General features: G+C 36.4%; 3 protein-coding genes across 5 annotated transcripts; 2 read left to right on the top strand and 1 right to left on the bottom strand.

Moving 5' to 3' along the window:
• Positions 1–17,071: 17,071 nt before the first annotated feature.
• LOC120423497 (activin receptor type-1) lies at positions 17,072–30,959 on the top strand. 3 transcript variants are annotated; one of them, XM_039587337.2, is made up of 9 exons: positions 17,072–17,226; positions 18,252–18,360; positions 18,744–18,779; positions 23,043–23,559; positions 23,625–23,839; positions 26,839–27,061; positions 27,122–27,309; positions 27,375–27,600; positions 30,746–30,959. In XM_039587337.2, exons 1-9 carry the CDS (start codon positions 17,157–17,159, stop codon positions 30,896–30,898), a joined length of 1,737 nt encoding a protein of 578 aa, XP_039443271.1. In that variant the 5' UTR covers positions 17,072–17,156; the 3' UTR covers positions 30,899–30,959. The 3 variants fall into 3 exon arrangements, with proteins under 3 accessions (XP_039443271.1, XP_039443272.1, XP_039443273.1); XM_039587338.2 differs by having other exon boundaries at positions 18,747–18,779; XM_039587339.2 differs by lacking the exon at positions 18,744–18,779.
• A 5,471-nt stretch (positions 30,960–36,430) lies between these two features.
• Positions 36,431–38,185, top strand: LOC120423502 (uncharacterized). Its single transcript, XM_039587342.2, is given in 3 exon segments — positions 36,431–37,557; positions 37,615–37,997; positions 37,999–38,185. Coding segments are annotated over 3 exon segments (1,584 nt in total). The 5' UTR covers positions 36,431–36,528; the 3' UTR covers positions 38,171–38,185.
• Positions 38,186–41,546: 3,361 nt separating this feature from the next.
• On the bottom strand, positions 41,547–43,624 carry LOC120423499 (N6-adenosine-methyltransferase MT-A70-like protein). The gene is made up of 3 exons (XM_039587340.2): positions 43,374–43,624; positions 41,833–43,312; positions 41,547–41,776 (listed from the first exon to the last, which is right to left on the bottom strand). The coding sequence occupies exons 1-3, from the start codon at positions 43,582–43,584 to the stop codon at positions 41,662–41,664; spliced, it is 1,806 nt and encodes a 601-aa protein (XP_039443274.1). The 5' UTR covers positions 43,585–43,624; the 3' UTR covers positions 41,547–41,661.
• Between the last annotated feature and the right edge of the window lie 28,465 nt (positions 43,625–72,089).

A 72,089-nucleotide genomic window follows, 5' to 3' on the forward strand; every position in this document is an offset into this window, starting at 1 on the left:
AAATACATTAGTTTTTGCTTACTTATTTATTAAAAAAAATAGAAAAAAATAGATAGAAAAAAAGCTTCAAAGTGAAGTAAACACAGTTCAAACTGAATGAAATTTCAATTTAGCGTCATTTAGACATTTTTAGACAACAATCCAAGTATTTTTGTTTTCTTGTACAATTTATAAAAATTAAAAATTACAATATGAAAATTATAAAAAAAATATTCTAACATGAAGAATGTTGTAATAATATGTTAAAATTTGATCTAAAGCTTATTTGGTTTTGAATTCAGGGCAAATTCAGGCAATCAATTAATTAATTTAATATTTCATAAAAAGTCTTAAGGGCCGGTCATAAAACTATTTTGAAATGCCGTCGCGGGCCGGATGAAATGGCTTCACGGGCCGGACGTTGGGCAGGCCTGGCATAGGGACTTTCATGCCAAATATCAGCTCATTTGGTTGTAAACTGGCTGCGCGCATCAGGGTTAAAGTTTACATGGGAATTACTATGGGAAATTGGAACTTTTTGTTCAAACGCTCCTACAGGTCTGGGAAAATCACGCGCCAACTTCTGGTATGGTCAGGCATATGGGGAATGGTCTGGAGAACACTTTTCCCGAAGAGAGCATATGGATTCGTTGTACCTAGACCTGGCGCATCGGCAAACAATCTGATGTCTCCGGAATCAACGGTTTTCCCTCAAAATGCATCAAATTTTCCTTAGCATGCTATGAAAGCTCGATGAACACCGCGACGCCATACGTCAGGCAGCTACCACGTGGGTGAGAAACGGCTGGAATATTTAATTGCAAACCTTCTTTTAACTAGAAAATGATCATTTCGAGTAATCCTGATATTATTTAATCGAATTCAGAATCTTTGCATAGCAAATTTGTATTTTTTTGCAAATATTTCAACCACGTGGTAGCTGCCTGACGTATGGCGTCGCGGTGTTCATCAAGCTTTCATAGCATGCTAAGGAAAATTTGATGCTTTTTGAGGGAAAACCGTTGATTCCGGAGACATCGGATTGTTTGCCGATGCGCCAGGTCTAGGAACAACGAATCCATATGCTCTCTTCGGGAAAAGTGTTCTCCAGACCATTCCCCATAGGCCTGACCATACCAGAAGTTGGCGCGTGATTTTCCCAGACCTATAGGAGCGCTTGAACAAAAAGTCCAAATTTCCCATAGTAATTCCCATGTAAACTTTAACCCTGATGCGCGCAGCCAGTTTACAACCAAATGAGCTGATATTTGGCATGAAAGTCCCTATGGGCATGCCCTACAAGGGGAACCATACAAAAACTTGATCCGAGAACTTTTTGAAAAACGTACTCACCCTAATAAATATTTTTTAACAAAGTTTTTCATTCTCTCCGTTTTGGCACATCGGCTTTCATTGAAATTTTATGTTGTATGAAACTTTATAAATTGATTTTTGCATTATTGATTTTTTCCATAGGCTATACGATTTTTTTAAGTATCGACAAAACACTCCGAAATTTTTCAGAAAATTTTTTGAGTCAAAAACCAATGTTTTTTTATCCTGCTTTATTTTGTTTTATTTTTATTTTTTGCCAAGCTGCCAAGACTAACAAGAAATAGTGCAGACTCGATTATCCGGAGCCGCGATTATCCGAAGTTTGATTATCCGAAGGTTTGTAAGGGACTTCTATGATAACCGAATCACAAACAAAAACATGTTTTTGGATTTTTCAGTTTTATGACATTTAACATCTAATTCGAGTTGTGCGATCTTATTTTAGTCAAATTTGAATGATTTTATTGCCTATAAAGTTACAAAATGCATTTTTACATTATATCATAATCGAAATTTTGGCCGCCATTAAAAAGTGGGAATTTCGATGCGTCATCAAGAAGCATTTCTGTCAAGAAAGAACCTACATACTTTTTTTTTGCTTGAAAGCTATTATTTTTTCTAAACAAATATTAACATATTGACAATCAGTTAGGAAAAAAGAATCCGTTCAATGAATAAAAACGGGACTTTTTTATGGTATCTTGGAAATTGTGGATCCTTTTTACAATTTGGCTAAAAAAACAATGTAGTGATTTTTTTCAATCTTTTCAAGACTTTTCCTAAATATTATCATACAATACACTTTTTGTAATATTATTCGTAGCCTGTATCTCAGTTACAAAAGAATTCCACTACGAAATCGGCCGTGACTTCAGTATTACGCCCTTTTGAAATGTTAAAATATTGTTTTCGAAAAAATCGGAAAATTTCACGAATGTTTCAGTTTTTAACATTGAAAATCGGACCATTGGTTGCTGAGATATCGACATTGGAAAATAGTGGGTTGTTTGGGTGAGACTTAGAAAACTTCAATTTTCCTGTTTCTTTTTTTTTATAAGCCGCTGTATCTCAGCAACCAGTGGTCCAATCTTCAATGTATCTTAGACAAATTTATTTTAAAAAATTAACTTTTCAATTTAATTAAAATTCAATTTTAAATTAAAAAAAATTAAGTCAAAGTTAGTTTTGCATGAAATTTAGTTTTTTCCCAAAAATCACTTTATTAATTTTTTTAATTCATAACTCGGTGGCAGGTTTTTTTACCATACTTCTCTATGGCTCAAAAGTTGCGGAATTTTGTCCCCTAAAACATATCAAAAAAATCTGTACAATCAAAAAATACGTATTTGATGAAATAGATTTTTGTGAAAAAAAAATTAATAAAAAAAATCGGCATTTTTTCCGTGTACCTATTCTTTTTTCAATAGTCCTTAACAATACATACAACATTGCCGCAGACTTGATCAGAAAATTCACTCAAAAGTTACAGAGTTTTGAATATTTACCATTTTTGTATGGAAGGCTGCCAAAATTGTATGGAGACTTGTACGGGTGAACCAATCACACAAAATAGCTTCTTTGGTCATAGAAAAGGTTCCCACAAAGTTTGAGCCAAAACCATTTCAGGTTTTCGTAGAGAATTGCTCATTTCACTAAAACAGAATTTTGAAATCTTTTCGTTCTTGAGTAGAAAGATCCGATAGATTGAATTCCAACTTTCTTTGATTTATTTGAAAAGAGAAATTATTAAAAATCTATTTTAATTTGGAATTGGGAGTTATCAGTAAACTTAACAGAATCAAAACCCTATTCATTTAAAAACATTGCACTATGTTCTATATCAATACTTTTTTCCGGTTTTTCTGAGAAAAAATGTAGTGCAAAAAATCTTTTTGCCTCATAAGCCGAAAACAGTGGTCTTGTTTTGCGATCCTTTTTTTTGTATTTTTGTATGTTTATATGTTTGAAGTAAGTCAAATTATTGAAGTGGTCAAATTATTTTTTTTTCAGCTTTGGTTTCAAGATCCGTTGTGTTGAAATAGGGTTTTTTTTAATTAAATGTATTTTTCTGTCTATTTTAATTTATTTTGAAAATTAAAAAAAAAAACAATAGAAAAAGAAATGCAGAACAATTCTTTTAAATTTCCAAAACTAAATAAGTTTTAATAAAAAAAAATGTTTTTGCTCAAACAAAAGCATCGCCAAATTCAAAATATTTCCAAACTAGTCCAAACAAACATTCTAAAAATGTTAAGACTGGTACAAATTTTATGTTATTCATTTTTCTCCTTTTTATTTGATTGCTCGGGAAACTTTTAGTACCATACTCAAAAAATGAGAGGAATTCATTAACATAATTCTGAGATATGATTTTTTGGAGATAAAAAACCAGGTTTTTCAACGCACCGCGCGCAAAAACTGGAAAATGATGAAAACTATGAAAATATCCACTTGAAAATTCAAGCCCTATACATTTTTTGGTACCAAAAGTTGCGTCTTTCAATATTCAAAAAACATATCTCTGAATCCAGTTAATAAACTCCTCCCATTTTTGAGTATGCTACGTAAAATTTCCCGAGAACTCCGATAAAAATACTTTAAGACATAGTCTCCTGTTAGGCTGGATTTTTCAAACTTCAAACTATTTTTACTTTAAATGCCTACTTATCATCATCTTCATTTGCTTCTTAGACAGCTAAAATCTTTTTTTTTTTTCATTTCAAATGAAATTGCTAAATAATTTATTATAATTTGTTTTTGATCCGGGATCATGTTCCAAAAGCTTTGACTTGTTGACATGATCCCAGGTCAAAATCCATTTACTGTTTGCTTTTCAAAATTTTCAACTGCGAAAATATTAGCAACAGTTTATGCTGCTAGGAAACTGAGCCCGGGAAACTGTTGCTAATTCTAGTATATATGCCAAAGTAGCACTAAACCCCTTCTCACCCTGAATAGGCGGCACCAACATCAACAACAACACCAACAGCCGGAAAAAGTGTCTATTGTGTCCTGGTGCGCGCAGATGCCTCATTAAAAAGCACAGGAAGCAGTTTATCACGAGCCTCCCCACTCCATCAACCCACTGACTGTTGATGTGCTTTATGAAAAGTTGATGGAGCTGTTTAGCAAGTTTGCGGTGCGGATTTAAGAACCACAGCTCGCGGTCCCGGAGATTAGTATCACTCGTCCGCATCTCTCAACAAAAAAAAAGAAGATCGCTGGATAATTAAAAAAGTTTCAAGTGGCCACCGCGATTTTCGGCGAGAATTTGGGGAAAATTTCCGGCCCATCATTACACTTTGTACCGGAGCGGGAAACTGATTTTCAAAGGGGACGCACGGTACCTTTTAAATTGTGACATCGTGTTCTCGAAACGACTCGGCGTCTCCACCGAAAGACCTGTCAATTTGTGGGAAAACAAAAACGTCACTTCCAATCATCTTTCGAGGACGAGTCGAAAAACGAGAACCCAACTCTTCTGCCTCCCCAAGAGGGTTTCGACAGGTACAAAACTTGTCAGAATCAATAATTGCCAAATGTTCGGCTCGAAGAAAAAAAAATGTCTTCAGGATCGAGTCCGGGCATTGAACGGAACGGATGGGCAAAATTTCCGACAAAGTTTAAGGGAAAAAAAAAGTTTTTTATCGCAATTTCAGGGGCCTGTTATCAGCACCTGAGGTCAGCGGTTTTCCGGACTGAACTTGAATTTATCATAAGGGAGAGCAAGTTTGAGGAAGAAATATGATGCTTTTTATCTACTTTAAGCTAGTAGAACTTTAACAAGACTTTAACTTCAACTTTTACTTCATAAAAATACGAATTTACAAACAAAAAAAACACAAAAATACTAAAATACTAAAATACTAAAATACTAAAATACTAAAATACTAAAATACTAAAATACTAAAATACTAAAATACTAAAATACTAAAATACTAAAATACTAAAATACTAAAATACTAAAATACTAAAATACTAAAATACTAAAATACTAAAATACTAAAATACTAAAATACTAAAATACTAAAATACTAAAATACTAAAATACTAAAATACTAAAATACTAAAATACTAAAATACTAAAATACTAAAATACTAAAATACTAAAATACTAAAATACTAAAATACTAAAATACTAAAATACTAAAATACTAAAATACTAAAATACTAAAATACTAAAATACTAAAATACTAAAATACTAAAATACTAAAATACTAAAATACTAAAATACTAAAATACTAAAATACTAAAATACTAAAATACTAAAATACTAAAATACTAAAATACTAAAATACTAAAATACTAAAATACTAAAATACTAAAATACTAAAATACTAAAATACTAAAATACTAAAATACTAAAATACTAAAATACTAAAATACTAAAATACTAAAATACTAAAATACTAAAATACTAAAATACTAAAATACTAAAATACTAAAATACTAAAATACTGAAATACTAAAATACTAAAATATTAAAATACTAAAATACTAAAATACTAAAATGCAAAACAATAATTAATAGATAACAACTATCAACCACACAAACCAGGACAGAACGAAAGCAAATTAAGCCTTCCACCACGTGTGTGAGCTTTCGGCACCCACGTGCAATCAGCACGGAAGGCGCGCGCGTGTTCCACGTGTTGGGCGCGAAGTTATTGATTATGTGCGATTTATTGAGAGGAAAGAATTAATGAAATTATATGTACAAGTTCTTCCTCCGCGAGGTGTGCGGTCGTGTTGGGGAGGTAAACTTCATCCAGCCAGCTTCTCGGGATTAGCAGACATTAATCATGGAGCGAGAAGTTCCTCCTGGTGGTTCCGCGTATGTGGCAAGAATTATGAGCCTAAATGAGCTGTTTTGTTAGGATGAAACGTGGCAGGGAAGCTGCTTCTTGGGAAAAGAAGGTTAATTGGTCTTGAAATAATACTTGAGATATTGACGAACTTATTCAAGCTTGAACACTCTAAGACTTCCAGTGTTGCCAGTGAATACTTAGTAGTGTCATTTTAAAATCTCCAATTAGGTATTTTTTAATAAATTCGAAATTTTCCCTTAATTCACAAAGCGAATCAAATAAAGCAATAAAAAGAAACTTTTCTCCCCCTGAATCCATCGTTCCATTACCATAACCATCAAATGTCACTGCAAACTGCTCCGTTTAGCACTCGCTTTTCTCAGCAAGGCAAAAAAAACAATCCTCCGTCCCCGAAATGGCATCCGAAAGCAGAAAAAGCAGATAAAGTAATTACATTCTCATTAAACTCTAAATAAACTTTCCCAGGCACGTTCATCACTTTGCCTTCATGCTTCCCCGGAGCCATTTTTGCGGGACCTGGCGCGACATTCACTCCACACACACTCAACTGGTTCCTGTTGCACTCTTTTGGATTTGTTAGAAAAATTCTTTTTTTTAAGTTTTGCAATCAAATATTCTACTAATCATTTTTTTTTTTGAAAAAACTGGCAGCACTGCGCAGAAATTGTCACTTACTTTATTTTAAATGTAAAAAAAAAACTACAGTAATGTTTTAAAAAGCAGTGTTGCCAATATTCTTGTTTATTTTTAACCTAATAAATGAACTACCCTAATCCAAACAACTAAACACCGAGGAATGCCATTTTCCATGGCTTTTTTCTTCCTTTCCCATATCCTCATTCCAGGATTCAACCAGCTATAGGGCACCAAATCCAGAGAGCGTGGTTTCACTCATCACCCCCCGTGGCCAAACACAAAAAAAACTGCGCCGGAAGTGACGTGCGACGAACGTGCCGGAATGCCACATGTGGCAATTCGCTTCCTCACTTTACCTGATTTCACCGCCATCGGGAGGGCTATAAGGTTCCGGGGGGAACTGACATGAGACAGTTGGTATTTTTGGCACACAAACACACACACACTCACCATAGTGTAGTGTGATCCCTTCTCAAAAGGAACAACTTTGACGACGACGTCGCGTCCTCGAAACTGCTGATCCGGAAAAGCACTTCACTAATTCGGGAGGAGGGCAGGGTGACCGTCACGGTAAAATGGGAAAACTGGCAACACAGATTTAAAAACGTCAGATAAACTCAAATTCTGAGTTAAATTTACCCAGATCTGACTAGTAATCACGCATGAAATGAGTAAACCAAGTTCACCGTGTATGCGAAGAGAGCTGTCAGTCGAGCGACCGAACGAGAGCGAGAGGCAAGCAAATTGTTTTGTTTTGGTTACGAGCGTCACGTAAATAAAAGAGTGGAACCGATTGAACACCTAAGCGTCACGTAAACAAAAGAGCGGAACTGGTTGAACGCTGAAGCGCCACGTAAACAAAATAGCGAAACCGGTTGAACGCTGAAGCGCCACGTAAACAAAAGAGCGGAACCGGTTGAATGCGGAACTGGTTGAACACTGAAGCGTCACGTAAACAAAAGATCGGAACCGGTTGAACGCTGAAGCGCCACGTAAACAAAAGATCGGAACCGTTTGAACACTGAAGCATCACATAAACAAAAGAGTGGAACCGGTTGAACGCTGAAGCGCCACGTAAACAAAAGAGCGGAACCGGTTGAATGCTGAAGTGCCACGTAAACAAAAGATCAGAACTGGTTGAACGCTGAAGCGCTACGTAAACAAAAGAGCGGAACCGTTTGAATGCTGAAGCGCCACGTGAACAAAAGAGCGGAATTGGTTGAATGCTGAAGTGCCACGTAATTAAAAAAGCGGAACTGGTTGAACACTGAAGCGTCACGTAAACAAAAGATCGGAGCCGGTTGAACACTGAAGCATCACATAAACGAAAGAGTGGAACCGGTTGAACGCTGAAGCGCCAAGTAAACAAAAGAGCGGAACCGGTTGAAGTGCCACATAAACAAAAGATCGGAACTGGTTGAACGCTGAAACGCCGCGTAAACAAAAGAGCGGAACCGGTTGAACACTGAAGCGCCACGTAAACAAATGAGTGGGTCCAGTTTACCATATTTTCAAATTACCATCAAATAATTGAAAATATGGTTTTATTTGAAAAATCCGTGCGTTTATGATAGGAATTTGAGCTTCAAATTCCAACTTTCTGGTCGCCCTAAAATTTTGCGCCACATGTGCCAATCAAGATGCTGCACCCAGATGAGTGTGTCAAAAGTTTGGCCGTGAAATCACGTACTTCCCGGTTTTCTTTTCGCATTTTCCTTGAAGCTGAGCCAGCTTTAAACGGAAAGTGATATGGCTTACTTTATTCTGTGACGGTGTGACTTTCATATCCGGTTTGGGGCTGTCAAATTTGTCAAGTTGGCATTGAAGGTGATGTTTTAGAAAGTAGGTTAATATTTTATTAAATATAGCAAATTTTAATTAAAGTATTGTTAATAAAAAAGTTCACCGAATGTACGAAAAGTGTTGTCAGGTTTTGTTGGCCCTAAGAAGACACGTAAAACCAGTCAAATAAAAACCAACAAACACCATCGGGCACCATTACAAAATGATCCATCACACGGCTTATCCTGGTGCTCATCTCCCGGGACGAGCACCGTTTCGGAGGACTGAGTTCCATCATAAATTTTCCAGGGATAAACGTACATCATCAGCACGGTGGTGCAGCACTGCAGGCTTGACGTGGAAAGCGATGGAAAAACATTGCATCTTTCGGGCAGATCTCACCAGAGATTAAGGAGAATTTTATTTCTATTCTTGCATAAACGTGTAATATTTTGACAGTTGTCATTTCAGCTGCAGTGGTGCCAGTTATTTTTTTTTTCCAGCAATCTCAATTTCGTCATGGGTTGCAAAAATTCCAACAGAAAAAATTCAAGCGCTAGTTCAACAATCCAAAGTCCACTCTAATCACACCGCGCCGAGGGTCATTACCGAGCACACCTCATTGTCGTCATTGCCGCAGGTGAACTTTTCGAGAGTGGCCACTTGGTCCCCCACTAGACTTGTGCCATTTGCATGCCGAGCGGCGTCCACTTTTCCAAACCTTCGATTGAATTTTCCCCCCTAAACGCGTCCTCCGGGATCATCGAACAATCGAAAATGCTCTCAACCATAACCTCACTTCTGGGGCCCTCTCGACTACATTTTAGCTCAACGATGACGACGTCCGAGCCGGAAGTGGATCGTTTCTGCACGCATTTATCGGTTAATCATGCCTCGGCCACAGACAAATCGACGCTGGCTAACTTTAGCCATGATTTGAGTTGTTTCTTTTGAGCGTATTTCTGTCAAACGCTGATCCAAAACAACACAGTTTTCGTAAAAAAAACGAAAAACTACTCAGTTTACATCAAATTTTTAGTAAAATTCACCCAAATTTGACGTTTAGCCTCTAAACTCATTTTAGATTAGGTTAGTTGAAACACGTTAAATTAGACAATAATGTTTACTCACTTTTCGGGTTAGCACTCAATTATGGGTAAATTTAGGGTTACCCAAACTTTCACTTGTTTGTCTGTGGCCAATGTCCAGCGTGTGGTGGCGCCTGGAGGGACTGTGAGTGGCACAAATGGCACATCTTCTAGACCTGACCCCACTCGAACCGGTGCCATGAAGTGACGCTGCAAAGTTCCGAGCCGGTACGTGCCGAGAGCACCAGCAAAGCCGATAATGACAATGATAATGATTATTTATTCAGGATTTCACGAGTGGATGCCCGAGCACCAGGGACCATTTGCAAAACGGTCGGAATTGTTCCGAGATGTGCGAGTTAAGCGATTCGATGAATGTGACTTAATTCAGCATTATTCGCATTTGAACGTCTGCTAGCCTCATTTGGGCAACGGTTTGATACAGCGGTAATTGTGGAGCTTGAAGTTGTGTTTCATTTAATGAAACTGATTCTGGTGTTAGCTTGAGAACAGATGATTTGGTTATTGCTAACAAATGATTATTGATAATCCTTTACAGTTTACGTTTAACCCATTTTGACAGAATACACGATAAAACAAAATTATACAAATTTTATTTACCTAAACCTCACAAAAAAACTAACATTTTCCAAAATTCAGAAGTAATTAAACAACATGTCAACCCAAATTGAGCTCGATGTTCCATATAGTTTCGCCGGCGCACAAAAGTTGCAAACGTTCAACATCGTTTGCCATCAATTACTTTCGTTTGCCGTACAAAGAGTTAACTCGCCGTGGCTAAACCTCAACTCAAAGTGAAAGAAAACACCTCCAAAAGAATTATTCGACCAGATTAAACTTACGAACAGTTCTCTCAATCTTCTTGGAAGGATTTCCTTCTTCTAGCAGCGCGAAAGGATTTTCATTTTGATATTTTTTATATCTCAGCTCGTTTCTTGAAACTCGTTCCATTTTCCAGGAAAAAGAAGTGCAGTAAAGTTCTCTTTTATGCATTATATACTCCTAGTTTCTCCACCCTTTCTTTTAACGAATCGCTGTCCTGATTGGAAAGAAATGGTTCTGGACAAAGCGAGCTCGTTTGAATTTGAATAGTTAGCATCCCTCCCAGGATTATACTTGGGAGAATTTGCATTGATTGAAGGAGTTGCTGGCGTTTTTATCGTGTAGAAAAGAAGGGGTTTGCTGCACCTTTGAAGTCGAGCATAATTTATTCATTTGTTTTAAGAGCTGCTTTTTAGATTATTCTTTATTATGAAAAATAAACTAAAAAAGTAAACTGGCAGCACTGATCTATTCAAGTACACGCTTATTTAAAAAAACTAAAATAATTAACATTAGCAAACCTACTCAAAATTGGGTAATTTAACAATAAGTTATTTTACTAGAACTTTGTCACGTAAATAACGTTCAAATGTACAATATCCCGAATGAAACGTCAAGGTGACAAATAACCACGAAAACGTGGTGAGTCACTTCCGACTCTGGTACCGCAGTGCCCCTTTCCACTTGTTGATGGTGTGACGGTGGTAAAATGCATCTTGCACATCATTACACTGCCAGTCGTAAAACGAGGAAAACATGTTTAGCAGTATTTTACAGCGCCATTTCGTCACCGGAAGTTGTTATCTACCGTTTTATGGTGGTTCTTCGCTCCGGATATTACTACCTATAGGTCAGCTGGGGTCACAACTTTATGGATATTCTTAAAATTGAGAAAACCTTTAATTTGAACGGTGTTTTAAAATTTGGCAACACTGAATTAACAATTTAGATACATTGTTGCCAAAACCGGACAGTTGCTTTGGAGAATTTGAACGGTGTGCGTCGCGGTCAACACGCCGGATTTTCGTTGCCGTTTCCGTCTTTGTTTCCCCCCCGATTGTGTGTGTATTTCGACCCGGGTGATTTCGCGATGTTGACAGTTGCTTTGGAGAATTTGAACGGTGTGCGTTGCGGTCAACACGCCGGATTTTCGTTGCCGTTTCCGTCTTTGTTTCCCCCCCCGATTGTGTGTGTATTTCGACCCGGGTGATTTCGCGATGTTGACAGTTGCTTTGGAGAATTTGAACGGTGTGCGTTGCGGTCAACACGCCGGATTTTCGTTGCCGTTTCCGTCTTTGTTTCCCCCCCGATTGTGTGTGTATTTCGACCCGGGTGATTTCGCGATGTTGACAGTTGCTTTGGAGAATTTGAACGGTGTGCGTCGCGGTCAACACGCCGGATTTTTGTTGCCGTTTCCGTCTTTGTTTCCCCCCCCGATTGTGTGTGTATTTCGACCCGGGTGATTTCGCGATGTTGACAGTTGCTTTGGAGAATTTTGAACGGTGCGCGTCGCGGTTATCACGCAGGATTTTCGTTGCCGTTTTCGATTGTGTGGGTTTTTCGGTCCGGGCGGTTTCGCGTTTTCGCATTTTATTTGGTTTTATCTTTCCACAGCCGGCTGTCTAAGATTGAATCATTTATGCTAAACTCAACACCAAATAACCGGGAAAAATCTCATCCGCATCCTCCGACTGTTTGCCTTGAGAATGCATAATACATCACACTATTAAACCAAATTTATTGATTATTGGGTCGCATCATCATCCTCTATGTTGAATCCTGGCCATTACCCTTACCCACTAACAAAATCCCAAGTAGAAGTAGTTTTCCGGCACACGTGGGGGTGTGGATATCGTATAGAACCCACCCTTGTTAGCAGCCTGTGCTAACTAACATTCCCGTCCCAATCCCCCGAGATCTACAAACTGACATGGCGGGCGCCGTTGGTGGCCAATGACTGTTACCTATTTGCTTCAGATCTAGTTTTAATGATCTTGATGTTTTATCTTTTCAACGCATTCATACATGCTGTTGATAAGGGAAACACCATTAGATCGTTCAAGCGTATGGTCGGTTGTATTGATAGGATATTACGGTCCTGTTCAGCAACGGAGAAGGACAACCATGGGTGGTCTCTCATGCTCATGCTCATGCTCAAGATAACATTGTTGTCAAAACCATAAATAAAATAATCGTTAGCAAAAATTTAAATTCAAAAATTAACACAAATCAGATCCAAAATCAAGAAAAGCAAACAGACTCGAACCAAGCAGAAAAAGAATAACTGTGCCACACATAAATTAAACTGTTTTACCTTTTTATTATCTTCTTGGCGCGCAATTCCAAGCCGGAAACGGGACCCGGAACCACAACCGCAACGACGGATGTCACATTCTGCTGTAGGTTCTGTTTCGCCGTGTCAGGTTATGTGCTTAAGCATTTTATCGTTCTCCTTCCCCCTTCCCTTTTTTTGGGATGGCAACCTGTCGATACCGAAAAAAAACCACCCAAAAACCAGCCACGAGCAAGTACAATCGAGGTGGAAAGTATTTTGCATTTTTATTATCTTTTCACGACGACGACGGGTGGTATTCGGTCGATCCTTCTGAGAAAAAGTTTTCCACTTGTTCCGGGGCTGCATTGCACGGGTGTCGAAATTGTTCTGTGGGCTGCAGTTCAAGCAGTTAAAGCGAATGGCGTCGAGCGGAAGTGAATTATTTCGTTTTGAAAGTGTGATTGAAGGTGATTTTCATAAAATAACAGCAACATCAGATTGTTTTCTAAAAAACACTCGGAGGGGATTTCAGCTATGAACAGTAATTATTCTAGATTTTCACATGTCGACTTTTCACCAACTTTTCATTGTATTTTTTGGTTTGTATGAATTTTGTCCATCGATTCCCTATAGTAAGGAGATTTTAAAAACTTTTCCTATAAAAATTTTCTTTTTTAAAGCAAGAAAAAAAATTTCACTAAAGCGAATTTCAGCAACTTTTTAAACCAATAATAAGTTACTTTTGTCATAACAGTCATATTTTTTTGTGTGTATGTCAAACTAAGCCATTTTATATTATTCGTTTCTTCATTCAAGTCTCCTTAAAAATTTGGGGGCTGTGGCTGGCAAAATTGTATGTTTTGATTAAAACTATTAAGAAAAAAACAGATACACGTTTAAAATAAAATACTCAATTTTGAATAACTTTTCATTACAAAAGTTGATTTTGACATCGATTTTTTCATATTTTGATAATTTTTAGTAAACAAAAAATTGAGAATTTATGAGCCAACTACGATTTTTCGAAAACAAAAATTCTTGGAATGTATTGAAAATGCACACAAAAATATCAAAAGTTCTTTTGTAAAATTTTGATGAAAAGCACAGTTTTAAAGTTATTTTTTGGTAAAAAATAAATTCTACATCAAAATAGTACCCATCCTCGTTTACTTTTGGAAAAAAAATATTTGAAAAGCTAACAAAATTCTCTACAATTTTCTTTCATAAACATTGTTGATCCGACCTTTGGTTGTTGAGATATAGCCTAGCAAAGCGTTTCTTTTTTGAATATTAATTTAATAAATTTGAAGAATTTCTAAAATTTTCAAAAACCAAAAAAAAATCAAAAGAGTTAAATAGGTTAAAAAATTATAGAGTTTTGTAAATTCTATTTTTTAAGTTTTAAAATTCTTAAAAAAAGTCAAAGCAAAAATTTTCAAAGCTTCTATTTTTCTATTAAAAAAATTACAAAAAAATAATAATTTCCAATTTTCATATTTTTTTAATTTTTCTCTTTTGTATTTTGTAATTTTAATATGTTAAATTTGATCATTCGGATGTAAAATTAATCGTATTACTCCAAAGTGTGTGCAGTTATTTCAGTAAAATAAATAACTGAATGCGATTCAGTAATCATCTTTTTTGCTGAAATTCAGCAATGAACAAAAACATTGCTGAAAAATCAGTAACTGCATATCTGTCAAACTGAAATTACACTTATGACTTATTGTTTGAATTTTCAATAAAATAATTTTACGTTTCTATTGCTGAAATTTCAGTAGTTTTGACAACCAGTTTACTGAAATTGCAGTAAACTATCTGCCAAAGTGGCAAATTTCATTAAAATCTAAATTAGTGAATCGTTTACTGAAATTTCAGTTGATGAAAATTGAGTAAAACATCACTGTTTGTTTGTACATTATTTGTTGTAAGTTTCTCACATATTTTTGGTTTAGTTCTAGAAATTTTTACAAGAAAACTATACACTTTTCTAAGTTTTAAATTTATAAAATGTTTTAAAAGAAAATTTTGACTTTTTCAAAAAAAAGATTTAAAAATTCTGTGGGTGTACTAGTATTTTTTTTTTTCTAAATTTGAAGAGCAAATAATAAAAACATTATTTTGTTATTTTTTTTATTTTGCTTTTTTATATTTTTTTACATTTGTTAAGAATTCAAGCAATGTCTGAATTGAATGTCTAACAAAGGCAGCTACCGTAAAACGGGGTGACTTTGATAGCCAGGGTTACTTTGATAGGTTTGAGATTTTTCCGCAAAATTAAGATTAGAAATTAAATATGTATGTACGGAATGGTATGGAATCATACTGACCGTGGTAAAGAAGTGTTCAAAGTACTGCTAGATGAAGTTTTCATTAAATTTTGAAAAATTTAAAAGGTTAGTTAATCATAATTTAGGAAATGTTGATGAATACCATTATTTAATATTCTCAAAGTGTCATGATTTCAAAAAAAATTCAAACGGAATGCATTTTCGGATTCTTTGGACAATTTTCCACTAGGAAAAGGTAAAATATGTTTGTAAATAATAAATATTATATGTTTTTGTAACATAATTTAAAAAAAATCTTCAAATTTATAGGCCTAAACAAATTATATATAATATGTTAAAGCTTTTGATTCGTGATTCGAATTAACTTTAAAATGCAATATAAATTTATATTTGTATAAACAAAATTAGTTTCATCGAATTCAAGCAAAATTCCTACTTTTTAACAATTTTACCTAAAAGTTATTTTATTTTGTTAAAAAAAAGGTTATAAACTTAGTAAACAAATTATAAACATTGATTTTTTTTCTTGAAAACTATATCAGCAACCTTATTGATGGTACATTTGACGTAAACATAAAATTTGAACACATAAATCTTGCATAAATCTGATTTCAATATTATCGCGGGCGTCAATAATTAAATTTCACACGCGCTGATACGACCGCATGAGAGCCGCTGAACAAATTTTCGGCTGTTGTCAAAGGTTGCCTTGACTTTTCAGCTGACTTTTTGGAAAATATTGAAAACAAAAAAAGTTGATTTTATCTCGCAATAAGCAATAAGACAAATTATGATTATCAAAGCCTCCCTGGAATTCCAAATGAAAATTTTCAGCGCAGCTTTTTTTAAACTCTATTAAAAGAACTTTTTTTTCAAAATAGTGCATGGACCTTGAGTGCCCTAGCCCAGTACATGTTTTAAAAATAAAAGTCTTGAGAAAAACCTTACCAGTTGGAAAATATTCTTAAAACAAATTGAAATCCTATCAATTCTGATTTATACCATTTTTTCAAACTGGAATTTGTTTGTGATGTTTTGCATTCCATTCAACGTAACGGTTTAAAACAAGAATAATTAATGTGAATATCGAATTCTATCAGACATGGTATTTTTTTTAATCAAATTTGGCTGGTGCAAATATTTTTCAAAGTTTTTGTCTCCCCCCTCAAAAACGGCCCAAAAAATCATTGAGCAAAAATGTACGTTATCAAAAAAAAAAAAATCTTCAAAATTAAATTCGTTTAAACTTTGACACCAAATGGTGGCAAACCGACCTATAATGCTTTTTAGGTCGAGTGAAAAAGCATAATTTTACCCAAAAAATTACGAACTCCGTGTCCTGATGCAAACAAACTTTGTTCAACAAAGATCGAGCTCGAGCAGTCACAGCCCTGCGAAGTATGTTGGCTGTCGTATCTGGCGGTCAGTCAAAAAAACAGCTCGAATTCCTCTGACAACACCTCCAGCTGTAATGTAAACATACTTTGAACGTTTTCGTAAATTTCTGACTAGAAAGCCTTATAAAATGCTTTTTCGGGACTCCAAAAGAATTTTGCAGTTATCTCACGCACGACAAACTTAAGCTTAATAACAGTAAAAATGGGTAACACGCTACAACCCAGTCACGAAATATTCTAGCAGAGCTGGTTCTGTCAGAATCCTGCTAGAACGATGGAACATTTCTGCTAGAATGCTCTAAGAATATCCAGCCTTGTAAGAACTCTGCTAGAATCCTGCTAGAACGTCGTGACTGGGAATAGTTCTCGTAATCAGAATTAAGTGGCCTAATACTCAAACAAAAAAAAAATTATGTTTAGTTGGTTTGATTTCAAGAAAATTCAAAAATATTATATTTAATTCTTTCCGTGCCACCCACTAATTCATGTGTCATACCCCCCTGGAAGCACCCATGAAACTCACCACCACCACCATTTTCCTAGCACCGGGCTTGTACCGCAAAGTCAAAACAAACTTGACCACTCCAGTAATTCGGCAACACTGCTGTCAAACGGTCGCACAAGCGAAGAAGAGGAGAAAACGAAAGAAAGAAGAGGCTGGCTGAGGCCAAAAAAGTAAAGTCGAAAAAAAAGTGACAAGATGGTGTTGTTGAAGCTGAAACGGGTTAAATTTGGATTTATTTTGCTGCTGGCGGTCGGTTTCACGCAAGGTTCGTTCCGATTTCCGGGCGGGAAATGCGGTCCGGGAGCGTGTGGCGCTGGAATTCGGTTCCGGGGCGTGTGTTTTGGGGGTGAAAAGTGCGCTCGAAAGTTCCATTTGGTGGAAGTGATTTTTTTTTTCGCGTTGGTGGAAGAGAGTGGCGAGGGGAATGGCCTCCCGAGAACCGATTAAATTGGGTGGCCAAAATGGTTCGAGATTGGGATCCCCGCGGAAGTGATCGCCACAACGGGATCGATTGTTCCGGGATTCGTGTTGTGTAGCGGAGAATGGGGCTCGCGATCTTCTCCGATTCTCTCTTCCTATTTTCATTCTTGCCCATGTCTTGGCTTCATTCATAACCCGACGAGAGACGCAGCCTGCTTAGCTGGAGGAGTTCGGAGCCAGACATGACTCCTCAATGTCGCGACAGAAAAGTGGAATCCGGCGAGCGCGCACTGAGCAGGCGGCGGCGCCGACGACGATCGCGGCCGTCTTGGATTTTTGAACTCGCGTCGCGGCGCTGGAGTTGCTTGGAGATGAGCCCGTGATCGAAGATTCTGAACGGGAAAATGCGATTTTTCATGCGGAAAATAATCGCAGCAGGCAAATGCGTCGTTGTTTATTCGTTTCAGAATTTGGTATTGATCGCGCAAAGTTTTGGCCTTTTTTGTTTACGAAACTGCGAGCTCTTTAATTGGTAAATGGATGATGGGAAAATTGTCGCTGAAAAATTCAGTGAATTTGTGTGTGGGCAAAGTCACCAAAAGGGCGTTCGGTTACGGAATTGAGTGCGAATGTGTGCAACTTAATTAAAAATTTGTTTGCATATATTCAGAAACTCTCCAATTTTTCATACTGCTTTCTTTAACATTAAAATTAAAATTATTTTGTTTTTTTTTTTGCTGAAATCGAATACTTAAAAAATACTTCGCCAAAAAAAAAGTCAACCATTTCAGTGCTGAAAAGTTCAACTTTTTAGCACTTGTGCACTGGTTTGGAGTTTGACACTTATCTTGACTTACTTTGTTTTCCCAGGCGACATGCACGGCAAGCTGCTGGACGAAACAGAGGAAACGCTGGACCTGGAGGCGTACCATCCGAATCGTGATCTTCCAATACAGAACTCGATCGTATCCCATCAGAGGTGAGTTTGTGTTTGTGCGTTCAACGGCGACGACCTTTCGGCGGCCAACCTCACAAAGTCGGTGATGATAACCGAACTCTCTGATAAAAGTGTCTGCGCCAGACTGATTGATATGATTTATGCTGGCAGTAAAATTTTATCAGATGGATTGTTTTGGTCGCCGAAATAACGATAACATTGTATTCTCTCTTTTTCTAACACAAAATTCTATCATGTTCGCAAAACTGTCCTAACTAAAACCGCTTGCCCGTGGTGACCCTCGTGAACATAATTGATGCGCGAACGGAAATTAACCCCATCATCGTCGTCGTGGTTTGTGAATTTGAAATTATGGCAAATGGCTTTTTTGTGTAACGCTAACACTAACACAATTTCACTCACAGAAGACACTCCAAATCGAAGCGACGAATGAAACGAAGGTAACGGGAATGAGTGAAATTTTGGTTTTCAAGAATTTTATGTTTACTGAATTTCTAAGCTTTTTGGTATTTCTTGATTTTATCTCTGCTTTCAAGAGCGAGTGTTTTGTTTGCCTAACTTATGTTGATTGCAACGTATTTTTTAAATTTCAATACTTTATTTTTTCCTCCATCAAATAATGTTGCACAAAAACAAGTTTTTAGTATTTATTGATTTCGCATTTTTCCGTTCTTTAACATTCTTTAATTTTTTATACATTTTCAATTTAAAAAGAAATAAACAAACCTTATCAACTGAATACAATGTGAAATGCATTTGATAATCATATTTAGAATAATTGGGCTTATTTAAGAATATTAAGATTTTTTTTTTATTTCGATGCACATTATCGCAAAAAGCTTTTCGCGTATTTTTTTCTTCTGCACCTGGTTTTTTTTAACTAATGATTGAAAAACAATTGAACTGGTGTAAAATGCATTTTAAAACACGTTTTTTTTTAATTCAATGGTCGAAATATTGCTTTTAAATTCGATTTTTATATTTATTTTTTTCTTTGCTCTATACTGCCGTTCTACGCATAATTGTCCCATGTCAGTTTTGGACGATTCTGACTTTTTATCATTTTTAAGTTTAGTTTGACGTATACTTTCAGAAAAACACATAAAATCTAGTACTTTGTTCAGAAGAACTGTAAAAACAACACCAAGTCTGTTTGTCCCATCGTTACACTTCTACGCATAATTGTCCCACCATGTATTTTCTATCACGAAATCATTACTTTTACGAAGCATTGAATCTTGTTTACCTTTTGTATAGCAAGAGTATTACAAATAAGGGTGATCGAATGTTACCAGGGTGATTAGGGACATATAGGGCGACTAGTGACTCACGGGACAATTATGCGTAGAAACACAAAAATCGATCGAAAAATTTCAATCGCGTTTTTTTCAGTTGCCCTTTTTTGAACATGGGACAATTATGCGTAGAACGGCAGTATACTGTATTTAAAAAGGAGTATTTTTATCGTTACATTTTCAATTAATTACAAAAATAAAATACAAACATTAAAACAGGGTTTAGAGCCCATCAGGTATAAACGCCCTTTTTTAGAGCTCAGCACGCTTTAAAATTCGTCTCTTTCGTCTCTACAAAATGTCATCTAACTTCAATATAAACCAAAATTCACAGTGTAATATTTAAAAAAAAACAAATTATTTTGCCAAACACTCAATTTTAAAACTGTCAAACGCCAAAGAGGAGTGCGTTTTATCTAATTTGTTTGTGCGATTGCCATAATGTAATGGCTGCTTTATTCAATTTATTTGCGGCTTAAAAAAACTCTAATTTTTCTATTATTTTTAATTTTTTCTGCTCTGTTATTTTTTCAGTTCTGCATTTCATTACCTTTTTTTCTAATTTCTTGTATTTTTGCATGCTTTTTAGCATCATATTTTTTTTTATTCGTTGTTATATCTTTTCGTTGTTTATAATTTAAATCTCTCTTTTTCTTCAATTCACCTTTTTTTTCTTTTTGTTGATTTTTTCTTCCGTTGTTTTTGTTTAGTTATGTGGCTAATCTACGTTGTTTCTTCTTTTCTATTTACTTATCTATTTTTTTTAAATTGATTGTTTATTTTTCTTATTATTTATTTTTAATTTTAAACATAATCGTTTCTTAATAGTAATTTTTATTTCGTCGATTTATCTGTGAATCAAATGAAAATTTTGATCGTCTTTTTGATAAGATGATTTTCTTAAAATTTTACAGAAAACCTCTTTTTATAATTACATTTTTTTAGATACGCTTTTGATGTACTTTCAATTCTCTACAATACATATTTTGTATACTTTTTTTTCTTCTGCAGCAAATTCTCCACAAAAGTATTTAAAATCTGAGCATTTACATTACTTTTAAATTATTGAATCAGCTACGCTTAAAAAATATTTAATTCTATTTCTTTGTAATTGTTAGGCCGTTGCAAATATTTTTTTAAATTTTTTTGCCCCCCCCCCCCCCCCCCCCCCCCTTCGACTTTGGTCAGAGTCGAGGGACATAAACTTCAAAAAATATTTGCAACGGCCTTATTACTGCATAAAATATCATTGATTTTGTAATTCCCGTGTGTTTACTAATTTATATTTTAATTGATTGAAAATTAGACTTTCATTTATAGTTTGGGCAAATCTTAATTCACATAAAGTTTTTATTTCATTCATTTCTATATGTCAAGGCTTAACTTTTCAAAGCCCTCCCCAAAATCGAATCAAATATGACCCCAAAAATGCTCTTAAATGATACAGCTCAGACAAAATTATTATAAGTCTCAATTATCCGAAATTCGATTATGAACCAATTTTTTCGTTTTTTTTTTCTCTTGCTTTTAACATCAAATACAAGTTTTGCAATTCCATTATAGTAAAATTGGAATAGTCGCATAATACATATTTTTTTCAATATTTCATCACCGCCATTTTGACCGCCATCTTGGATTAAAAAAAAATCTATATCACTTTAGCGGAGTTAAATGATATAAAATTGTAAACTTTGAAATTACAAGCCATGGTTATAACATTTTGAATGAAAATAGTGTTTAAAAAAACCATTTTACACCAGTTCAATTGAACGAATGATCGTTTTCATGGGGGACCCTCGATTTTGGGCAGAGCCGAGGGACATAAACTTCGAAAAATATTTGCAACGGCCTTACTTTGTTCTAAATATGTTGTTATTAAATTCTTTTTTATCGCAAAATTTCTTCAACTTCTCAAATGTTCTGAATTAAATAATGGTTTTAATAGTCTTCCAACCACATCTTTTTTGTATGGAGCGCATTGCTACAAATAATCTGAGCATTTAGTTTATTCTTATATTAGTTAATCTCTCTCTTAGTTACTTAATACTGAGGAACTGAACTTCTTAATTCGACCTCGTAGACCCACCTTCACGTATACCTATAGACTCAGAATCAAATTCTGAACAAATGTCTGTGCGTGTGTATGTCTGTAAGTCCGTGCACCGAAAAATATGCACACGCTTATCTCCGGACTGGCTGAACCGATTTGGACCGTTTTGGTCTCATTCGATCTTTCTTGGAGTCCCACAAGACCCTTGTTAATATTATGAAGATTTGTAAAGTACTTCAAAAGTTATGCTCAAAAAAACGATTTTAGCTAAACTTCGGAAGATTGTAAAAAGGGTGGTTTTTGTAAGAAAACCCCTAATGCTATATATTGTTAGAAAGGTTTTTGAAGACCTTTCAACGCGTTCAAAAGATTGAAGATCTGACAACCCCATCAAAAGTTATGAGCACTTAAGTGTTATTTATACAGTATGTAAAAAAAGTATTTACACCCCTTGTGATGAAACATGTAAAACATTTAAAGTTTGACAGGAACCTAGTACTACGTTTTTTTTTTCAGAAACTCATGCCAAACATTTTGCTACAAAAAGCTCATGAAAAGATGATTTCTATAAAAAGTTATATAACAAATACTATTACGAAAATAAAAAAAAGGTGCAAAAAAAGTTTGTACACCTTTCGAAAAATTAACATAAATAATGTTATTTGTTGACAAATCACCATAAATCCAGTCTCCCAACTCCAAATAGCCATCCTTGACTGATTAAAAAAATAATTTGGATTGAATATAAAGTTTACTAACTACTTAGTATAAAAGTTTATATAACTCTGGAAATTCTATATAAAACTTATCTAAACTTAATTTTGCAAACTTTTATTTTAACTAAATGTCAATATATTACCATAGAATTGCTAAATAAACATTTTGGAGTGGTTATAACACCGTTTTGGGGGTATTTGTATCGCTAGAATAGATTTTTCGTTGAAATTTCGTACCAACCCGGAATTACGTCGTCGGAAAATCCGCCGGCATCTGAACCGGTCCACAATTCACAAGTCAACCTATGTGGCACCACAAAGGGCATAAAATTTCCGATCTTTTGATACCCATACATCCAGGTTTTCTGTAAAACCCACGTTTTTAAAGATGGTTTCTATAATATCTATCTTATTTCTTTTTCGTTTAACTGCATCTTTGAAAACAGTGTAATTTTCTTTGCAATTGCTTCTTTCAAACTAAATTGATTTTTTTTTTATGAAGGTACAATTTATTTATTTTTTTCTCTAGTTTACTAGTTAATTCAACTTAATTTGCAAGATACTTTTATATTTTTTTCATGAATGGTTTGGTTTTTTCTTCACAAACTTCACTAACCGCTTTCCTCCCTCCCTCCCCACCAGATACAAATGCTACAGCTGCGAGCCGCCCGACTGCGCCGACATCCACGCCCACCTCTGCCAGAACGCGATCCAGTGCTGGAAGTCGCGCATCCGCGACCAGTTTGGCCACGAGAGCGTCTCGCGGGGCTGCACGACGACGCACGAGCAGCTGCCGCTGTACTGCAACCAGAACCTGATGAACAGCAGCGGGCCGAAGAAGCGCCACGCCACCGGCACGTACAACATCGAGTGCTGCACGGGCGATTACTGCAACAATGGGAGCTTCCCGGTGCTGCCTCCGATCGAGTATCCGGACGACGTTACGAAGCTGGAATCGTCCACGTACATTCTGAAGTGGGTCGGGGCGATTTTTGGGCCGATCGTGGTGTTTGGGATTGCGGGGGCGGTTTTGTTCCTGTGTTTGCGCCGGACGCACCACAAGCGGCTGACGGCGACCCGCAGCAAGCACGATCCGGAGACGTACTACGCGAGCGACGAGATTCTGCGGGCGACCAGCGCCGGCGATAGTACGCTGAGGGTGAGGATGTCAAGCTGTGAATGTAAAATTCACAATTTTAAGTCTCGATTCCTTCGTGCTTACAGGAATACCTCCAACACTCGGTCACGTCCGGTTCGGGCTCCGGCCTGCCGCTGCTCATCCAGCGCACGATGGCCCGCCAGGTGTCGCTGTGCGAGTGCATTGGCCGGGGCCGGTACGGCGAGGTGTGGCGCGGTATCTGGCACGGCGAAAGCGTCGCCGTCAAGATCTTCTTCTCGCGCGACGAGGACTCGTGGAAGCGGGAAACGGAGATTTACAGGTAGGGCGTTGACGGGTTTTGCGTGACCATGACTAATTGCAGGGTTGTTACGGAGCGCCGTCCCAAAACATATACGCGCAAAATCCGTGCCATAAAAAAAATCGCGACAGACATACAAAGTTTAATAATAACTTAAATTTTTCGATCTCAGAACTTGCTCAGAACGCATATTCTTGAATAGCCGAAAATTATATTGACAAAAAATAGAAATTTCAACATTTAGAAATTTAAATCTAAAAACTAAATCAAATCTAATTTTTAAAAAATACACAAAATTTGAAAATTAAAAAAATCAAATCTTGAGATCTGAAAATTAAAATACAGTTCGTACTCGATGATCCTCACCAAAGGGTCACTCGGGAAAAATCGAAGCACGACATTTTGATTATTTTCTTCTCAAAAATTTTCTTGCATAAAAAATACTCCAAAGTTATCAGATTTTCTGGTTTGAGAATTTAAGAATCTTGCAGTTTTTCATTTTATCAAAGGTCCAGAATATAAGAATTATGTAGTTCTTATTTTAAGGTCCAAAATATAGGAATTTCAGAATTTAAGGTTTTAAGATTTTGAGAAATTAAGAAATTAAGAATTTAAGAATTTTTAGAATTCAAGAAGTTTTAGAATTTAAGAATTTAAGAACTTAAGAATTTAATATTTTAAGAATTTAAGAATTTCAGGATTTAAGGTTTTAAGATTTTAAGAAATTAAGAATTTAAGAATTTTTAGAATTTAAGAATTTTAAGTATATAAGAATTTTTAGAATTTAAGAATTTCAGAATTTAAGGTTTTAAGATTTTGAGAAATTAAGAATTTCAGAATTTTTAGAATTTAAGAATTTTTAGAATTTAAGAATTTTTAGAATTGAAGAATTTTTAGAATTTAAGAATTTCAGAATTTAAGGTTTTAAGATTTTGAGAAATTAAGAATTTAAGAATTTAAGGTTTTAAGATTTTGAGAAATTAAGAAATTAAGAATTTAAGAATTTTTAGAATTTAAGAATTTTTAGAATTTAAGAATTTAAGAATTTAAGAATTTAAGAATTTAAGAATTTAAGAATTTAAGAATTTAAGAATTTAAGAATTTAAGAATTTAAGAATTTAAGAATTTAAGAATTTAAGAATTTAAGAATTTAAGAATTTAAGAATTTAAGAATTTAAGAATTTAAGAATTTAAGAATTTAAGAATTTAAGAATTTAAGAATTCAAGAATTTAAGAATTTAAGAATTTAAGAATTTAAGAATTTAAGAATTTAAGAATTTAAGAATTTAAGAATTTAAGAATTTAAGAATTTAAGAATTTAAGAATTTAAGAATTTAAGAATTTAAGAATTTAAGAATTTAAGAATTTAAGAATTTAAGAATTTAAGAATTTAAGAATTTAAGAATTTAAGAATTTAAGAATTTAAGAATTTAAGAATTTAAGAATTTAAGAATTTAAGAATTTAAGAATTTAAGAACTTAAGAATTTAAGAATTTAAGAATTTAAGAATTTAAGAATTTAAGAATTTAAGAATTTAAGAATTTAAGAATTTAAGAATTTAAGAATTTAAGAAAATAAGGAGTTAAGAATTTAAGAATTTAAGAATTTAAGAATTTAAGAATTTAATAATTAAGGAATTTAAGAATTTAATAATTTAGGAATTTAGGAATTTAAGAATTTAAGTATTTAAGAATTTAAGAATTTGAGAATTTCAAAATTCCAAATTTCAGAATTTAATAAATTAGGATTTTAGGAATTTAGGAATTTAAGAATTTAAGTATTTAAGAATTTGAGAATTTCAAAATTCCAAATTTAAGAATTTAGGAATTTAAGAATTTCAAAATTTATTTTTTTTAGAATTGGTTGTTTTTAACTTTGTTTTATTTTTTGAATTTGGATTTTTGAATTTAAAATTTGGAAATTTTTGAATTTTAAAATTCCAAAATTTGTGGAGTTTTGAATTTCAGATTTTTTTAAATTAAGAATTTAAGAAATCTCAAATTTTTAAAAAATTTGAGTCTAAATTTTTAGATTTTTTAATCCAATGAAAATCAAAAATGGTTTTGAATTTATTAATTTCTGAAAATTAAAATTTTGTATGATTAAGCTTTGATTTTTTTTCCCAAATTTGGAAAAAAATATTTCTGCGGGTTAAATCCCATTATAAATTTTCCGGAAAAGTTTGAAATATGATTCTAAAGGTTTAAAATTGAATGGATCCAGTATGAAATTAACACTGAATTAGGTTATAAAACATTACTCAAAACTCAAAAGAAATTAAATTTTCAGAGTCGGTAAGCAGATGTTTCAAAATGAGTTCAGTGTAGTAATAAATTTATCTAAGAAATTCTCAAAAATACATTCAAAAAAATATCTCTTTTTTATCCTTATTTTTCGACGTTTTTTATTGAGAAAATACAAACATTTTCGGAAGAAAATTCAAAAAAAATATCCTAATTCCTGGTAATATTTTTTATTATAACTAGGAAGTAATTCTATATCTCTCAATTAATTTATTTATCAAAATTGCATTGTTGGAATTCGAGCGAGAAGAAGGAAAGCATTTCTCGCTCGCGAACGAGGGAGAGAACTTGTAGTACTTCTCTCTTCTCGCTCGCGCTCGCATTTTCGTTCGCGTTCTCGCTCTCGCCGCGAGCGCTCGCGAGCGCCTCGTGCTAGACGTTCGTCCCAAGCTAGAAATTTGTTTATCAGGCTTATGAATACGAACCAGGCAATGGTATAGAGGTGTAACTTCAATCGCTGTGTTGTTTTTTGTTCGTTTCCAACACGTTCAACTTCTCGCGAACGGGCAATTCTGGCTCGCGAGAAAGCCCGTTCGCGAGCGGAGGAGAGCACGGGAAATCGGTGAGTTTCTCTCGGCAGCTCGAGACTCGCGGCGAGAACTCGAGAGAGAGAAAATTTTCTCGCGAGAGCGCAATAATACCAACACTGCAAAATTGCCATCCGCGCGGTCTGCGCCGTCCGTAACAACCCTGTAATTGTGACGTTTTCGTCCCCAGCACGATCCTGCTCCGCCACGAGAACATCCTCGGCTACATCGGGTCGGACATGACCTCGCGGAACTCGTGCACCCAGCTGTGGCTCATCACGCACTACTACCCGCTGGGCTCGCTGTACGACCATCTGAACCGAGCCGCGCTGACCCACCACCAGATGGCCATCATCTGTCTGTCGATTGCGAACGGGCTCGTCCATCTGCACACCGAGATCTTTGGGACAGAGGTAAGACTCCACGCGTGCGATTCAATCCTGAACTCCAACTTGATCTTTCTTTCCTTCCAGGGCAAACCAGCGATCGCTCACCGGGACCTGAAAACGAAGAATATCTTGGTACGTATCAACGGCACCTGCGTCATCGCCGACTTTGGCCTCGCGGTCACCCACAGCCAGACGACGAACCGCATCGAGATGAGCAACACGGCCCGGGTCGGCACGAAGCGGTACATGGCGCCGGAAGTGCTGGACGAGAGGTTGGTCTTTGCAGCAGCTCGAACTCCTCGTAGTCAAAAATCCTTAAAATACGCCCCTCTTTCAGCATCAACCTGGAGTGCTTCGAGTCGCTGCGGAAGGCGGACATTTACGCGATCGGGCTGATGCTGTGGGAGATTTGCCGCCGCACGCTGTCGAACGGGATCGCGGAGGACTACAAGGTGCCGTACTACGACTGCGTCACGTCCGACCCGAGCTTCGAGGAGATGCGCAAGGTGGTGTGCGGGGACAACTACCGGCCGTCGATACCGAACCGCTGGGTGTCGGATCCGGTGAGTGTGGTTTTTTTTGTTTTGTTTGTTTTTTTTATTTGTTTACCCTGCAAAGTTAGGAAAAACACAAAATTTTAAAATGATATAAAATGTTCTAAATGAAAAAATGACCCTCTGGGTTAATGAAGATTCGAAAAGTACATAAAATTTCCCATGAAATGACACGTTCCAAAAAATTTTACAGTTGAGTAACGGAAAATGTCAGTGTTTTTAAAACTTTTTTAGTGTTTTTTTCGATGAAAAATACGAGTACGCCATCAAATCGGGCGTCTAATTTTACATAAAAGTCCCTTTGACACCAAATTTCTATCTCATCACCGTTTCAGGCTGCAAATTATTGAAAAACACCTCTTTTTTCGCATGTTCAAAAATGAATGGGGTCGTACCGCCCCTCCGTCACGAGATATCAAAAAACGGACCTCGTATTCATGATCAGGGACAAAAATTACCCATTAGGACAAACTTTCATGCAAATCGAAGAGGGGTCGGGGCAACTGCTGTGTGAGTTGGCAGAGAATTACCCATAAATGCATCTCCAATCACAGAAAATCAGAAAATTTGAAAATCATATTTAAAAATTTTCAAGAAAGATTCTGTTTTTTTTTTCTATTTTTGATTATTTTTGCCTTTCTTACTATTTTAACATACTTTTTGTTTTTTTTTTTTCAATTTTTGATTTCCATTTTTTTCAAAATTGTAATTTTTTTGAATGTTTTAGTTGTAGGCTACAATTAACATTAACAATTTGTAGCAAAATTTAATGCCGTCATCAAGGGTGACATTGGGTCATAAAAAATGGTGAAATTTGTATGACCCAAAGTCACCCCTGATGACGGTACTTGAATTTTAAATTTAATTTTTTTTTTGAATATATATTTTTTAAGCTATGGAATTTTTTAATCTTTGAATATTTGAATATGTTTACCTTTAGTCTTTAAACTATAGAATTTATACAGCTATTTTTTTTTTATGTTGAGCTTTGGATTTTGTAAAGTTTTGATTTATTTATTTTTTAAGGTTTTTTTCTACAATTATATTTTTAAATTTTCTAAGGCTGGTACAAATTTTATTTTAGGGGGTTTTGTCAATGTTAATTATTTTAAAAAAAAAATAAAGTGAAATTGCATTCAAACTTTCGTATCCTTTTGCGAATTTTGTAAATTTTTGTGTTTTCGAAAAATAAGGTATTTTGTGTTTTTTTTTTTTTTCAAAAAAATCAATTTCAATTTATTTGAAAAAACTCTAATAAAGTGAAAATGCATGCAAAGTTTCGCTTCGTTTGATAACCATTTGAAAATTTTAGTAATTTCGGAAAATACTGTATTTTGTGAAAATTTTAGTATTTAAAAAAAAACTCTAATAAAGTGAAAATGCATACAAAATTGTGCTTCGTTTAACGACCATTTTCAAATTTAAAAAAAAATCAGCGTTTTTGAAAAATATACGGCATTTTGTGAAAATTTTTGTATTTTCAAAAAAAAAACTATAAAAAAAATAAAATGCATGCAATGTTTAGCTTCTTTTAATACCCTTGTTATTTTATACCGCTTCATTTGCGAATTTAGAAAATTGAAGTATTTTTGAAAAACACGGCATTTTGTGAAAATTTTTGTATTTAAAAAAACTCTATTAAAATGAAAATGCCTGCAAAGTTTCGCTTTGTTTAATAACCATCTGCAAATTTTAAAAATGTGAATATTTTCGAAAAATATGGTATTTTGTGAAAATTTTAGTATTTAAAAGTGTAGTATTACTATTAAAGTGAACATGCATGCAACGTTTCGCTTCGTTTGATAACCATTTGCAAATTTTGAAAAATGTAGCATTTTCGAATTAAAAATACGGATTTTTGTGAAAATTTCAGTATTTCAAAAAAACTATAAAAAAATGAAAATGCATGCAATGCTTCGCTTCGTTTGATACCCAAATTATTTTATTTCGCTTCCTTTGCGATTTCTTTAAATTTAAGTATTTTCGAAAAATACGGTATTTTGTGAAAATTTTAGCATTTAAAAAAAACTCTATTAAAGTGAAAATGCATGCAAAGTTTCGTTTACTTTTGCGAATTATAAAAAATTGAGTTTTTTCGAAAAATATGGTATTTTGTAAAAAAAAAATCGTATTTAAAAAACTCTATCAAAGTGAAAATGCATAATGTTTCGATTGGCAAAAAAAAGAAAACTTTAGCGTTTTCGGAAAAATGCGGCTATTTTTGTACATTTTTTAGTATTTTCAAAAAAAACTATAAAAAAATGAATATGCATGCAATTCTTTGCTTCGTTTGATACCCTAATTATTTTTTTTCGAAATTATGAATTACAAAAAAAAAATAAGTTTTTAAGTTAAAATTCGACTTGAAAGTAAAAAGTGCATTTGATTCCATCCACAAATGACGTAAATTTTTTTCTCGGATATTCAAGAACCCTTATTTCTATCGTTTAATTTTTTAATGTCAAATATAACAAATTTTGATGGGTTGCCGCACAACCTCAGGCGCTCTCGATCAGAAAATACCATCCCAAGATACACATTTTCGAATATTTACAATTTACATGCCTTTTTGTAAGGACATTTGGCAAAATTTTATGGTTGAACCAACGATGGAAAAATGCCGTTCTTGTCATAGAAAAGCCCCGACCTAATAGTTGTAAAAATAATAATTATTTAGGCCGTTGCAAATATTTTTCAAGGTTTATGTCGCTCCCTCCCCTTCAAAATTGGTCCGAAAAATCAGAGGAAATTTCAAAAGATGTTTAATCAACTGGAAACGAAACTAAAATGCATTTTTCTGCCGGTATAATCATATTTAGCATGTTTGGGCTTGTTTAAAAATGTTTTGATATTTTTTTATTCCAATGTACAGCACTGCAAAAACTTTTTTTTTTGCAAAAAATAAAATTTTCGTCAATACATAGATATTTTGCAAACTAATGATTGCAAACAACTGGGCAGGTGTATAATGCATTTAATCATCGGTTGCAGCTTAAATAAAAAAAAAACTTATATTTTAAGAAATTTGTCTATTTTGGGGGAAATTGCTTTCTATTGTATTTTTTTCTATAATCATTATAAAATTTAGTATGTATCAACAATAAAATTATCTCAAACTCAATTTCTTCCTCCTTCTCCTCCTTCCCGCAATCAGTTCCTGTCCGGCATGTCGAAGCTGATGCGCGAGTGCTGGCACGCCAACTCGAACGTCCGGCTGCCGGCGCTCCGGATAAAGAAGACGCTGCTGAAACTGGCCAGCTCGGACGAAACGGTCAAGCTCAACTACGACGGCGAGGTTGTCGTTTGATGATGATGATGATGAAATATCACAAGAGAAGAGAATCATTGCTAGAGGAGAAATATCATAACTTTGAGTTTCTGTTTTTGGTCGCGTCGAGGGTGAACGATGATGATGATTGTGGGTGGTCGGTCATGGATGTGGGAGGAGTGAACGAGTCTCGAGAGAATGGCCGTCCGAGTCCGGAGTACGGTTCCAGTGACGAATATCTGTGTACATATTTAACCCTCACACACATACACACTCTGACACATTTGATAGAGCTAGAGGAGAATCGTCCGCAGCGGGACGATTCCATATTTTGAACAACACTTTTGTTACGGTTAAGGATATGATAATTTTAAACATTTTATTTTAAAAACTGCATGAAAATTGTTAAGCAAAATTTTCGGCAGCTTCCTCCGATGGTAAGTTTGTACAGTTAATCTTAAAATTCAAACATTTAATTGCATGATTTTATTTAAAGAAATGTAGTTAATTCGATGCAAGCAAACAAAAGATCAGAACAAATTCAGTATTATTAACTGAATGTTATAATTATTATTAATACAAAAAAAAAACGATTTCAAACTACATTATTTACACTAAACAAAAACTCACTGAAACACTCGAGAAAAAAAAGCAAATTGGCAAACTCAAAACAAAACAAAAACTAGAAAAAGAAATTGTGATGGCGCAGTTGCTTTCTAAAGTGACCTAAAAATGTGGAAAAAGAGCGACATTTTCCATTTGCCTTATTTTCCATGATTTCGTTGAAGAAAAAATAACAGAAACGAAAAATTTCAAACAAAAGTGCCATTTATTTTACGATTTCACGTGCATTAACATTTTATTAAACCGTGTAAATAGTTGAATTAGCAACGTTAGATAAATGTGTCCTTCCGGTAGACCCCCTCCCCTCTCAGATTTCTCTTTGTTTTAAACCTTGCTGTACGGATTGTGCGTGAGCGTGTTTCTATAATGCGTAGTTTGAGCAGACAACGGAAAGTAAGAAGCAAGTACACATTTGCTGAGGTGAATAGAGTTTAGCGTGTAGCGTTAGCGGTATAATTCATAAATATTTATATGGCAATCGTTTTCGATTAATTGAAGAAACAAACAAAAAAACAAGTGAAGTTAGTTAAATGAGATAACATTGTGTAATTATAGGTTTTTTTTCTTTTTTTATATTTTGAGCAATAAATAATAGACGTATATTTAGTTTTTAAACGAGAATTTTGTTGATTTTATCCGAAAATTCCACTAGGGGCAGGGGGGGCAGAATGGTCCGCCTAAGAAAAATGCACCAAAAACCATAGAAAAACATACAAATTCATGAATTCAGTGTAGTAGGCTTATGCTTTGGGATGTTCCCTTCAATGTTCTATACTTGGTTGATGATTTTTTTTAGCTTAAAACTATTTTTGAGCCACTTTAAAAAAAAAAGTTTTGTCGACTACTTTTCCAGGGTGCGGGGCAGAATGGACCACCCTGCGGGGCAGAATGGGCCACCTTAGAAAACAAGTCATTTTGTCTAATAAAACGTTGAAGGGAGGTAAGAAATGGCTTGAGGGACCTTTCCAACATAGTTTCCATGAAGTTTGACCACTTTTATAAAAATAGTAACTTAACAAAACAAAGATTTTTGAAAATAGTGTAAATATATCGAAAAAAGACACTATTTTTACAAATAAGCATCAAAACAATTAAAAAATCAACTAATGTTGCATTAAACGTGATTTGTGAAGCTACCAGGAGTGAAATAATCTATTTAGCTCAAATTTCGTAACATTTGAATGTTTTTATAAGGCAGGATAAGGGTGGCCCATTCTGCCCCCAAGTGGATTTTAATTTAACACTTCCACCACCAAGCCTCTAAATGATTTGAAGGTTCCGTTGTTGTTTGATTACCTTGGTAGTAACATCTAGTAACATAATAAGCATTGAAAAAAGTTTTTCAAACAATCCAACTTTTCAGAAAGCTTATTTGAAAACCTCGAAATAAACAACATTTGCGTGGTTTTGTCAATAATTTACAATTTAGCTCATAATTCGAAAAATACAATAAATTCAAACGTGGTTTTCGGTTTGGTGATGTTATTTGACGTCTTTAATAAGACCCTTGCCTTACAGTTGGTCTTAATCCATTTTAAAGCCCAAAACCAAGGGTGGCCCGTTCTGCCCTCATGGTCCATTCTGCCCCCCCTGCCCCTAAAACATCCCTTGTTTGCATATCAATAAATATTTCTTATCCTCAGCAATTCTATTCAAAAATTGATTTCACCTAAATTAAATTTCCATTCAAACAGCTCAAATGGCAAATTTCTTGAATTTATTGATTGTTTAGCTGGCTGATGACCGCTTTTGGTTTTTAACCAAATGTTATGAAAGTTCAAGCATTCTAGCATGCCTACTTTCGTATGTCTTTTGAAGCTACATGAAGCAATGTTCATTATTGTTTCAAAAATAACGTCGTTTTCCTTTAAAGAGGGGGCCAAAAAAGGTTTTTTTTTAACATTCAAAGTAATTTTGAACAAATCACAGTAAATTCAAAAATATTTTGAGTTTCGATTAATTTGTAATGTACAGGGTTCGTTAAAAAATTACGTCCAGGAATAGGGGGAGGGGGGGTGTCTGAGGTTTGTGACAGCCCATGTTAAAGGTATAGGAAAAGTGCGTGACAGGGGGGAGGGGGGGGGGTCTGAAATCCCGAAAATCGCTGAACGTAATATTTGAACGAACCCACAGTAGCGTAAAAAGCGTTTTTATAGCTCGGAAATTTAAAAGAAAACTTCCTTAATATTTCAAATGAATAAATTTGCCATAAGAATCAACTTTGGATTTAGGATTTTACGTTTTTATTACTGTTCTACGAGCGAATATGAACAGTGTCATTGCAACGGTGGAGATTTTTTTTTGTATTTTATTGAAAATGTTGTGATTCTGCTCAGCTAATCAACAAAAACTAGACTTTTTCATGCTTTTTAACTTAAATAAAATAAATAAAAATACAAATTTATGTTTTTTTTTTACAATATGGGTATCAAATGATCTGGATTTTTTCATACATTTCAAAAGTAATAACTCAAATTTTTGAAAACACTAAAAAATTTCACAAAACTACGCATTTTCAAAAAAAATACAATATATTTCAGTTTTTCACAAAATAAATCTGAACATTTGATACGTACCAAGTACGTAATTTTGTAAAAAATTTGAGTATTTCTCGATTAAATTTTCAAAAGGTCCTATCTGCATAGGAAACCCATGAGGGATAGGTTGTTTTGAAAATTTAATCTAGATTTAAAAAAATCTTTCGAAATATATGAAAAACAAGCCTTACCCGAAAAACTTCGTCTTTTCCTTTTTTGGTTTGTTGACGTTTTAAGCTTTTCCTTATTCAGCCTCCTATGGTTTCGTTCAAAAATTACGTCCTTGAATAGGGGGAGGGGGGGGGGGTCTGAGGTTTGTGACAGCCCATGTTAAAGGTATAGGAAAAGTGCGTGACAGGGGGGAGGGGGGGGGGGGGTCTGAAATCCTGAAAATCTCTGGACGTAATATTTGAACAAACCCTATGATCAAAATTTGATTTTACGCAACTTTTTCATACAATCTGCAGATTTTTCGGAATCGGTTCCAGAGTGGCCAAAGTTGCCACATTTTGGCGTAAGAACCTTCCTTGGGCTTATACGAACCCAACGCAACAAAGAGCACCTCGATCATTCGCTCCGTATTGAACTGATTCGCGTTCGAACAAAACCATCGAAATGTTTTATATATATAGATTGCCAACCCTTATTTTAAACCAATTTTGTTTAAAAAAAAAAACAAACAATTTAGTATTTTTTCAAAAATTCGTAGTTTTGTGAGTATTTCACAAAAATATTATTACTATCGAATGTTTAGATTTTTTCTCAAAAATACGTTTTTGAAAATTTTGAGTATTTTCAAAAATTCAAAAAATTGAAATGTATGAAATAATCACGATCATTCGGTACCTATTAGAGTGGTCAAATCCGGGCTTTTTGGGGCTACCCCCTGAAATCAAAGATTGACCCATAACTAGGCTAAATTTCAAATTTGAGCTCATTCTGACTGGTGGAACCTCTCCCTCTAAGTCGTTGAAGATTGTATGGGAAAAAATGTCGAAATGTATGGAGAATGCAACTGTTTAATTTTTTTACCAGTAGAGCTCTCGAAGACACCATATTTTAAGGATTTTTTGCTGAAAAGTTATTAGCTTCCGAAAAGGACCATTTTTGCGCGGCCGGCTCAAAGAAAGGGTTCCAGTAGTCAGAATGAGCTCAAATTTGGAATTTAGCCTAGTGATGGGTCAATTTTTGATTTTAGGGGGATGCCCCGAAAAAGTCCGGATTTGGACCACCCTAGTACCCATATCGTAAAAAACTGCAATTTTTTGTATTTTCCAAAAATACATATTTTTTTATTTTAGTATTTTCAAAAAATTGTGTTATTACTTTTTGAAAGTAATTAATGTATGAAAAATTCCCGATCATTTCATACACCTATTGCATTAACAAAAATTTTGAGTTTTCTTTTTCGGGTAAAAATTTGCTTTTTCAAAATAGGGGCTATCCATAAATCACATGGATGCTTATGGTATTACAGTGTTTTATCAAATTGTTTTGAAACTTTGGCCCAATTTTGATAAGGTTATTAATTTTGCGTTAAAAATACTAAAAAACCAAAAAAATTAAAGTTGATTTTTTAAATTATTTTAAACTGTTAAAACGTTGACATTTTTCTGAGTAGGAATTACCAAATACAATTGTTTTAATAACATTTATTTTTTCATATATATTTTTTTTCAGAAGCTCCACTGGCCATGTTCGCATAAATGTCCCATATGCAAAAACAGCAAGCTGAGAAAAACGCTGTTGAAGTTTGTCCCATACATAAGGCTACGTGTTAAGTTTTCACGAAAAAACTGGATTTCCTCCTGATTTCTAGAACAAAGTACTGGATGTTATAGGCTCTTTTGAAAGAGCACACGATTTTGAACCAAACTGCATCAATAAATCAAAAGTGACGAAAATGCATATGGGACATTTATGCGATCAGGGGCAGTCCATGTACTTTGAACATAGGCCGTTCATCAATGAAAAATGTATTCGTTGTGGCGAATGAAAATACCAAATTTTGATATTACTTTTGCAAATAACTAGGCCAAAAATGTGCCCTTAGTTGCATAATAATAATTGTAAAATAACATACCATGGTGAGAATTGTTAAAATTCGATTGGAAATGAATATAAAAAGTGCAGAAGTTACTGTCTGTTCTAATAACAAGAGATTTTCAAGGGTATTAAAAAATACGTTCCGTGAAATTTGTTGTGGATTTATAGATCTCGTGAAATTAGCTTTTTTGAACGTAAAAAATCACTAAGCCTTGTCATAATTTATTCGAATTGCTTGTGAAAATCTCAATCTGTTATCAGAGCCTAACTTAAACGTTAATGTTTGTCCTGAAACAATCTAAGTAGAAATCTGCCTTACTGCGCATGCGTCGAATCGAAGATTGAAACGCGTCTACTAGGTATAAACAGTCAGCTGTAGGAGCAAAAGAAAGCATCTGTTTTGACTGCGGACATCAGCTGTAGCAAAGTGTTGTCTGCAGCGTAATAAGCCGCCGAAGCAATATGGTCAGTTCCGTCGACGAGGACGAGCCACAGCCGCTGGAGCTGCTGGATCTTCCCAACGAGGTTCAGCTGCACGTTCTGGACCATCTGGACTTTAGGTCCCGACTGGCCGCCTCCCGCGTTTGTCGCCTGTGGGACTCACTGGCCTTCTCCGGCCGCTTCATGGACCGCGTTCGGTTGTACTTGAAGCTTCAGCCGGAAAATCTACGCCGGGTGGCTGCCGTGCTGAACCGAAGCAGCCGACGGTACCGTCACGTGGTGGTCAACTTTGGGAATTGTGCGTTTCCGGTGATGGACCAGCTTGTGGAGATGTTTGGTGAAGATGAGGTTTTGGAGAGCTTGGTGTTGATGGGATTAGCGGAAATTGAAGCGGTTCAGCTGGTGACAATGCTGGGAAGTACACCGAACTTGGTGCGATTGTTTCTTATTAACGACGAGCTGGATAGTTTCAGCAAGGATCGTCTGCTGGAACTTCCAAAATGTCGAGTTGCTTCCGCAACTGGTCACTCTTCGTGGTTGGGAGGGTTTGAGCGTGACATGGAAATAGCGTTGCCGAGACTTCGCAACGTGTGCATCGTTGATCGGTGCTTGAGCTTCACAGAAATGGCGAGTTCCATACCGAGATTCTTTCCCGGGTTGAGTCAGCTTCAGATTACAAGCAACCACGCGTCGCTTAGTTCTGTATATCAGACGTTACGGAGTCAGCTGGAGAAGATTGTGCTTCTATCACCGGAAATTGACTTCTTCAATCGGTTCGCCGACATTGGCTTTCCCAGGTTGAGATATCTTTACTTCGATCGAATGGATCTCAATTTGCCGCAGCTTGTTCAGAAAGGTGCCGGGTTCTTCTCGAATCCGGATCACTGTCACAGTCTACGCCAGCTGGTTCTGCACCCTCAGTTTATGCTTCGCACGGAGATCTTGACGGCAATCTGCGCGAACTGCGAAAACCTTGTCGAACTGGAACTCAGCCTCGATTACCTCGATGGGGACGCCCTGAAGGACATTACCAACTTGACGAACCTTAAGGTAAGCGCATTGATTAACAAGCTTTCAAATCTTACCCAAATCTTCAATTCCTTCCAGAATCTGACCCTCTACGGCACGGCCTACTTCCAGGATACTCCCCACTGGCCCCACCAAATCACCACCCTAAGCTCCGTCAAAATCGCCACCTGTCGCTTTCCGTTGTCCCTGCTCGAGTTCATCGCCGACATCGCCCCCAACCTATCCCAACTCTCCCTCGAGAACATCGAATCTCCGGAGGAAATGTTCCTTCTGCTTCCGGAACTGCTGCCCAACATCCGCACCCTCGAGATGGGCTACACCAAGGGCTTCGAGCGGCCACCCTCGTGCCATCCGTCCGGCTATCTGCGAGCGATGACCGCACTGGAAACCGTCAGCCTGAGGCGCGTCATCATCCGGCACGGAATTCAGGGTTGGCTGCAGGATGCACCCCGGCTGAAGCGGGGTGCATGGGGACCTTGGCACACTGACGAACACCCATCTGGTGATCCTAACGACCAACTGTCCCAAGTTGAGGGAGCTGAAGCTGGCAGGGTGTGGCGAGCTGACGCGGGAGGGAATTGAGGAGTTTCGGACAAGGGTACCGCTCTGTAGGGTGGATTGGGATGGGATTTAAACAGTTAAATTTCCAAAGCTGTAAAAGTTTAATGTTTTAATAATTTATTTTGTAGTAATCTTAATCAAGGAAATGCATAACATAACATGTTTAGATTTGGGGATCGAAATGTAACATGAGATGATATTTACCATACAAGTTATTTATTATAATTATGCAGAAATAAAAAAAAAAAATCTTGACTTTATTCAATTTTTGTTATTTTTATTGAGTCATTCTCGTTTTACCTTTCAGAGTTTTTCATTTAAAAGATCCTATAAGCTACGGCGGTAAAGATTAAGGTAGGCATTGCATCATGCGACGCCCGAGACACCATTTAAGAAATTGTCGAACTTTGAAGGCCTGTTCCGAGCTCCAAGTTGCTCAGAACTTAAATGTTATAAATATATTAGTTATGTTTTTGGCAAGCATTCAGGGGCTTCCAGCATTACTGAGCCCAAGTCCCAAATATGAGCTTGTAGGGACAGGGGGCAGAATGGGTCACCCTTGGTTTTGGGCTTTGGGATGGATTTAGACAAACTGTAAGGCAAGGGTCTTATTAAAGACGTCAAATAACATCACCAAACCGAAAACCACGTTTGAATTTATTGTATTTTTCGAATAATGAGCAAAAATGTAAATTTATTGTCAAAACCACGCAAATATTTTTTATTTCGAGGTTTTTAAATAAGCTTTCTGAAAAGTTGGATTGTTCGAAAAAGTTTATTCAATGCTTATAATGTTACTACCAAGGTAAACAAACAACAACGAAACCTTCAAATAATTTAGAGGCTTGGTGATGGAAGTGTTAAATTACAACATATTACCACTATTTTCAAAAATGATTGTTTGATAAGGGACTATTTTTATAAAAGTGATCAAACTTCATGGAAACTATGTTAAAAAGGTCCCTTAAGTCACTTCTTATCTCCCTTCAACGTTGTATTATTGTTTTCTAAGGTGGCCCATTCTGCCCCGCAGGGTGGTCCATCCTACCCCACACCCTGGAAAAGTAGTCGTAAAATACATTTTTTTAAATTGCATCAAAAATAGTTTTAAGCTAAACATTTTGATCAACCAAGTATACAACATTGAAGGGAACATAGGGGGATGGCGTCGCTATTTTTAGACCACGTTTTCCACTTTTTCTCATCGAAACCAACTTCTTTATCGACTTCATTTTGCTGGGCGAGATAGGACGCCGTCTACAGTATGTAAAACAAGTATTTACACCCCTTGGGCACTATGCACATTTTGTGATGAAACATGTAACAATTTAAAGTTTGACAGAAACCTAGTACTACGTTTTGTTCAGAAACTCATGCCGAACATTTTGCTACAAAAAGCTCATGAAAAGATGTTTCTATAAAAAATTATATAACGAATACTATTACAAAAATAAAAAAAGGTGCAAAAAAAGTTTGTACACCTTTCGAAAAAAATAACATAAATAAAGTTATTTGTTGACAAATCACCATAAATCCAGTCTCCCAACTCCAAACAGGCATCCTTGACTGATTAAAAAAATAATTTGGATTAAATATAAAGTTTACTAATTACATAATATAAAAGTTTATATAACTCTGGAAATTCTTTATAAAACTTATCTAAACTTAACTTTGCAAACTTTCAATTTAACTAAATATCAATATATTACCATAAAATTGCTATAAAACATTCTGGAGTGGGTATAACACCGTTTTGGGGGTCTTTGTATCAATAGAATAGATTTTTCGTTGGAATTTCGTACCAACCCGGAATTACGTCGTCGGAAAATCCGCCGGCATCCAAACCGGTCCACGATTTACAAGTCAACCTATGTGGCATCGGAAAGGGCATAAAATTTCCGATCTTTTGATACCCATACATCTAGGTTTTCTATAAAACCCACGTTTTTAAATACCTGGGCAAAAAGTAAATTTGATCCACGAGAGCAAAAATTACGAAATTCCATACATTTTTGGCAGATTGCTCAAACGAAACCATAACAACGGGTTTGCCTAGGTATTTAAAAACGTGGGTTTTATAGAAAATCTAGATGTATCTTCCTAGTAAGATATGCTCTGGTAATAAATAAAGCATTATTTTTGACGAAGTACTTCGTCTTAGAGCTCTTTACAGTTGCTACGATGAAACACCCTGAATGGATTTTTGAACGATTTTGTGTCTTCGGCAAAGTTGTAGGTAATGGTCAGGTATTTTTTTTTCAACAATTTAGAAACGTTTTAATAGACTAAAGAAGGCATCTTTTACGCTAGAGTTCAAAGGCCATTGCAATTTTTAAAAGTTTGGGGGGGGGGGCAAATTTAAAAATATATCTCTTTATTTATTTTATTTTTTGCCAAAAAATGGTAAAGATTAAAAAAGACCACAAACATAAAAAAATGGTTTTCCAGAATTTTATTGATATTTTTTTATATAACAATGTATTTTGTGATACTATAAGTTTATTTTTATTTTTTTATTTCAGGCTTGAAATTTAATATAAAGTTACATTTTTGTCGATTTTTGCCTACCCCTCGGCCAGAGCCGGAGGACAAAAACTTTGAATAAAAATGTGTACTACAAATATTTTGCGTTTTTGCACATCGAAAATTAAAATTCAAATGGATTTTATTTAACCCAAACATGCTAAAAATGATTCTAAAGGCAGAGGAATGCATTTTCAATAGATTTCAGGCGATTGCACTTGAATTTCCATTGAAAATTAGAACTTTTAGGAAAAACATATTTTTTTGCCCCCTGATTTTTCCGGCCGAATTTAAGACAGTGGCTCGCCTCCCAGTTCAAAAACTTGAAATAAAATTTGAAATAAAGAATGAATTGAAATAATAATGAATTTCACTTTTTGAAGTTTTTTTTATTTGTTGTTCAGCTTTTGTGTTTTTAAAAATTGCAAATAGTTGGATTTTTTTAAATTTATTTAGAATTTTGTTTCGATAACTGATATTGACTTTTCTTATATATATTCTCTATAGAGAGTTTTTTGTTTAAAATCATTCTTTAGATAAGAAATGCTTGTTATTTGAGCTTTCTGGAAAAGTCTTAAAAAAGTCGGGAATTTGAAAATGAGATTTGAGTGGTCACCCTGTTACTATGCTAAGCTGAGAACAAAATAGTGTAACGCAGTTTAATGGGACGTAATCCGTGGTTGGTTCCCAATGCCCCTCTCGCGTTCTTTCATTGCGGTTTGCTGAGAAAACAAAAGAATCTTCGGCGAGTGTGCGTGCGCGACAAAACGAGAATGAGTGATGGAAAGAGAGATGCTCTTGCTGCCAATTACGAGACAACAGGAGAGAACTCACAAGCTATAGCGACGGTCTCTTTACCTTCTGATATTTTGGTGCTGGAATCATCAAATGATAGTTTTTTTTCCATCACTCATGTACAATACTGGTTTACCGTTATCAAAGAAATACTTTATTGAAGCCATTTTTAATGCTTAAAATATTAAAATTTTCATCATTTCGTCAATGTTATTTTGTAAAGTGTGTGAGATAGAGCGTTGCTCCTTACGGATTCTTTCCGGGCGTCATGCAGTTCCCGTCCGGGTAGCGCTTCTGAAACGAACTGATCAGCTCCGGATCCACCAACCGGATGCCGTCCAGCTGATTGCCGAGCGTGATCCTGAGGAAAAAATTGAGTTAGTTATTGAAGCTGAATAAATTATAAGTTTCACTCACCAATTCGGCTGCACGTTGTGCGGCCTTCCAAACAGCTCGATCTTCCGCGTGCCCGGGCTGAGCCGCTCGATGATGCCGTAGATTTCGTCCGGTTTGTGCGAGGTGGCGCGCACTTCCGCCACGATGACGTCGCAGTCCAGGCCGCGGTTCAGGTTCGGCGGGTTGCCCTTCATGCCCACCAGGCAGTGCTCCTTGCCGTGGTTCAGCCAGTGGCCGGTCCGACCGGTGCGGATTATCCGCTGCAGCTGGTTCGTCTTGACCCAGATCAGTTCGTCGACGCGTTCGTAGCCCCACAGCTTGAGGCACTCGCGACCGAGTTCCATGGCACGGCCGGTGACCCACAGGAAGATGAGACCGTCCGTTTGGAGGGCGGGCACGCCCAGCTGTCTCATCTCATCGTCGGACATGGTTCCGTACGGCAGTTCCATGTGAATGTCCCAGGGCGGGTCGGCCATCACGACGGCGAACTTGCCGAGGACGGTCATGTCCAGATAGCGCAGGTCACACTGGATCCACTGAGGTGGGTAGAGGGTGGCGCACGGATCGTTGGTAACTCGCTTGGCTCCGAGCAGTGAAGTTTCCGGATCGAACTTGGAACTGCTCGTGTTGAGGCCGTAAGTGTCCACTTCGTAATGTACGTACTTGCAGCTGTCCATGTGAAAGCAAGTGTTCAGGAAGCTGCAATCCCCAAGCGATTCGTCGGTGTGGGATTGAATGATCTTCTTAAAGTGCAGCTTGTTGCACTGGAACTTGATCTTTTCGGCGTCCGGATCTTTCTTGATTTCTACGATCTCAAACACTCCGTTGTCGTCCCCGCTAATGATAACATCATCATCGTCGTCGTCCTTGTGAAGATGCGCATCGTTTGCCGCTTCCAGCGATCTCAAACACTCGATCCTAGTTCCGTGCGGACAAAACTCCATGACCTGCGCTCCTCCCTGCGATTTAAACTTCTCCGCCAGCGATCGCTCCTTGGCCGTTGGCTTCGTCAGCAGTTCCAGAATCTCCTCCCCAACCTGTTTGCTCTGCTTCTCCCGCGTCGATGGCATCGACAGCAGCGACATTATGTCGTCCGACGTGTTGGCCAACGACGACGAACCAACCGAGTCCCCACCTCCCCCAGAAGACGTCAACCGGGCCACCTTCGAGTCCAAATCCTTCTCCTCCTTGATCGCTTTCCTTTTGGCCGACTCCCGGTCCTCACCATGATTCATCAGCACTTCATCGTGCAGCGTCTGCAGCGCTCCGTGTTCCGCCGAAATGACCTCGTACCCGACGCTTCCCCCAATGCTGACCTCCTTCACGCTGACCAAGTGCTGCCCGGACAGCTTCTGCAAATAATACCGCACCGTTTCGTGTGGCGTCGGCTTCTGGATCAACTTCTCCACCCGTTGCGCAATCTGGGACGAATTGGTCGGCAAAATAGCGGTCCGATCGGCCAACACCTGAACCAGCGCCTTCTCAACCTCCGCGTCAATATCTACAAAAACCAAGCTCAACTTGAAAATCCGCTCCTCACAAGCCAAAACCAACCCCCTCACCTTGCTCCAACTTGATCGCCGTCAGCAGAATCTTGCTCTTGTCGTCCCCGCCGGCACCACCAGCCCCAGCTTCCGTTTTAATGAGGACACTTGGCCCGGGGCTGCTGCCACCGCCGCCGAGCAAATCCTGGCGTTCTTTTTTGCGCTTCTCCAGCCGCTCTCGCAGCGAATTTCGCTTCACCTTGACGGCTTGGATCTCCTCCAGGGACATGGTTGGAATTGACAGTTTTTACCGGTTATCCCGGAACACTAAACGGTAGGAAATGAAAACACCAAACTTCAACTGGTTGCGTTGGCTGCGGAGTCTAAATGTTTACACGCAAAGAGCGGCCGCTGTCGCGTAAGCGTAAATAAATTCGTTCAACTGACAGCAGTTTTGACAGTTGCTTTGCGTGGGGTTCGTTTAGCGGGCGCAAGCGTTCATACACGGTCAGCTGGAGGTACTCAAAATCAAGTTCAAATCCACTCAAAATCAAGTTCGGACCTCGAACTGAAAATGAGTGGTTTTCTGAACTTGATTTTGAGTGGATTTTTCACTCAAACGACAGTTCAAAAGCTGAACTGACGTTTGAGTAAATTGGACTTGTCGAAAAATATTTTTGTTCCTGCTGCTCAGTCAACTTTTCGACTAAGTCAAGGTAAGTCGATTTTATGTTTTGATTAGCATAAATGCAATTTTTCTGGCTGAATCTTCCGGCAAAAGCCAAGTATTTTGAAGGGCAGTGTGCACAATCGAGTCACCCGGAACCAAGCCCGGAACGCTTCGATAAAGTTTATTGAAAAAAACAAAAACAATCGAATCTCCCGGAATGTTGCGTCAGGTGAAAACCAAAATTATCACTTTCTTCTTCCGGGGTTTTTCGAAGTAGCAACGGCAAGAGGAAGACAGCTTGATGCACTCGTGCGAAAACTAGTTTCACCAGAACAAGTTCTACCGGGCGATACCCGACCACTACCGTAACCACCCCGGGTGCCCGCGTCTTCTTCACTCGCTAGATCGCCCTTCCAACAGCCAGGCAGCTCGTCTTCTTCGTCCAAGGCCAAGTTCCCCGACACCGTCACGGTCGCCGTAGTTCTGATAAGCAGCCATCATCCCAAATCCCAAACTCCTTCTAAACCTATTTATCTTCCAGAAAATGGACACTCAATGAAAAGTCCCAGAAGTGCCTGAAGGACATGGTCAAACTAAGTGATGGCCGGACGACCAGAAGGTTAACCAGTTGACCTCGATGCATCGAACAGGCCGCGCCATCCTAAAGTTCTGAGCGGGAGAAGGAATGATCAGCTGCGGCGACGGCCGTCGCAACTCCACGTCAATTTGAAATCGACTACGACGAGTTGAACGACTCAACGAACAACTTTTCACCGACCACCTGCAAAAGCTCGAAGTTGTGACGCAGCTTGTTCTCAACAACTTGTCCAAACTCCCCGCGGAACCCAACTCCGTCTTTACCACGGGGTACGTCCCACTCGCGCCGAACGTGACCTTCACCCAGCCAAACAATTGACCGGCCTGTGCGCGGGCATGGGCGCGTCCGCATGACCAAGGAACCGACGACGCGGCCAAGAATTTGCGCGACAATCCAATGTAACAACCGTCACGCAAATGCGCAGGGGCACAAGTTCGGCAGCAACCAGTGAACGAGCTCGAGTGGTGAGGTTGAAGGTGGCGAAAGTGGCGCCCAGAATCACGGGAGTCACCATGTCACCTTTAGTCCTGGTGTGGAGGGCATTACCACGTGCATCACTGAGGGCCGCAACACCACTATCAAGCGTCGCAAATCGGTGGCGGGGATGGAGGAAGTCGGAGTCACCGACACGAACCCTGCGGATCACATGGCTTTGCCGGAGCGTTTATGTTCGAGAACGAACCGCTGCAGGTTGGATGAGTTAGGGGTTAGATAGAGCTTCACGAGCTGGACTTTTTTTTTTGTTTCTCCTTTTAGATGGATGCCTCGATTAAGTCAGCCCAAAATCAACGAGTAACTCGACGACACCACCTTCCGGAAATTCGCAACCTAGTCTGCAGCAGCAACAGATATAACAAAAACACCAACAGCAACCTCAGTCCGGGTTCAACGTCATCAAACCTCCAAAAATGGGTCCACCGCTGAGCGGACTAGCCGCGCAGCGACCAATCATCAACACCTCGTTTCAGATCCGACCGATTGGATAGGCTATCTTCGTAGACTTCGGCAGTTTGATGAACTCGCGCGATCATTCACTACTGATGATGGGAAGTTCGCGGCCACTACCGTCAATGTTCGACGTGTTGTGTCCCAAAACCAGTACGTACTCAACATTGGTCCGGATCTGCTTCAGTCATCCTACCAAAGCCACATGGGACCGGCCGCGGGAGGCAATCTGCCCCAAATTTCACGATTGAACCCGAAAGCGTCGGCCTTTTCGGCGATTCCCCCTTGGCAGAACCATAAATCGGCAGCGCCGGGAAGCAAACTGTCCTCGTCAAACCAGTTCGGCAACATGTTTCCAGACCGAACAGAAAATACCAGAACCTGCCACCGAACGGATTTGGCCCGGGTTTGCCGGGGAAGCAACCAGCAGTCGCATGCAATCGTGGCGGAGAGCAACCGTCCTGGCCCACTTCCAACCGCGCGGAAAGGATTACGATGGGAAGCAATGTAGTAACTTAATATAAATGCGTCTGTGAATTAAAAAAAAGCAAAACAACTGTTTCGTTTACCTTTATTTTTGACCCTGAAGATGTTGGGAGACCTCCAATGCTTTAATTTGTACTATTTAGTCATGCACAGCCTTTGTTTAGGCATTAAATATTTAAAAAACAAAAAAAAAACCCGGTTGGCTCAAACTACTCATTCGGCAGTTCGAGCGCTAAACTCATTTATGAGTTTCAGCATTAAACTCATAAATGAATTCCTCCACGCATGGTCCAAAATGAGTGAATCGAACTTGATTTTGAGTACATCCAGCTGACCGTGTAGAAGAGAAAGCAGGGTCGGTTGTAGGAAAAAAATGTTCGTTGATGAGATTAAATCTGAGATCATGCCGGAAGACGAGGGGTCATAACTTTCAATTTCATGAAGTTTGATACATCGGATGATAGGGTTCATTGCATATTCCGATAGTGTCCCTCAGTGGCCACCGGTAACCGGTTCCGGAGTGACCAGGTTGGGTCAGAGGACATCGGCATGACCTCAGATGGTCATAACTTTCAATTTCATGAAGTTTGATACATCGGATGATAGGGTTCATTGCATATTCCGATAGTGTCCCTCAGTGGCCACCGGTAACCGGTTCCGGAGTGACCAGGTTGGGTCAGAGGACATCGGCATGACCTCAGATGGTCATAACTTTCAATTTCATGAAGTTTGATACATCGGATGATAGGGTTCATTGCATATTCCGATAGTGTCCCTCAGTGGCCACCGGTAACCGGTTCCGGAGTGACCAGGTTGGGTCAGAGGACATCGGCATGACCTCAGATGGTCATAACTTTCAATTTCATGAAGTTTGATACGTCGGATGATAGGGTTCATTGCATATTTCGATAGTGTCCCTCAGTGGCCACCGGTAACCGGTTCCGGAGTGACCAGGTTGGGTCAGAGGACATCGGCATGACCTCAGATGGTCATAACTTTCAATTTCATGAAGTTTGATACATCGGATGATAGGGTTCATTGCATATTTCGATAGTGTCCCTCAGTGGCCACCGGTAACCGGTTCCGGAGTGACCAGGTTGGGTCAGAGGACATCGGCATGACCTCAGATGGTCATAACTTTCAATTTCATGAAGTTTGATACGTCGGATGATAGGGTTCATTGCATATTCCGATAGTGTCCCTCAGTGGCCACCGGTAACCGGTTCCGGAGTGACCAGGTTGGGTCAGAGGACATCAGCATGACCTCAGATGGTCATAACTTTCAATTTCATGAAGTTTGATATGTCGGATGATAGGGTTCATTGCATATTCCGATAGTGTCCCTCAGTGGCCACCGGTAACCGGTTCCGGAGTGACCAGGTTGGGTCAGAGGACATCGGCATGACCTCAGATGGTCATAACTTTCAATTTCATGAAGTTTGATACGTCGGATGATAGGGTTCATTGCATATTCCGATAGTGTCCCTCAGTGGCCACCGGTAACCGGTTCCGGAGTGACCAGGTTGGGTCAGAGGACATCAGCATGACCTCAGATGGTCATAACTTTCAATTTCATGAAGTTTGATATGTCGGATGATAGGGTTCATTGCATATTCCGATAGTGTCCCTCAGTGGCCACCGGTAACCGGTTCCGGAGTGACCAGGTTGGGTCAGAGGACATCGGCATGACCTCAGATCGTCATAACTTTCAATTTCATGAAGTTTGATATGCAACATGACGGATTTCTAGCGTGACAATTATTGGAACCGTTTAGGGTACCCCTGGAACCGGTTCCGGATTGGCCACAGTTGGCCAGAACCGATACCAAACAGTCAGGGGTAGTATGTAGTATCCTTCTGCAATGATTTGCAAAATAATCCGTTTCAAAAGACTGGTCCGTGTGACGGTTTTATGTCAAAAACTTCAAAAATCAAGTTTTCCGGAAGTTCCGGGTTACCGAAACCGGTGGCCACTATGGACCAATTATTTTTTCTGGGGCTTAAAATTCAGGTTATTATCTGTCGAATGCAACCGGAAGCAACCTGCTATGTGCAATCGTTTCGGAGATACAGTTCCTCAAAGTAGGGGCCTCAAAAAGGACTTTTTTCGGTTATAGCAGGTTCCCGGTGGCCACGGTGTCCAAAACCGGTTCTGCCGGTCGGATTCAAAAAGTAGACATCCTAGCCTTTCATTCGAGGTCAAGACATCCAAAATCGGTTACAATCTCGAATTTTGGCAGCCGAAAACATTTCTGGGTCCTATAGACCCGGAATACCATTGGTGTCAGTTTTTTTTGGGCGGGCACTTCCGGTAGCCACCGGAAGTTCATTTTTGGCCAGAATGTGTGTCTTAATAAGATACACAAAGTCACAAAATTTCAGATCTCTAGGTGTTTTTGGTCAAAAGTTACAATCACTTTTATAGTGCTACTGGGTCCTATAGACCCGAAGACCATGCCCGGGTTAACATTGAAAATCGGACCATTAGTTGCTGAGATATCAATATTAGAAAATGGTGGGTTGTTTTGGTGAGACTTATAGAATACATAAATTTTCCTGTTTTCAATTCTTTGCATGGTAATTTATTAGTAACTAAGGGTCGTATCAACAAAGTTTAAAAAAAGCAAAATATAGAAAATTTTCTCAGCCTTTCAAAAAAGATTTTTTTCAAAAGTGGGCAAATATGAGCACTTATTTGAAAAATTAATAACTGCTGCTATTTTCAAAAAAGTTACCAAAACCTGCTATATCTTGAAAACGGTGCACTTTATTAAAATTTCACTAAATGACTTTTTGATTGCAAATTCGATTTTACATCGAAAAATGAAATTGGAAAAAAATTGTGAACAATATTTTGATTTTTTGAGAAAAATCAGTATAGTTCAAAATTTCCTAACTCGGTCAAAGTTTTTTTGCACATTCTGGAAATTTCTGAAAAGTTGGCATTTGATGTTGCAAATGCATGAGCATGAGCATGGTTGACTGCCAATGAGCTGCTACTCCGTTATTGACGGATCAGCTGAAGTTACACAATGAACCAACAGATGAGTAGTGGGAGCTAATCATCCTCACTGTATAACCCCTGAAGATCTCTGCTTTTAGTCAATACCGGCGCCCCCCCAAGGAGATGCAGTTCAACAAAGGTAGGAATGTTAGTCCGATAGTTGAAGTTGCAGACTCATCAGACACAGAGTTTGTCGCTCTATACCTGTTGACACCGCGTGAGACCGTTGAATCCACAGCATCTCCTTCAAGCATCACGGGAAGTGGGGGATTTTGTTAGTAGGGGAAGGAAAGGGAAGGTCAGGATTCATCTTGGTAGATGATATGACCAGAAAGTGAGAAGGACTTATCAATCGCGTATTTTTTACTTCTTACCGTCGGCGTGCCATCCGAGCAACGATGCTATGGGAAGGGCTTTCAAAACGAAATGAAATTTTTAGTCACGTATTATTCGTTATCATGTAAACTTCTTTGCAACAAACTTCACCACGAATTTGCCCAGTTTGGACCGCGAACAACCGGCTCAACTATAGAAATTCAACATACACACGACGACACGAATCCTTCTTTCAATAAATTCAAGAATCTTCCACTACTTTCTCGCGAGTACTAATTTATTCCTCAAACGCGTATTTCCCGCCGGCGTGCTTTCTGAGCAACGATGCTTTGAGAAAGTCTTTCAAATGAAAATGCATGTTTTACTAACTATTCGACGACGAACCTTCCGAGCGGCGGTGCTATGGAAAGGGATTGAACTTGAAACAATGTAGAATATAATATCACCACACATTTAATTAAATGTCTCGAAAATTTTCGCAAAGAATACATTATTTCGTGTTTAAGAAACAAACGGCGACTACGATTATTAAAGTTAGTACGAACACGACTCGAATTGTATCTAACAACTTAATCGATTCAAGAAACTTCTATCGAACGACGAACGAGAACAAATTTCACCGCGAGACTGTTCGTATTTTTTTTCAGTTAAGTCCAGTTTTTTAACAAACGCGCGCGCGGCTGGGAGAACTCGACGATCGACTGGCCAACTCGAAGGCCCAAATCAACTGAAATCTTCTTTTATCGTTTCACTTCTCCTTCCCCCACAATGAATCTTCCAGAATTTTCCGGAATTTTTTTTTTCACACACGCGCGCGACGGAGAGAACTCGACGATCGACTGGCCAACTCGAAGGCCCAAATCAACTGAAATCTTCTTTTATCGTTTCACTTCTCAGTTGGCATTTGATGTTGCAAATCAAGTTTTAGTGAAGCAGTGAAATTAAAAATCAACCAATTTTTTACCTTGTATCATTTTTTTCAGTGTAGTCCTTTTCCATACCTACAACTTTGCCGAAGACACCAAATCGATCAAAAAATTCCTTCAAAAGATACAGAATTTTCATATATCATTTTCGTAAGGACAGCTGCCAAATTTGTATGGAAAACTATATGGGGGTAATTCTCTACCAACTCACACGAAATCGGGAAAAGTTGCCCCGACCCCTCTTCGATTTGCGTGAAACTTTGTCTTAAGGGGTAACTTTTGTCCCTGATCACGAATCCGAGGTCCGTTTTTTGATATCTCGTGACGGAGGGGCGGTACGACCCCTTCCATTTTTGAACATGCGAAAAAAGAGGTGTTTTTCAATAATTTGCAGCCTGAAACGGTGATGAGATAGAAATTTGGTGTCAAAGGGACTTTTATGTTATATTAGACGCCCGATTTGATGGCGTACTCAGAATTCCGAAAAAAACGTATTTTTCATCGAAAAAAACACTAAGTTTTAAAAATTCTCCCATTTTCCGATACTCGACTGTAAAAATTTTTGGAACATGTCATTTTATGGGAAATTTAATGTACTTTTCGAATCTACATTGACCCAGAAGGGTCATTTTTTCATTTAGAACAAAATTTTTCATTTAAAATTTCGTGTTTTTTCTAACTTTGCAGGGTTATTTTTTAGAGTGTAACAATGTTCTACAAAGTTGTAGAACAGACAATTACAAAAATTTTGATATATAGACATAAGGGGTTTGCTTATAAACATCACGAGTTATCGCGATTTTACGAAAAAAAGTTTTGAAAAAGTTACTTTTTGCGTTTCTCTTTGTTTCGTCGTCCGTATCTGTCGCGGGTGACCATGAACGGCCATGATCGATGACGACCAACTTTTTCAAAACTTTTTTTCGTAAAATCGCGATAACTCGTGATGTGTATAAGCAAACCCCTTATGTCTATATATCAAATTTTTTTTAATTGTCTGCTCTACAACTTTGTAGAACATTGTTACACTCTAAAAAATAACCCTGCAAAGTTAGAAAAAACACGAAATTTTAAAATGAAAATTTTTAATCTAAATGAAAAAATGACCCTTCTGGGTCAATGTAGATTCGAAAAGTACATTAAATTTCCCATAAAATGACATGTTCCAAAAATTTTTACAGTCGAGTAACGGAAAATGGGAGAATTTTTAAAACTTTTTTAGTGTTTTTTTCGATGAAAAATACGTTTTTTTCGGAATTCTGAGTACGCCATCAAATCGGGCGTCTAATTTTACATAAAGTCCCTTTGACACCAAATTTCTATCTCATCACCGTTTCAGGCTGCAAATTATTGAAAAACACCTCTTTTTTCGCATGTTCAAAAATGGAAGGGGTCGTACCGCCCCTCCGTCACGAGATATCAAAAAACGGACCTCGGATTCGTGATCAGGGACAAAAGTTACCCCTTAGGACAAAGTTTTACGCAAATCGAAGAGGGGTCGGGGCAACTGCTGTGTGAGTTGGCGGAGAATTACCCATGGACAAACTTATGATGCAAAATGGCTTCTTCGGGCATACTGAAGGCACCAAAAAAGTTTCAGCCTGGTTAAAAAAATACAAAAAATAAAATAGAAAAAAGACCGTTTTCGTAGAGAATTGCTCTGTATAATTTTTCAAGATTGAAAATTGACCATTGGTTACTGAGATTTCTTTTTCTTTGCCAATGATACAAAATAGCTTCTTTGATCATAAGAAATATGTCAAAGCTTGAGCCAAATATAAAAAAATACAAAAAATAAAAATCGTCGACATCAGCCGATTTTGTAGAAAATTGCTTACGTGCATATCTTAAAAAAAAACGTTTTTTAAAGTAATTTTTAGTAAATTATTCTTTTAAAAAATGTAACTCTGCAAAAAAACGTCTCACAAAAACTTATCTCAAAATGGGCCATTTTTGGTCCAAAATTCTAAAGAGTTGGTATTTCAAAATCCCTTTTTGAGAGAAAAGTTAATTTAAAGCTTTAAATCAACCTACAATATACCAAGTTATCACAAACCACCATTTAACTCCAGTGAAAATCCCACCCAATTGAGTTCCCAACACCTCCCCCTCTGCTGAAACCATATGACATGGACATTGAGTGACCCTATGCTCCCTCGTCCTTGCGCTCTGATTTTCTCGGAACTCGTGAGTTCCAAACACTCCGCCGGAAGGATACATCAATGTCAATGTGTTTTTCCTCCCCCACTCACACGCGCTCGCTTCGCTCAGTTTCTTTCTTTCAGTCTTTCATTGACCGTGGCCTGCGTCGGGTGTTCTGGAAAAATTGTGCAACTCCAAGTGCAAGTGTAACTTCCGGGAAATTCCGGTGCAAAGCTGCTGCAATTGGTACATGTGTGTGTGTGTTTGTGCGAGGGTTGTTCGAGTGGAGGAAAAATAAGGGAAAATTGTGAAAAACAACCCCTTCTGGAAAAATAGTGTTAACGTGGGAAAAGAAGAGAAAGAGAGGAAGAGGGGAAAAGTGTGGAAAATGCTGCTGTTGGTTTCGGCGGTGGAAAGCCTCTAGGGATCGATTCGGCCACTACATTTAATAGGATTACACCAGCGAACGGTTAGTGCAGCAGCTGCAGCCAAACCAAGGGTGGAAGAATCGATTCCGGTTCGGGAAACAGCAGGAAGTGCAGATTAGCAGAAACAGTAACAGCAGCACCAGCACCAGCTGGTTGGTTCTGAGTTGGAATTGAAAGAACGTTTTCAGCAGGGGAAAATACAAAAGTGATCTGCAGTTGAGGTATGTTTGAACAAATGCATTGTTATACTGTCTGAAGGGTTACATACGTATGGAATGAAACTACAGTCTAATAGTAAAATCAAGTTTATTTTAAATAACGAAAACGAAGCACTTGCAAAAGACCGTCCCAAAAAATGAAAAAACGAAAAAACGAAACTATTGGCACTACGCCCCCCGGGGCATGGCCTTCCTCTAACGTGGGATTTCTGCTCCAGCGCCTCTGACGAGACAGGAGAAACCGGGACCGACGTTTTACTTCACCATCCGATAGAAGCTCAGTGGATAAGGCGGGAATCGAACCCGCGTCTCATAGCATCATCGGGATCGGCAGCCGAAGCCGCTACCCCTGCGCCACGAGACCCAAAAAAATGAATAGTTGTCAAAACTTTGGTGCTCACCCCAAGAATGATAGATTAGGATGTCAGGAACAATGTTTTCATACAACAAAAAAATCCCAAAAATGGTTTACAACTCGCGCGCGGAGCTTGAATGAAAAAATGGCATTTTTCGAGTATTTTTCAGAAATGCGCGTAACAATCATACTAAAAGCCATTAAAATTTGGTCGCCTTGGGCATCAAGTTATAGTTTAATGTCCCCTGAACAAATTTCTGTACAGACATAGTCCATAAAAGCTTGTGTTTAGGCATGGCAGAGCGTTTTAGGGAGAAAAATTTATATTTTTTAGCTTAAAAATTTCAAAAATCACTCCTCAAAACGAGCCAAACTATTTTGCAGCCAAAACTGATGCATTCAGCTTATAGGAGAAAATCTCACCTTTTTCCATGAAATGTTTTTAACAAATATCTTTTTTGAGCGAGCAATATAAAAATATCCAAAATATATGCCTTCTCGTTTGTGATCATAGTAGCTCATGTTTTATGCTAAAATCGCTTATATACTAAGAATATTGAAAATTCGTCACTTTTTGTTCACTAAAATGCAAATATCTCGGCTTTGCGTGGACATAAATTGAATGTTAAAAAAAGCAAAATGATCTCCGTAAAATTTCCTACAAGCTGAATGCATTAGTTTTGGCTCGTATTGGGGAGTATTTTCGAAATTATTTAGCTAAAAAATACAAATTTTTCTCCCTAAAACGCCCTGCTATGCCTATACACGAAGTTGTTGTAGTTGTAGGTAAACAATTTTTGGGATTATTTTTTGTATGAAAACATTGTTCCTGACAACCTAATCTATCATTCTCAGGGTGAGCACCAAAGATTTGACAACTTTGCATTTAGGACGGCCTAACTTGCAAGTAATTGTCCACGGTTAATGGATGGTCCCTATTGCAAAAAAGGCTATATTTATATTATCATTTTTGATTGCCAATTTGCCATCCTTAAAATGCGTTTTTCTTCGCTTTTTTTAAACTCCGGTGCATTTTTTTTTTAACTTTTTTCATAGCAAAAACTAGGAAAATAATAAAATAAAATAGAGAATTCTACTTATAGTAATAAATAGTGAAATTTATTCCGTGTGTTTTATTTTATTTGAGCGGTCCTAATCATAACCCACATTAACCTTTTCAAAGACACCAAATCGTACAGAAATGTAAACAAATAAAAAAACACAAAATTAGGACTTATTAGAAAAAATTGTTCCAGAAAAATTCCTGTTCTTTTATTTGATTTTTAATAACACAAAGCTGAATTCGTGAAATACATATATTTCTTATTTTTTGTTAATTTAGGGAACTTAAAAAGTCATATTTTGCGCTAAAGTTTAGGATGCTGCATAATCGGGTACCACAGATATATATATATATATATATATATATATATATATATATATATATATATATATATATATATATATATATATATGTATATGTATATATATATATATATATATATATATATATATATATATATACAGCAATTCCCCACGAAAACAGCATGATTCGAAAAAAAAGTTCTCCGATCGGGCTCAAAATTTTTCTGGGGGATCCTTGGCCGAAATAATTAGACCCGTATTTTTTTGTTTGGCCATTAGGGTGACCTACGCCGTGTTAGGGTGGTCCGAAAAATGGCAATTTTCGTCGATTTTCGCAAAAACCACTTTTTTCAAAAAATCATATCTCCGCGCCATTTCATCCGATTTTAGCTGTCCTAGACGCAAAAGAAAGGTGATTAGTTTGGCTATTTGGGAAAAATAGTAAGAAGTTTCGAAAATCTAGCTTAACATTTGAAAAGGTCATATGAAAACATAAAATGCTGTTTTGAAGGTCTCGGGACCAAAGAGCCTATGTCTGAAAATATTTTTATCGGATTCCTCGGAAAATTTCACATAACATATCAAAAAATGGTGAAGTTATGTTTTCGATACTCTGAGATACGATTTTTTGAAAATAAAAACTATGTTTTTCGACGCGCCACGCGCAAAAATTGGAAAATGACGAAAACGGGGAAAAATCGACTTTTTTTCACTAAAACTGCGATAACTTTAAAATTTCAGCGATGACCTATAGATGTTATGGTACCAAAAGTTGCGTCTTTTAATTACGAAAATTTTAGTACCCTAACATGTATAGGTCATCGCTGAAATTTTAAAGTTATCGCAGTTTTAGTGAAAAAAGTCGATTTTTTCCCGTTTTCGTCATTTTCCAATTTTTGCGCGTGGCGCGTCGAAAAACACAGTTTTTATTTTTAAAAAATCGTATCTCAGAGTATCGAAAACATAACTTCACCATTTTTTGATATGTTATGTGAAATTTTCCGAGGAATCCGATAAAAATATTTTCAGACATAGGCTCTTTGGTCCCGAGACCTTCAAAACAGCATTTTAAGTTTTCATATGACCTTTTCAAATGTTAAGCTAGATTTTCGAAACTTCTTACTATTTTTCCCAAATAGCCAAACTAATCACCTTTCTTTTGCGTCTAGGACAGCTAAAATCGGATGAAATGGCGCGGAGATATGATTTTTTGAAAAAAGTAGTTTTTGCGAAAATCGATGAAAATTGCCATTTTTCGGACCACCCTAACACGGCGTAGGTCACCCTAATGGCCAAACAAAAAAATACGGGTCTAATTATTTCGGCTAAGGATCCCCCAGAAAAATTTTGAGCCCGATCGGAGAACTTTTTTTTCGAATCATGCTGTTTTCGTGGGGAATTGCTGTATATATATATATATATATATATATATATATATATATATATATATATATATATATATATATATATTTATATATATATATATATATATATATATATATATATATATATATATATATATATATATATATATATATATATATATATATATATATATATATATAAAAAACGAAAAGACTGTCAAACAAAATTTTAAAAATAACTTTCAAATGCCTATCCAAATTTGCAATCAAAAATTACTTTACTCATTCTTTTGATAAACAAAAATCGTTTTCATATTGTTATTTCAAGGCAATTTGATGTATTTTTTCGAACATTTTCCATTTTTCCACTTGATAATACTTTATCAAGAAAAAGCACCCCTGCTAAAAATATTTGAGAAAACCTGAGATCATTTCCTACAATATTCCTTTTTTGGCTGCTGGTTGCTGAGAAGCAGCCTCTTGAAACTTTAATTTTGTGAAAAATGAGTTATTCTCAGTGTTATCTAACTATTCCTCATTTTTCAACTTGCGCTTTCTTTTTACTAGAAATAATTTTTAAATAAAAAAATGAAGATTAGAATATTCAAAGGGATCCTGGATATTTTTAAATGTTGACAGACATTACATTCAGAAATTATTTTATCATAGATAAGCACAAAAATAAAAGATAAATGCAGTTTTTAACATTGAAATTCGAACTAATAGTTTCAAAGATATCGCAAGTTGAAAAATAAAGGCTTATTAGATGGCACTGAGAGAAACTCACTCAATTTGCACAAAATTTAAGCTAAAAGTGATCTGAACAACCAGCAGGCCGATCAACAAAGTAAAAAAAAGGAGAATTGTACACTGAAATAAAAACAAAGTACAAAATTCCTTTATTGTAGGATTTTTGCATCCTTTCCTTGTTTAGTAATATGGGTTTTTCGAATTATTGAATAAGGAAAAGAGGAAAAATTCTTAAAATATTGTACTTTTTTTTTATTTCAGTGTAAGAAATTTTCATAGCTTTTTGAAAAAAATAAGCTAGACAACGATCCTGCTTAAACTTTCTTTTCGTTGGGTTCAGTAAAATTGAATTAACACAATTCAAGTAAATAGGTACTAGGTTCATGAAGTATTTTTAAATAGCAAAATCTGAACATTTTTCGAAAATTTTTACCTAAGGATATCTTAAACTTGAAAACGGTGGACACCTAAATATGATCTTCAATTATTTAGTTTTTTGCAAAAATTTAGTTTTTTTTTTCGAAAATCCCATTTTTTCAAAATTGCATATATCCAGTTTCATATTTAGCATCATCCTTAATTCTTGCTCGAAAGATGACCTTTTCCCATTCCTGAAGGCCAATACGCACCTCCCAAGAAAAGGGATCACGAAATGGCTTTACGAACAGCAGAGCAAAGGAGAGGGAACGATCTCTTGGGGCTTTTCTTCACCCTCTCTGGCTTGCTTTCGCTGGCCGCTGCTGCCCATATGACATTTTTCTTGACCGGTTCCTTCCGAAGTGCGTATACCGCTTAAAAAACATAAAGTTTAATCCAAATAAAAAAAAATAAAAAAAAAAGTCATGAAAAAGAATCATTCTTTTATTAAATTGTTTGCAATTCTCTATTGTTAAATTGTAGAGCAATTCTCTACGAAATTGGCCGATTTCAACCATTTTCATTTTTTGTTTTTTTTTTTTAATTTGGCTAAAACTTTGTGGGGGCCTTTCCTATGACCAAAGAAGCCATTTTGTGTCATTGAAAGTTGTTCATACAAAAATGGTACGCAAATATTTAAAATCTATTACTTTTGAAGGAATTTTCTGATCGATTTGGTGTCTTTACTAAAATTGTAGGTTTGAAAATTTAAAGTTTAATTTCAACTGAAAAATTCCCTTTGAGTAATTAAACATTAAGTGGCTGTATCTTGAAAACGGTGTGACTTATCAAAAATCAAAAAAGTACTTTTCGACTGCAAATTTGATTTAACATTGAAAACTGAAGTAAAAAATTTGATTCGACTAAAATTTGTATTTTTCCAAAAAAAAACACTTTTTTGAACCATAACTCGGCGGCTTCTGTGGCTCAAAAGTTGCGTTTTTTTGTCCCCTAAATCATATCAAAAATTTTAATTTTTCCTGATTTCCACAATTCCATACGTATGTAACCCACTTTCAGCGGGGAAAATAATCCTACCTTTTTGAAGCCATTCTCCAACTGCAATTGCAATTTCGCGCGGGTGGAAAATCCCCCATCATTATTTCATCCGAAAAGCAACATTTTATTCTTCAATTCATCGTCCCACGTGGGATTTACCTTTTTATTTTCCTTTTCACGGCATTCCCAACGAACTGAACCTTGAATGAAAAATAAAATAAAATGGAAAATGCCTACATTCAATCGTTTTGAATTGCAAATCGCCGTAATTTTCGTCGTGGTACTTTATTATCTCTTCGCAGTAATGGTGGTGGTGGCGGTGCTGGTATAATTAATCTGTAAACAAAACAAAAACACATTTCTTAATTAATGTAAATTCAGACATTAAATTGTAGAAACCACACCGACGTTCAACGTGTGTCGCACGTGCGTTCAATTTTTTGTGACGGGTAGGAAACGCACGCGTTTCGAAGGAGGTGAACTCAATATCCGGCTGCTTTCGCAATTCGCCGCAGGAGGTGAAGTGTGTCCTCGTGGAGCAGCAGGAAGCGGGCTGATCCGACGGGAAATGGGCGAAATTCGGAGAATTTGGCAGATTATCGTGATTTAAGGATAACGTTTTGCCAAGGATGTTGAACAAACGTTTTTGCCTTTATTGAGGATTTTGTTGGCTTAAAGTTTAAATTACAAAAAAAACTGGCTAAGTCTAGCTGTGTCAGGAAGTTGGTTAAACTTTCTCGTAATTTCGCTGCCGGCCATCAATCTTCATCAATAGATTTTTTCAAAACTCAGAAAAGAAAACCTGAGAAATATATTTTGAAGGAACTTTAAGAAGTGCAACATAGACCAATTTACAGTCAAGACGTTTTCAGAAATTCTGGGATGAAATAGTTTCTAAATTTCAAAATATTACAATTTCTTCCATACAATCGAGTCTTGAGGTGTGCACCAACAAAAAAATTCAAAGAAAAAGGAAAACTTTTTCCTTTCTCCCCACACACACAAACAAACACCAGGAAACACGAACGAAAAAAAATCGTGCGTGCGTGCGTGAGAAAAAGCTTTCCCACACGTGTCGGTGTAGGTGGGCGTGGGCACACATACCAGCTTTCACACCTTTCGCCACACACACAGTAGGCTGTCACGATGATGATGGAAATCCCATCAACCTGTAAGACCATCCTTTCAAGCCGCATCGCGTGTTTATTTTTTCCTGTCTGTTGCTCAGTCCAATCTTGGTGTGATTCCTATAAGGGAGATTGGTTGATTGATTATGGATTTTTTGTAAAATTTAAAATTTTGTTTGAAAACATCCTAGAAACTACCCTATTTGGCGATTTAGTTCATTTATTCGTTTTCGCAGACTGGACTTCGTCATGTTAATGTGATGATTGTCAAGCTTGATTGCTTAGAAGGTTATCTTTTAGACATCCAATAAAATACTTTCTTATTCAAAAAGCATTATTAAAGCTAACGAAGGGGCTCTGGTGTTTGCCTACCGCCAGGCAAAACACCCCCGAAGGTAGGCAATTTCGAAAGAGACCATCTACAAACCACACCACGCGCTCTGCTGTAACAACGCACTCAGCAAAAAAAAATGGCATCCATAATACGGAGAACCAGCCAGTCTCTGCTTATGTATTCATAACACAATCATCGATTTTACCCGGCGCAGCCAAAAGGACGAACGGCGAAAACAGTATTAGAGGGAAAATGGAAAAGGCTTTTCCCGCATTAGGCCGACCTACCAGAAATTACATGTCTGTCGGCGAACGCAACGATTGACCTTAGGCTCGGGTAAGTGGTTCCCCTCGAGTAATGTCAATATTTTGATTTATGTAAAAAATCCTTATCGTGATTTTTCATCTAAAAAAACTACTTGCAGTCCTTAGGAAAAAAAAAGTTCAATGACCTACGAAATGTCCAAAACACACATAAAAAAAACTTCAACATTGTGCAGGCAAAGTTGCGCCGCCAGCAAACTTTCCAGTTAGCCGGAGAAACTTGTTGTCATAAATTTTCAAAACCCGCAGCAAGCCCATTAGTGTGCGCTGGGTTTTCTCGACAATAAATTTTAATTACTGCTTCATGACCCGGAAGACAGGGTGGCCACTAATAAGTCAAGGAAAAAAATATCCAAGTTCACTATTTACTTTTTTTTACGATTTCTTAAGCGAAACATGTGGCAAAACAAAGAATTTTGGGCTAGATCAGGTTGAGTCTAGAGGTCGCTGTAGAACATTGAAGTTTGCATGGGAAAATTGGCAGATATGTACCATAAAATATTTTTTTCAGAGTTTCGGCGACCAGTGGCGTTGTTCTTGTCTAAATAGCCTAAAAAGTTAGTTTCTTTTAGGAATTTCAATGCTCTATCACTTTCTTCAAGAGTGTTAAGCAATCTGAATTGCTCCAAATTTTGGATACTATAAAATTGTTTACTCAGCAAAAAAACCAATGGTAAAATCACATGCAAAAGCTTGCAAATCATCTTTGAGAAAAAGACCCTTAATTTGGCATAGTCGATTTACTTCCTTCGACAAAGTTGCAGAGCACTCATTTTGCTATACAGTCATGCCCCGGTTTTGCACATCTCGGTTTCGCTCAGCCCCGGTTATGATTCGTTCAGTTGCCAGTTGCGCGGCCCTGTGCTTCGCTGAAGCAATAAAAAAAAATCAAAAATCATACAAACTTCAAAAAATTATAGTGTTTTAGAATCAGAATGATGTCAATTATCCATTGCAATTATAATACATGAAAATATTCACAAAAATACGTATTTTTCTTGTATTTTGAAAAGGCATTTATTTCTCGAAAAAATACTCAAAATTAATAATTTTGTTACATGGGTTTGAAAGTTATAACACACATTTTTGAAAATACAAAAAAAAAAACACAAATCTATGTATTTCCTGAAAAATACTAAAAATTTCACAAAACTACGCATTTTCGAAAAAATACAAAAAATAAGAATTTTACACTATGGGTTTGAAATGATCGTGGTTTTTTCCAATATTTCGAAAGCAATAACACATTTATTTGAAAAAAAAAACTACTTTTTTCCGAAAAAAAATACAAACAAATAAGTTTTAACAATATTTGTATCAAATGATCGGATTTTTTAATACATTTCAAATGTAATAACACACATTTTTTTAAACACTCAAAATTTTCACAAATCCAGATTTTTTCAAAATATTCAAAAAATTTCAGCTTTTTTACAAAAAAAAAATCTGGTCATTTGTTACCCATATAGTAAAAACTGAAATTTTGATTATTTTTTTTAAACTACGTGCAGTTTTGTAAAAATTTTGATCATTTAAAAAAACCATCGAAATCTATAAAAAATCTTAATCATTTATACCCATTTTGTAAAAAAAGCAAAAAGTTAGTTTGGTGATAATTTTGGGTTTATCACAAAAAAATATTATTACTACCGTCAGTGGGGGTGACATTGGGTCTGTGGGGTGAGATTGGGTCAAAGTGATTTTTTACGGATTTTACCATTTTTCAGGTTCTTCTCAATGAAACTGAATTCTGTTAAAAGGGTTTTGTAGGAGACATCTTAAGATGACTTCACTGGAAAAATCTCGTTCCTAGAACAAATCCTGTTATTTTGGCAGCTGTCTAAAGTTGGGGTACGTTTTTGGCCAAAAATGACCTCTCGAAAAATCATTTTTCTAATATTTTTGTTAGAATTGCTCGCAAACTACCCAAATGTTTGAAAATCTCCACTTCAAACATTTTAGCGTGTCAATACGATTCCCTCGAACAAGAAACACTGTTGGTGACTTGTTTTTACCATATCGTTGTATTTGAGCATCATTTTAGTTTCATTTGACCCAATGTCACCCCTTCTAAGGGGTGAGATTGGGTCAATTTTCAAACTATTGGCATTTAAGGTAGTGTTCATCAAAATCCACCATAATTTGGGAAAATATTAGTAAACTATCTAAGAACAAATCTACGTTGACAGATTTTCGATGTTATTTAAATTGTTTTTGTTATAAAGAAATTACGAGAGGTGTATCGTTTTTTGACCCATAGTCACCCCCACTGACGGTATCGAAATGTTTAAAAAATTCCGAAGCAGTTGATAGCCATATTGTAAAAAACTGTTTTTTTTTGTATTTTTTCAAAAAACAAAAAAAAAATATTTGAGTATTTTCAAAAAAATGTGTTATTGTTTTCGAAATATATGAAAAAATCCCGATATGGTGATACCCATATTGTAAAAAACTATTTTTTAAATAATTTTCTTAACATACATAGTTTTGTGAAAATTTTGAGTATTTTCAAAAATGTGTGTTGTAGCTTTCGAAATGTATGAGAAAATCTCGATCATTTCATAATTTGCAATAACAATCATTTTGATTTTTTTGTCGAGGAAAAATTTTACATAAAAAAAAGGAAAAACACATATTTTTTGTAAAAATTGTAAAAATCTGTCGGCGAAATTTGATTTTCTATACATTTCTGCGAAATCGCCCGTATAAACTTAAAGACAAGAACTTGATGAAATAATTCCTTTTATTCGAATAAAACCTTTTTTGAAAATCCAAGAAAAAAATTAACAGAAATTTTGAATAAATTTTCACTTTTTTATGTAAATACTAAAATTTTCACTAACACCCGTGTTTCATGGAAATACTAAAATTTCAATATGATAATTAAGCAATGTGGAATTTTGTATGCATTTTTATTTTTAAAGAGTTTTTTTAATATTTAAATTAATTCAATTTTCTCAAGCTACCGTATTCTATAAAAAAAAACTCCAATTTTTAATATTTTCAATATGGGTATCAAACATTTTGAAATTTAGTTTGCATTTTCGCTTTATTACAGTTTTTGTTTTAAATAAAGGAAATTGGTTTGGTACCAATACTGAAAATTATGCAAATTTCAGTAATTTAGTTATTTTTTCATTAAATACAGCAAAAGGCAAAGCAATCCACTTTAACGACCCCCGGGTCTTTTGTGGTCTCTGTTGCAAGTTTCTGCTCATTTCTAGGCGTCCGAAGGTTATGTGTGGTGAGTCACTCATAACCTCTTTTACGCTAATGGACCGACGTTTTACTTTCCCATCCGATAGAAGGCGTGGTCAGGCAAATCTCGTCTCGAAAAATGCCACCGGGTCCGTCTGGGATTGAACCCAGGCCATACTGGGGTTTGGAGGCTACCACGCTAACCACTAAACCACCGGACCCGGATTCATTAAATACAGTGTGAAAATGAAATTGTGAAAATTAAATAATTACCAATAAAAACTAAATTTCGTACCTTTAGATACCCAAACATGATTTTTTTTCAAATATTTTCATGATAAACGTTATTTTGTGAAATAATCAATATTTCACAAAATACCGTAAATCACAAAAATATTAAAAAAAATAATGCTATGCTATGCTAAAACACCGTATTTCAGAAAATAACTAAAATTTTCATAAATTTTTGTATTTATTTTTTAAGCCTTTTTCTTGAAATACGGTATTTTGTGAAAGTTGGAATGTGCAGTGCATTTGGAAGAAAATTGCCCATGTGGTTTACGAATGATCCCTATTTTACAAAAAAGATTGAAGTGTCTTTTGTGAAAATTTATTTATTTAATTTATCAAACCTCTATAATTTTATCATTCAGGATCTATAAAATAAAATTAATTAATTAAGATGTGACGAAAAAACCTACAAAATTTCCTCGAAACTTTCCACCCTGTTCAAAATTAGCTCCAGGGCAAAAAAAAAACTTGCTCTTTCTCAGCAACCCCCATTTCGCCGAATGGCTTACAACCAAACTTAGAACATTTCCCTTATTATTACTCGAAACTTTCGGGCGCTCTCGGGTAGGGCAAAACTTGTTATTTTCTTCCAACAAGTTGTAAAAGAACGCTTTCAGCATCAACTCCCACGAAAGCACTGCTGGAAGCGCGAGTAATGTTCCACCATTCTTAGACTGGTGGATTTACTTCTTTTTTTTGCTATCTGTAATCGAATCTGACTTCTTTTTATCCAAGAGGATCTGGAAGCTATGCCAATTTGAAGTTGATTGATTTGTTTTGCTCGCGGATTTCCAGTCAGTCGTGGAAGTTGTTGCTGCACGAGAATTCTTGGGAAAAGCGAGCAATTTAAATGCTTTGAAATGGAAATTTTTCTCTTTTGAAGACGTGTTGAATCGATCGAAGATTTATGTGTTGGATTAATGATTTCACGGAAACAGTAATTTGATGTATTATGACTTAGTCTATTGAATACGTAAAGAATTTTGATTTAAAAAATGGTAACAATAATCGACCTCATTTCGCGAAACAAGAATGTTGATCAAATTATTGTCCCTTTTCTTTCGTGTTCCCAACATTTACAACAGCAAAATAAAATCAACATGATGAAGGTATTTTTCAAGAGAGTCGGGTAAGCCCCTCGAGGATACCCAGCACCCTAAAAGGGAAGCCGCAAATTGGATTTTCCGTTTTTCTTGTTCCAAATTCCTCGGAATTGAAAAACCCCGTTCGGCGTGTTATCCTTATTTTTCTCCTCCAACTGCTTCAAACATATATACAGGGAGCGAAAAAAAGACACGTTTTATTGCGGCGGAATAGCTGGGATGATTCTAAATGGGTAAAAGGCAAGAAAAACGACCTTTTTAATTGTTGGGAAATTGATGTTTCCACTGGGATCTTTTGAACGAAATTGAACGATGGTAACATTTTAACAGGAAAATGAAGCAATAAACCGTAACTGCGTCATTTCTTGTATCAATATGGCGGAACGTAACACCTGATGGGTAAAATCAATTTATTGCAACGTGTTGGATCACACTCACCTTTGCTCTGGGTATAGCTAAACCGATGTGTGGAGAAAATGCCAATGGTGTGTGCGGAAAAATTCAATCAATCGTGGAAAATTGACCTGCCTTTCCGCTGCCTGCGTTAATTTACTTGCTTTCATGGTGATCTTCATGTTTTTTTTTTATGATTAATAATATTGTTTAAATTTAAATTTAAAAACATCTCTTAAAATTCAAAAACCGCAGAAACTTTTTTTTTTCTCATCTTTTGCCTTGTTTCTGTGCTGTGTTTTTCAATCCAATAAACGCTGGCCGGCAGCGAAATTATGGGAAAGTATTATTTGTATCAGACTAAGATTGCCACCTTGCTCTGCTTCCAAAGACACATTTTAGAATAGCAGACAACGATGTAACCGAATTCCGAGATCATTGGACATTATTGGCTCCCATTTTAACAAACAAATTTAATGCAAAATAAAACCAAAAAATAGTTATTTTATTTCAGTGTGGTTGAGGTACCCGAACCTCACCGATTTCAATGAAATAATTTGTGTATATGGAGCCAGTTACACTCGAAAAAGGCATTTGAGAAGGGCGTAAGTGTATTGAATATGTGTATTTCGTAATTTAAATATTGCTGTATCTCGAAGCCGTTGCATCCAATCAAAAAGCGGTCGAGGACAAACTTGTAGAAAATTTCACGGGCCTTCCGAAAAAAATACACTGATGGAATAAAACACGCCACTTTTGTGAGTTTTTTTAAATTTAAAAATAAAATTTGAAGGTGTGTCCACGCTTCTTTTTCGTTCAAAATTTTTGTGGTTATAAACTGTTTTTAGTGCTCTAAACGTAAGAAAAATAATCAAAAACCGTTTTTACTTTTGAAACCGCTGTAACTTTACAAGGATTGGACTTAGGACAATGGTAAATACGGAGACGTTTATGTAAAATTGTCTGGAGAATCGATTCCCGCCTTCGGCTTTTGAAAATTTTGACGTTTAGAGCACTTTAAAAAGAACGTTTTGAAAATGATTTGTGTATTTTTTCAAAGGGACCATCCATAAACCACGTGGACACTTTTTGGGAATCTCAAACCCCCACCCCCCCCTTCGTGGACAATTGGGTCCTAAAATGAAACTTAGATTGCTGATATTATTGTTTACAGCGGTAAAGCTTATTTTTCTGAGTACAATGACCCTTTGTACGACCACAAAGAGTTTAAAATGGATTTTTAAATCAATTTTGAAAAATTAACCTCACGGTCCTTCTTGACAGAAAAGCTCCTACTTGACAGCTCGTTACAAGGGGACCATAGTTGATGCATCAAAAAAATGTTGTCTTGTCAAAAAAAAAAAAAAAAAAATATGCGGTAAAATAAAAAAAAGTGATCAGAAATGGGTTTTAATCGTGTTTTCACCGTTGTACATAAAAATTGACATAGGGCTTTAGTACCCAATTGTCTATACAAAAAAATCTTTTTTGTATGGAGCGTGGACAATCGCAATAACCCCCCCCCCCCCTAAAGTGTCCACGTGGTTTATGAATGGTCCCAAAGGAGAGTTGCTCCATCCTAAATTTTTCGTGAGTCTTCTCATAAAAGTGGCGTGATTTTTTCTTTCAGTGTTTTTTTTTTCAGAGAGCAACGGCTTCGAGATACAGCAATATTTTAATCACTTACGCCCTTATCAAATGTCATTATTGAGTGCAACTTGCTCCAAAAACACAAAAAACGGCTTGTTTAACACCTAAACTCCCAAGCTCGAGAAAAAGGGGGAATTTCCATACAAATTCCCCCTTTTTCTCGAGCTTGGGAGTTTAGGTGTTAAGCGTAGGATATTATGTTTACAAATTTTAATAAAAATTGGAGAATGCCGAGAAAAAAAGTACCTAAAAAATTCCTGTTTTGGGCTGGAATTGCTCATTTGTTAACTGAAGATATCTCAATATCTTTTGATTCTATTTTCAATGTCAAAATGTGAAATTTTCTGTGCTTTTCAAAAACAAATTTCGAAATTTTAATATCAAGCCTATTAGGCTGGTACAAATATTTTTAAAAGTTTTTGTCACCCCCCCCCTTCAAAATTGGCCCGAAAAATCAGGGGGCAAAAAAAATATTTTTGCAATAAACTTCAAAATTTCAATGAAAATTCAAGTGCAACCAGCTGAAATCAAATTAAAATACATTCTCCTGCGTTTAAAATCATTTTTAGCATGTTTGGGTTTATTAAAAAATCTTAAGATTTTTTGAACATTTTCGATGCAAAATCTTTTTTTTCGATACAATTTTTGTTTTTGTCAGATCTTAGATTTTTTGAAAACTAATGATTGCAAAACAACTGAACTAGTGTAAAATGCATTTTAAAACACTTTTTTCATTTAAATGTGAAGACTGTGGCTTGTTATTTAAATTTTTATATTTTTTTATTTTTTTGCCCCCCCCTTGACCTCGGCCAGGGCCGAGGGACAAAAACTTTTTTAAATATTTGCATCGGCCTTAACGTCTTAAAAAAGTAGGTACTTCTACCCTTTTATAAAGTTAGGCTGATTTTTAGAATTTCGTTATTATTTCTTTAGAAAAAGTGCAGAAAAGTCTTAAAAGTTTCATATTTAAGGGAGCGTTATTTTATTACGGAACGCAGTTTTTGGGATGGCGAAGGCCATGTATAAAAATTTAAACAAGAAGCCTTGGTTTCAACATTTTAATGATTATACATTATACACCCGTCCAGTTGTTTTGCAATCATTAGTTTCTAAAATATCGAAATATTGACGAAAATTTATTTTTTTCGAAAAAAAAAGTTTTTGCGGTGCTGTTTATTTCATAAAAATTCAAAACATTTTTAACACTTGTAGCCCCAACGGGGTTAAAAAAGCTGGAAATTCAACTTCAACGGTTCTTTGAATACTTGGGAAAAAAAAATTGGAAATGCTTTTTTCACTGTAACTTAGGATAGACGCATCTGTTTTGGATCTACCTTGTTGTAGGTGATTCTTAACATCCTTCCGGATCGTTGGTGCTACAAGTATTAAACGAGCCCAAGCATGCTAAAAATAATTACCAATGCAGAAAAATGCATTTAAGATTGTTTCAGTTAATTAAACTGCTATTTTCATGGAAATTTGGATTTTTTTGAAAAAAAATATTTTTTTTGCCCCTTGATTTTTTGGATTAATTTTGGAGGGGAGGACGACATAAAATTTTAAAAATATTTGCAACGGCCGAGATATCTCCAGTCTCCAGACTACTAATAAGGGCTATTTGAAATGATACTTTAATATTTTTTTTTAAATTTAGCATATTAAAATATCCAAAGTTTCTTTCTATATTTTATGGTTTAAGAATAAGGAATTTTGAATTAAATTTGAATTTCGTTGATCATTTTCGAAGATTATTGATCATCACTCTAAAATGCTCTGTATTGAATTCAAATTAAAGAATTTCTATACCAAAAAGAATCAGCATGTGCCGGTTGTTGCCTACTTGAAGCCGCTGAAAGAATTTTTGATCTAAATCAATTGTGCTTCTAAATTTATATAATTTTGTAGTACAGTCATTGACGTCCTAGTTGGCAATCATTGATTAATGACGATTTCCATAACTTCGCAAGGAATGGAATAATCGTTACCAAACAGTATCAGCATTTGTAGGGCACTATTCTAAACAACTTGTAGAAGGAATTTTGTCAAAAAATTTATAGCGACGCAAAATTTATATCTTTACTATGAATACAAAGAGACGAGTTGTTCCTTTTAGTTCCGCTATATATTTTTAATATCTTGACAGATACGTATTTCGTCTACTACTTGCAGACTTCATCAGTGTTCTGTTCTCGACTAGTCGACTAGTCGAGAACAGAACACTGATGAAGTCTGCAAGTAGTAGACGAAACACGTATCTGTCAAGATATTAAAAATATATAGCGGAATTAAAAGGAACAACTCGTCTCTTTGTATTCATAGTAATGCATTCTGCTACAACGCTCAACCAAACCACAATTATATCTTTAAACGAAAAATCATGGCAATGATGGAAGTCGTCACGTTAAACCATTTTCAGGGGCAAAAATATTCATTGAAATAATACTTTATAACTTGAAAAAAATATATATCTCTTATTTCTGCAAGTTTTATAATTTTTTTAATGTTTTTTTTGTCCCTGAAAATGTTTAAACTTCAAAATCCAAATTTAATTCAGAATATTGTTAGTCAAAAACCAAGAGAACATTTAATACAGCAAGTAACAAGAGTTTTATTGACAATGCTTCAAAACTCTCTTTTGTGTCGTTCCTCCAACACAGAAGCCAATCCCAATTGTTGGAAAAGAATCTGCCTGATTGGCATTCATGATTGGATTACTCAACTCAATCAATATTGTGGGAGACAATTTCTGCTCACCGCAGCTGTTTGGGTGGGAACTTTCTTTTTGTTGTGTCTCACCACACAGACAGACGAGATCGATTCTTTTGTATTATAGAAAATAAAAAGAAGGTTCAATTTCTACTTATCTGTGTTACTTTTTCTTATGACTAAGACAAATTGCACCCAAACGATCAACCTATAAATATCGGCACGAGCTCTCTGCAGATGGTGCACGCTGCAACGCTTTCGAAATCGAATTCGACCTAACTTGTTTTACTTGCGAGCGGCATTTTGGCATCGGGCAGCCGCGAAAAACATTTCCCAATCATGTGAGCTCGACCCGTCGTCAAGTCCCAGACAGTCGTCGTCGGGGGTCACCAGATGGCGTTCGAAAGCCACGCCAAACGCTTTCTTTCTGTTCGGTCAACGGTGGTAATTGAATTTCATTTCGTCATTTTCATATGAATACCCTCAACCCAGTGAGATGAGATCGACCGTATAATCTTCATCATTCAGCGTTGCAGTGACCCAGAGCAGCAGCTTACCGACGACCGACGTCCTGGTCGATTCCCTGAGCCTGACCGAGCAATTTATCCTCCCCACTTGTGATGGGTCCTGGACGGTTACACACTATCCTACCACGTGTATAGATGTACTCCAGCCAGGACGACAAGGACATGGTCATGAAACATCGCATGAATGGGCTCGGTAATATGGATTGCTCAATTTGGTGGCCTGTTTGAAGGGTGCCCTCGACAATGGATGCAACATGTATACGGACGATGATTACGACGATGATGAAAGTGATGGTCCTTGTGGAATCACTATTGGATGGACTTGGAAACCCCTCCTTGTGAACCTCACAAAATTGAAATATTGTTAGAAACATTTGCTAATACCAATGTTGTCAATAGATATCCTTATCGTCGATAACTCATTTAACATATATGTTACTAAAATTAACTTGTTGAAACCAAATCCTGTGTCACTTTTAAACAGGGTGACCACCCAAATCCTATTTACTAATTCCCGACTTTCCCAGAACCTTAAAAAAAGACATCTTTGGTATTTAAGAATGATAAAAAATAAAAAAACGTTTAATAAAAAATCCAATAATAACCATCGAACCAATTTTCGAAATTGAAAAAAAAAACAAGCTATTGACAGTTTGATTAGAAACAGAAACTTGACAACAACAAAAAAAAAAAAACTTCAAAAATAGAACCACTCATAACTTTGATTCGGAAAATTTATATCTGTAAAAATTCATAAAATTTCAAGGTTCATCAAAATTGCCGAACAAAATCTTTTTTTGCTCGGCAATTTTGAAGATTTTTTAAAGAAAGAGGATGGCACACCCACAGTTGGGCAACGCCATCCGAGAGAATAAAGAACACGATCTGGTAGTATAAAGGTACTGTGAAGGGACACAGAGGATTAATCCCGAGATTGACGAAAGCGTTATTCTCATGGGTTCATTTTCAAAACACTTCATCAACCAAAAAAAAAAAATGCCGATATCGAGACTCGAACCCAAGACCTTTGACATATCGAACCGCGCCTTTGCCGTATCGTACACCGAAGTTCGATAACTATGAGATGGTCATTTGACAATATAAGCCACTCAAAGGGTGTTTCAATGAACAAATGAACACAATTTCGTGGTGGTTCACCCGCGAGAGGTTATTCTTCCATTTAATTTTGGTAGAGCTATTCTCTCGGCTTTCTACTGTGGGTGCAAAAAAAGAAAATAACTTTATATTAAATTTCATATTGATTTATTTTTTTCTTTTCAAGCTTAATATAACATATTATTCTTCCAAAAAATCAAAATATCTTGGATTTCTCGTAATTTTTTTTTATCTGATTGCAAGGATTTTGATATTTAATTTTAAACATCAATGTTGATTTATAAAGTTGTCAGTGTTAGAGTATTTTGTATCTTTTTCAAGGAAAAATAAAGTTTAATAATATTTCATGCATTACCACTAGTTTTAACCCTCTATAACCTAACCCCGCCTTTAGACGGGCTTCGATCTAAAAAATCGCCAAAAATCAATTTTCCAACCGATTTTTGATCTTTAAAAAGCATTGGCAAGAAGAACTATTAAAATTTTAGAAAATTTCAGGGTTGGAAGTTTAACTTGTTTTTTGCCATATCGCTGTGAAACTGTCAACTTTTCCTGTCCTTCTGAAGAAATGAAACGGCCTACTTTTTTCTACCAAAAATAACAGAATCGAATAGCAACACTTTTCAAAATAAATGCTGAAAAGTTCTACTTTTCAGCACTGAAATGAGTGCTGAAAAGTTGAACATTTCAGCACTTGTTTCGAAAAGTAAAACTTTTCAACATTTTTTTTTATTTAAACGATTTATTGGAAAAATACATTAAAATTTTACTTAAAATTTTACTCAATGGGTGTTTTTCGGAGTTGCAAAAAATATTGTATGGAACTCGTTGCAAAACTTGATTTTTTCAACACTCGTCGTATTTATCCAACTCGGTGAACCTCGTTGGATAAATGTACGACTCGTGCTGAAAAAATCCTCTTTTTGCATAAACTACTATTATGTGCCTTTGCCAATGTTTTAAAAAATGTAATTTTCTTAGGGGTCAACTTTGGCTGTGTTTTATACTAACATTTCCTATATT

This window comes from Culex pipiens, chromosome 3 (assembly GCF_016801865.2).
Source record: "Culex pipiens pallens isolate TS chromosome 3, TS_CPP_V2, whole genome shotgun sequence".
Taxonomy (NCBI): Eukaryota; Metazoa; Arthropoda; class Insecta; order Diptera; family Culicidae; genus Culex; species Culex pipiens.

Coding starts and splice junctions, on each gene's coding strand:
- LOC120423499 (XM_039587340.2), bottom strand. CDS start 43,584: ATGTCCCTGGAGGAGATCCAAGCCGTCAAGGTGAAGCGAAATTCGCTG. Junction 43,313..43,373: donor GGCGATCAAGTTGGAGCAAG/GTGAGGGGGTTG, acceptor TGGTTTTTGTAG/ATATTGACGCGGAGGTTGAG. Junction 41,777..41,832: donor CACAACGTGCAGCCGAATTG/GTGAGTGAAACT, acceptor TTTTTTCCTCAG/GATCACGCTCGGCAATCAGC.
- LOC120423497 (XM_039587337.2), top strand. CDS start 17,157: ATGGTGTTGTTGAAGCTGAAACGGGTTAAATTTGGATTTATTTTGCTG. Junction 18,361..18,743: donor TCGATCGTATCCCATCAGAG/GTGAGTTTGTGT, acceptor TTTCACTCACAG/AAGACACTCCAAATCGAAGC. Junction 23,840..26,838: donor CGGGAAACGGAGATTTACAG/GTAGGGCGTTGA, acceptor TTTCGTCCCCAG/CACGATCCTGCTCCGCCACG.